This window comes from Triticum urartu, chromosome 4A (assembly GCF_056163025.1).
Source record: "Triticum urartu cultivar PI428250 chromosome 4A, HENAU_Tu73, whole genome shotgun sequence".
In the NCBI taxonomy this organism is placed as follows: Eukaryota; Viridiplantae; Streptophyta; class Magnoliopsida; order Poales; family Poaceae; genus Triticum; species Triticum urartu.
Genome location: NC_141876.1, coordinates 135814878 through 135886966, shown reverse-complemented (window position 1 = coordinate 135886966; position 72089 = coordinate 135814878). Strand labels below are relative to the sequence as shown.

The 72089-nt window shown below is 46.0% G+C and overlaps 2 protein-coding genes and 1 pseudogene across 2 annotated transcripts; 1 reads left to right on the top strand and 2 right to left on the bottom strand.

Moving 5' to 3' along the window:
* The first annotated feature begins 38091 nt into the window (after positions 1-38091).
* Positions 38092-39819, top strand: LOC125550992 (large ribosomal subunit protein uL2). Its single transcript, XM_048714131.2, has 2 exons — positions 38092-38609; positions 39295-39819. The coding sequence occupies exons 1-2, from the start codon at positions 38170-38172 to the stop codon at positions 39638-39640; spliced, it is 786 nt and encodes a 261-aa protein (XP_048570088.1). The 5' UTR covers positions 38092-38169; the 3' UTR covers positions 39641-39819.
* An 837-nt stretch (positions 39820-40656) lies between these two features.
* Positions 40657-41418, bottom strand: LOC147975128 (putative B3 domain-containing protein Os03g0621600; annotated as a pseudogene).
* A 3088-nt stretch (positions 41419-44506) lies between these two features.
* On the bottom strand, positions 44507-45205 carry LOC125553661 (uncharacterized). The gene has a single exon (XM_048717414.2). The coding sequence runs from the start codon at positions 45086-45088 to the stop codon at positions 44630-44632; it is 459 nt and encodes a 152-aa protein (XP_048573371.2). The 5' UTR covers positions 45089-45205; the 3' UTR covers positions 44507-44629.
* Positions 45206-72089: the final 26884 nt, after the last annotated feature.

Sequence of the window (72089 nt, the reverse complement as noted above, 5' to 3'; positions counted from 1 at the left end):
TTCGAGATCGGAGATCATGTTTACCTCTGCGTCTCTCCTGTGAAAGGTACTCTTCGCTTCAGTATTAAAGGGAAGCTTGCCCCCAGATACGTGGGACCTTTCAAGATTGTCAGCAAGAGAGGCGATCTCGCCTATCAACTCGAGCTTCCTTCAAACTTTGCAAATGTTCATGATGTGTTCCATGTCTCTCAGCTTCGAAAGTGCTTCAAGACTCCTAACCGCATCGTCAACTTTGAGGACATTGAGCTCCAAGAAGATCTCTCCTATCGTGAGCACCCACTTGCTATTCTTGAAGAGACTGAACGCAAGACTCGCAACAAGTCAATCAAATTTCTCAAAGTCAAGTGGTCACACCATTCCGACCGTGAAGCTACCTGGGAACACGAGGATCACCTACGTTCTGAATACCCGGCGTTCTTTCGGTCCTAGATCTCGGGACGAGATCCTTTCGTAGTGGTGGAGTGTTGTAACGCCCCGGATGTAACTTACCCAATTTGTACTCCAACTCTTGCCGTTTCCGGCCTTAAGTTATTTTATTTTCTCGAGTTCGGGTCTTTGTCTCTGTGTGTTGTTATCGTTGTCATGCATCTCATATCATGACATCATGTGCATTGCAGTTGCATACGTGTTCATCTCATGCATTCGAGCATTTTCCCCGTTGTCCGTTTTGCATTCCGGCGCTTCATTCTCCTCCGGTGGTCATTTCTACCTTTCTTTCATGTGTGGGGATTAAACATTTCCGGATTGGACCGAGACTTGCCAAGTGGCCTTGGTTTACTACCGGTAGACCGCCTGTCAAGTTTCATACCATTTGGACTTCGTTTGATACTCCAACGGTTAACCGAGGGACCGAAAAGGCCTCGTGTGTGTTGCAGCCCAACACCCCTCCAAGTTGGCCCAAAACTCACCTAAACCTGCTCCATCATCTAGAGCGTTCAATCACGATCGCGTGGCTGAACACCGCACCTCATTTGGACTCTCCTAGCTCCCTCTATGCCTATTTAAAGTCCCCTCCCGAAAATTCCGGATCCAACCACCCTAACCCTAGTCGTCTTCCACCTCTCGCCGCCGGACACGTCCAATTCGAGCCGGACGTGTCCGACTTGTCCTGCCGCCGCCACGTGTCGCCGCCCCACTGGCCCGTCCGCATCTCCCAGCCGCCGGCCCGCAAGCCCGCCGCCGGCCCTCCCGGCCCGAGATCCCGCGCCGCTTCGCCCGCCTCCCCACCGCCCGAGCGCCGCCTGCGCCGCCGCGCTCGCCTTCGTCGCCGGGACCCCGCCGCCACCGCGACCTCGCCGCTCCGGCGACCACGCCACCCAGCACCACCGCGGCCGACCCGAGCCGGCGCCACCCCGTCCGCGCCCGGCGCCGACCTCGCCGCTCCGGCTGCCTGCGTCCTCCACCGCCGTCCGGTCGGCCTCCTCTCTCCGGCGAGTTCCTCCGGTGAACATTCCGGCCAGTCAACCTCGTACGACGTGCGCCGATCCAGATCCGGATGAACAGTAACCCTAGGTGGTTTTTCTTCTAAGTCCTGGGATTTTCAGATCCAAGTTCTTATGTTCATAGCATCGTATCTCCGCATCCGTAACTCCGATTCATGCATATAGCATATCAAAATGTTCGTCTCAGAGAGTACATCATTTCATTCCATTGCATCATTTTCATTTGAGTTCATCTTGATGCCCTAAATGCTGTTAGAAGAGGGCTACTTGAGTTAATTGTCAGATCTGCTACTCCGTTTAGCTTTTTGTCATTTTTGCCATGGTTAATGTGTGCATGATATGCCCTGATGCTCTACATATGTTTTGTTAAGGGTTTTGTCATCTTTCCAGAGGTGCAACCCATGTATTTTTGTGATGTGTGTATGTGTGTGGTGCCTAGTGCAAGCTTGCAAAGTGGTGCACTTGGTAATTATGTTTTCAGGGACTTAGCATTTCCACTAAGTCCTTGAGCTGTTTATCTCATGTTGTCATATGTTCATGTTGTTTCCTAGTGATCCGTGCCTCTTTTGAGGATGATCAGTAAGGGTGTTTTATTGATCTTGTAGTGCTCTATCCATCCATGTCTTTGTTTACAATTATGGAGCACCCTAGCTTGAGTCAATCAAACTCTACTTTTGCTACTTTGTGAATCTGGGCAGATTGTCAACTTGTTTGCAATTTTGCCGATGATGTTGTAGTTGATCCGTGCATGCTATACTATTGTTCTTGCCATGTCTAGCTTGCATTTTGTGTGTTCTTGATATATCTATGCTTAGCTTATCATGACTTGTTCCGTAGTGAGTGCATCGAGCTCGTAAACATGCCTACTTGAGTTATGTTTCAGCATGTGCCAGTTTTCACTAAGTCTAAAAACTGATTATGCTTTTGCTATGTTCGCGTGCTTGTTAGTAGATTTTCTGATCCCTTTTGGCTCAAGGTCACTAAGGGACTTTTGTTAAGCTATTTGAGTAGCTCCATGCCATGTTTTACTTTGCCATGTTCAGGTCCTGTAGCATGTTGTTTTGTTGCTCCGAAGAGTGCTACTTGGTCTGAAATTCCAGACAAGTGTTAATTTCACTAAGTCTGAGATCTGTTTACCATATGCATTTTTGCGATGCTTGCTTGAACCTGTTAATGGATGATTTGGCCGTAGGTCAGTGCTAGACTTTTGTTAAGCATCTTGTATGCATCCCTGCCATGTATTTTGTTGTCATGTTTGGGTGCTGTAGCATGTTCATCTCATTGCATTTAGATGGCTACTTGTTGTAAATCGCAGACCGGTGTCATATTTGAATCGCTTGCCATTTCCAAACTGTAACTCCGATTCCGGCGTTCTTTATATCGTTTTCAAGCGATTTCATCTCATATTTCCAGTGGCACATTTGGTTTTCCAAGTTGAGTCCAGGTTCATGCATCCCTTGTCAAATCTTGCATATGCATCCCGCATCGCATCCCGCATAGCATATCATCATTGCATCATATTGTTTGATCCTTGCACGTGGTTGATTGTATCCTTGTTGCTTGTTTGTCTTGTTTGGGTAGAGCCGGGAGACGAGTTCGCTAACGAGGAGCCCATTGAGTTTGCTTTCGAGGATCCAGTCAACTCTGACAGCTTTGCAGGCAAGATGATCATACCCTCGAAATCACTACTATCTTTGCTATGCTAGTTTGCTCGCTCTTTTGCTATGCCAATGCTACGATGCCTAGCATTTGCTTTCAAGCCTCCCAAATTGCCATGTCAAACCTCTAACCCACCATGTCCTAGCAAACCGTTGATTGGCTATGTTACCGCTTTGCTCAGCCCCTCTTATAGCGTTGCTAGTTGCAGGTGAAGTTTGGAGGCCGTTCCTTGTTGGAACATTTATTTACTTGTTGGGATATCATTATATTTCCATGTTATCTTAATACATCTATATACTTGGTAAAGGGTGGAAGGCTCGGCCTCTCGCCTAGTGTTTTGTTCCACTCTTGCCGCCCTAGTTTCCGTCATATCGGTGTTATGTTCCCGGATTTTTTGCGTTCCTTATGCGGTTGGGTTATAATGGGAACCCCTTGATAGTCCGCCTTGAATAAAACTCCTCCAGCAATGCCAAACCTTGGTTTTACCATTTGCCACCTAGCCTTTTCCCTTGGGTTACGCGGACTCAAGGTACACCGTCTATGAGGAGTATCAGGACTTCAACCAGGAGCAGTACCGTGCCATCGTCCACCTCTACTCTCGGGAGTATGACTCCACTACCGTGCTGCACACTGCTCATGGTGTTGGAGTGACTATCGATATGGCGGTCCACGATGCTGCTTATGCTGCTCTGACACGTCTCCGTGGAGAGTATCAAGAGTTGGATACCTCCCCCTTCAGGCACATTGCTATCGCATCCGATGTTGGTGCGGAGGGTTACTACACTGCTGCCTACTCTACTGTCACCCGAGAGCCCTTCTACCATCAGAACCTGGTTTTGCATGCTGATGGGCTGGATCGAGCTAATCGAGCTCTTCGCCATGAGTTGTACACCACTCGTCAGCACCTCTACCGTACTCTGACGATGTTGCACCCCTTCGTCGGATCTGGGGAGCTGTCGCGTTCTGCTATCTACCCAGCTAGGACCGTGATGCCCCAGGGTGTCGGCTGGCCAGAGGTGGGAGGCTACTCCCCTGCACTTGGTCCTCTCCTGCCACCTGTGCATCGGGTTCCGCACCAGAGTATCCGCGGACCCCAGGCTACTCGCGTGGAGGTCTTCCCTTCGCGTCATTACCAGCTGTCGGGCTACACCTACCTCCGCAGTACCGCATGGGACTGACGTAGACTTGCTTATTAGGGTTAGATGCATTCGCCGCGAGCCTGTGTGCCGCCTATGATGTCTTAGCCTATGTACCGAACTCTGTGTAACGAACTCTATGCTGATCTCTTTTGTAAGATATGCCGACTACTATGTAGTATCTATCGTGCTACGTTCGTTGTGCATGTTTCATCAGGAATGATTCTTGTTTTTTCTGCAAATTTCTCAATGCTGAACTACCCCTGTTAAATATTAGCAGGATGGTTAGACCAGGTGGTCGTGGTCGTGGTGGCAACGCCCCACCACCGCCTGAGTACATGGCTGGTATGATCCAACAGCTTGAGATGAATCGCCAGTTCATGGAGAATATGATGGCTCAGTTTCCTCGCCCCAATATGAACCAGCAGCCAACCCCAGTGACTCTGCAGGATTTCATGCGCCTGAACCCAACTGTGTACCGCAGCTCAACTCAGCCTCTGGATGCTGATGACTGGCTCCGTGACATCACCTATGAGATGGAGTCTGCTGATGTAGCCCCTGCCAGCTATGTCACCTTTGCTTCCTTCTTCCTGAAGGGACCCGCAGCTCAATGGTGGGACAGCCACAGGCGTACTCTGCCAGCTGGAACAATCATCACCTGGCCAGACTTCCAAGCTGCCTTCCGTGCTCGCTTCATTCCTCAGGGAGTCATGGACCGTAAGAAGCGTGAGTTCCGCAACCTCACCCAAGGCAACAAAACTGTGGAAGCTTATCAGCGGGAGTTTCTGGACTTGTCCCGCTATGCTGAAGAAGACATTGCAACTGATGCACGTAGACAGGAGAAGTTCCGTGATGGCCTTCAAGCTGACATCAAGCTCGCACTTCTAGTGCATGACTTTACTGATTTCGCCACCTTGGTGAACAAAGCCATCAACGTCGAAACTGGTCTGCAGGAATACCAGAGCTCTCACAAGCGCAGCCGTGACACGGGCTCATCTTCGGGCCCGTCCTCGCAGAAGCGCAAAATATGGATCCCCAACAGCATGTACCAGCCGGATGCACCTGCCCCAAGGCAGTCCTATGTTGCACCTCGTCTGCCTGCTCCTCCAACTAGGCAGACAAGACTCCCAGCTCCACCACCACAAGCTCCTATTCCCACTCCCAATAAAATGGATTGTGCTTCAGGTGTGGACAACCAGGACATCGTGCTAGGGGATGCAACCAGAACCAGAATCAACTGGCCCTTCCAGCAACTGGCCGTGGAAGCAACCAGCCCCGCAGCAACAATGCCAAGTCTTATGGTCGTGTTCATGCCAACCACGTTGATCTGAGCGAAGCTCAAGACCAGCCTGCTACTGTGATGGGTACCCTCCTCGTAAATTCAGTACCAGCATCCGTTTTATTTGATACAGGTGCATCGCATTCATTCAGGTCAGAAGGTTTTGCATGCTTGCACGACATTAAATGTGAGAACATGGATGCTTCACTATTAGTACACACCCCTGCGGGCCAATGTCGAACCTCCATGATTTGCAACGACGTCCCTGTAGAAATCGAAGGACTGGAATTCCTTGTCTCTCCAATCGTACTGAAGTCCTGTAGCATTGATCTCATTTTGGGAATGAATTGGTTAAAAGCGCATACTGCTTCTATAGTTTGCGCCACTAAGGTCGTCCATCTGCTACACCCTTCTGATGAAATAATAGCTTACCAAGCTCATCTAGTTCAGAACGCCGAGGCACGACTTTATGCCTTGAATGCGTTGAACGCTGCACCACTCGAGGGCATTGAAAACATTCCCGTCGTTCGTGAATTCCAAGATGTCTTCCCAGAAGAACTTCCAGGGATTCCCCCTGCTAGAGCTGTCGAATTCATCATCGACTTGAAACCTGGCACTACCCCTATAGCTAAACGACCCTAAAAGATGCCGCCGCATGAACTCCTTGAGCTTAAGGAGGAAATCAACAAATCTCTTGTCAAAGGTTTCATTCGCCCAAGTTGCTCTCCTTGGGGAGCACCTTCTCTCTTTGTTAAGAAGAAGGATGGGACAAACCGATTAGTCCAAGACTACCGTCCTATAAACCAAGCTACCATCCAGAATAAATACCCTCTTCCTCGGATCAATGATCTTTACGATCAACTGGCTGGTTCATCAGTGTTCTCCAAACTTGACTTAAGATTGGGTTACCACCAGATCCGTGTTCGTGAGGAGGACATCCCAAAAACCGCCTTCGTGACTCGGTATGGGTCATACGAGTACACCGTCATGTCATTCGGCTTAACGAATGCTCCCGCCACCTTCTCTCGTCTGATGAATTATATATTCATGGATTACCTCGACAAGTTCGTCGTGGTTTATTTGGACGATATCCTCGTATTTTCCAAGAACAAGGAGGAACATGCTGAACATCTTCGTCTTGTGCTGGAAAAGCTTCGGGAGCATCAGCTATATGCTAAGTATTCCAAGTGTGAATTCTGGCTCCCCGAAGTAACCTATCTTGGGCATGTCATCTCCAAGGATGGTATTGCCGTCAACCCTGAATGAGTTCAGGCTATTCTCGATTGGACTCCTCCGAAGAACGTCAAGCAAGTCCGAAGTTTTCTCGGTCTCGCCAGCTATTGCCGTCGATTCGTCGAGAACTTCTCCAAGATTGCCAGGCCCCTGACTAATCTGTTGCATAAGGGTGTCAAGTTCGACTGGACAGGCAAGTGCCAGGAAAGTTTCCAGGCGCTCAAAGACAAGTTGACTTCTGCCCCCCGTGCTTGCACCACCTGATACTAAGAAGGACTTCGTCATTTACTGCGACGCTTCCCGCCAAGGATTAGGCTGTGTCCTAATGTAGGAGCGCAGAGTGATTGCTTATGCCTCTCGTCAATTGCGCCCTCACGAAGAAAACTACCCGGTTCACGACCTCGAGCTTGCTGCTGTCATTCATGCACTGAAGCAGTGGCGACATTACCTTCTCGGTAATCGTTGCGAGATCTTCACCGACCATCAAAGTCTGAAGTATCTGTTTACTCAGCCAGATTTGAACCTACGTCAGCAAAGATGGATGGAGACTGTTGCAGACTTTGACGAGGGTATATCTTATACCCCCGGCAAGGCTAATGTAATGGCCGATGCCTTGAGCCGCAAGTCTTACTGCAACCACCTCCAGGTTCATAAAGTCCAGCCCTCGCTTGTCGAAGAATTTAGAAAGCTGAACCTCCATATTGTTCCTCCTGGAGCACTCGCTCCCCCTCCCCCGGAGTTCCGCGAGATGAATCTTCTTGTTGTTACTAAGGGTTCTCTAAATACCCTGGCTGTCGTACCAGATCTCGTAGCTGGTATAAAGACTATACAAGGTTACGACTCTAAAGTCCATAAGATTAAACGCCATCTAGCAGAAGGAAAGCCCTCATTCTTCTCTATCGCCGACGATGGCGCCTTGTATTTCAAAGGCCGCCTAGTGGTACCATGTTCGAAGAAAAACCTGGATAAGACTAAAAGGGTTATGCAAGAAGCCCATGATACGCCTCTGTCCATCCATCCTGGTAGTACAAAGATGTACCAGGATATTCGTCAAAGATTCTAGTGGTCTAATATGAAGCAGGACATTGCTCGTTATGTTGCTGAGTGTGACGTTTGTCGCCGAATCAAAGCAGAGCATCAAAGGCCTGCCGGAACTCTGCAACCTATCTCTATTCCTGAATGGAAATGGGACCATGTTGAAATGGACTTCGTCACTGGATTTCCCAAATCGCAGAAAGGTAATGATGCTATTCTTGTCGTCATTGACCGACTTTCCAAAGTTGCCCATTTTCTGGCGGTCAAAGAGACAATCACTGCTAGTCAGCTTGCTACTCTCTACATGGCCAGAATTGTTTCACTTCACGAAATTCCACTGGTTATCAGTTCAGACCGTGGCAGCTTATTCACTTCAAGATTCTGGGCAAGTTTCCAAGAAGCTATGGGGACTCACTTATCTTTCAGTACTGCGTTTCATCCGCAGTCACAAGGGCAGGTTGAACGTGTCAACCAAGTTCTTGAAGACATGCTTCGAGCTTGTGTAATATCATTCGGCAAGAAATGGGAGGAATCTCTTCCATATGCCGAGTTCTCTTATAATAATAGCTATCAAGCTAGTCTGAAGATGTCCCCCTTCGAAGTGCTATATGGACGAAAGTGACGAACCCCTCTGAACTGGTCAGAAACTGGGGAACGTCCACTCTTCGGTCTGGATATTATCCAACAGGCCGAAGAACAAGTTCGCATTATTCGCGAGAATCTCAAGACTGCTCAGTCACGTCAGAAAAGTCAGTATGACCGTCATCACCAAGACATGGTCTATCAACCTGGCGAAAAGGCTTATCTTCGAGTTACACCAATGAAGGGTGCTCACCGCTTCGGGATCAAGGGCAAGCTAGCTCCTCGCTATATCGGCCCCTTCACTATTCTCGAAAGGCGTGGAAAGGTGGCATATCAACTGAAGCTTCCGCCGAACCTTTCTCAGGTTCACGATGTGTTCCACGTGTCACAACTCCGCCGTTGCTTCAAGGATCCAATCCGAGCGGTGGATCATGAAGTGCTCGAATTGCAACAGGACCTCTCTTATAAAGAGCATCCGGTCCGCATTCTTGACCAAGCTGAACGCCGCACACGTCAGAAGGCGATCAAATTCCTCAAAGTCCAGTGGTCGAATCACTCCGAAGACGAAGCCACTTGGGAACGCGAGGATCGCCTGCGTGATGAATACCCCGCGTTGTTTCCTTCTACCTCCTAAATCTCGGGACGAGATTTCTTGTAGTGGAGGAGTTTTGTAACGCCCGGGTAATTAAGCTACAGTGAACCTCTGCTAATGATGCCACGTCACCTCGATTACTATTCCTAATCTCGTGCTAGTTCGAAACTGATTCAAATTCAAATTCAAAATCAACCAAAGGATAAAAACTTTTCAAAATTTAAAACAAAAATGTTCGGGGTGTGCAAATAAATGCCTAGGAATTTATGGTGTGGGATCCATGCCTTTATAAAAGACCTAAATACTTAAAATGAATTAAAACAGAAAAGAAAATAAATAAAGAAAAGAAAATACAAAAACAGAAAACAAACAAAAAAATAAAAATAAAAGGACCCCCCCCACTGGGCCAGACGGCCCAGCCGGCCAGGCCACCAACCGGCCCAACTGGGCAAAGGCCCAGCCGGCCACCCCCCTTTCCCCTTATCCCCCCGCGACCCAAACCCTAACCCCCACGACCGCCCCCACTCGCCCCCTCCCCCAGTCGCTCTCCCCCCTCCTCCCCGATCCAGATCGGATCGAGGGGACGAGCCCGCTCCCCCCCACCTCGCGACGCCACCGCCCCGGATCTCCGTCGCCTAACCGCCTCCCCAGCGCCACGGTGCCGCCCCGTCGTCCTCGTCTCCTCGTCGCCAACGCCGTCGACGCACGCCGCCGCCTCGACCTCGTCTCCTCCCCGTCGACGCCGTCCCCGTCCCCCTCCACCGCGGTCCTCCCCGACCTCCATCGGGCACGCTGCCCGTTCCCTACGCACCCCGGTGAGGACCCCGGTCCTCCTACACCCCGTCCCCTCTCGCCGGTGCTTGGCCCCGCCTCCTTGGCCGCACCCCGCGGGCGCTCGCGCCGCGCGCCCCCCCTTTTCCCCGTACGCCCCGCGCCCGAGCTCCGAACGGGCTCGCGTCTGCCGCGCCCGTCGCCGTGAGCACCGCCTCTCGCCCACGGCCTCTACTCCGCCGCTCGCTGCATGCTGTTTCGCGCCACTCGCCCGCCCTTGGCGCCGCGCCTTGCGCCGCCTGCACCACGCCTCGTGCCCCCTGCTGCGCGCGCCGCAAGTCTCGCCGTGACCTCGCGCTCGCCTTCGTGCCTCCCGCGGTCGCCTGCTCTGCCATCGCTGCCGCCGCTGCGCCCGGCCGCCGAACCGCATCGTGGCCGCGCCGGTTCCGCCCACCACTGCGGCCGCCGACGCGCCGTCCTGCTCCGCCCCACCTCCGGCTCGCTGGGCCGCCGCCCTGCCGTGGCCTCGCCGCGGCCATCTCCGACGCCCGACGCCCGCTCGGCCCTCGCCCGGGTCTGGGCGCTCACAGCGCCTCTGCGCCCGCGCCCACTGGGGCTCCATCCGGATCGGGCGACCGTGCGGCCATGCGCCCGTCAGGCCTAGGGGCCTATGACAAGGGGCCCCACCCTGGAACGTTTTATATATATATAAAAAAGGAATAAAAATAATAATAATTAAATAATTAAATAAATAATAATAATTAAATTAATTAATTAATTAAGTTAATTAATTATAATTAGATTAACCTAATCACTAGTTAACCTAATTAATCTGTTAGTTTAATTAAACAGTAGTTTGATTAGCCTAATCCCTAGTTAACTAAAACAGTTAATGACATGGGGGTCCCACCCCTGTTGACCAGTCAAACGTTGACTGGTCAACTGGGTCCCTCTGGCCCACCTGTCAGTCACTGGGTACACTTTGGTGTACACTGTGCTGGGTGCGCCTAGCAATTTAACAATTATTTTCGAATTAAAAATAATTCCAGAAATTAGTAAAATCTTTAGAAAATCATATCTTTTTATCCGTAACTCGGATTAAATTATTTTCAACATGAAAGTTGCTCAGAACGATGAGACGAAGCCGGATACGCAGCCCGTTCGTCCGCCACAAATTCCTAGCATAGCAAACACGCAACTTTCCCCCTCTGTTTCATCTGTCCGAAAACGCGAAACACCGGGGATACTTTCCCGGATGTTTTCCCCCCTTCACCGGTATCACCTCATACCGCGATAGGGCACCCCTAGCACCGATACTTGTCATGTCATGCATCGCTATGCATCTGTTTGCTTAAATATTTATTGTTTCTCCCCCTCTTCTCTCGCTAGACACCGGGACCGACGCCGCTGCTACCCAGTACGACTACGGAGTTGACGATCCCTCTCTCTTGCCAGAGCAACCAGGCAAGCCCCCCCCCCTTGATCACCAGATATCGCCTACTCTCCTCTTTACTGCTTGCATTAGAATAGTGTAGCATGTTACTGCTTTCCGTTATTCCTATCCTGATGCATAGCCTATCCTTGCTACTACTGTTGTTACCTTTACCTGCAATCCTAATGCTTAGTATAGGATGCTAGTATTTCCATCTGTGGCCCTACATCCTTGTCCGTCTGCCATGCTATACTATCGGGCCGTGATCACTCGGGAGTTGATCACGGGTATATACTATATACTTTATACATGATACATGTGGTGACTAAAGACGGGTCGGCTTGAGGAGCACCCGCGAGTGGATCTTTGAGGCGGAGCGACAGGGCAGGTTCCGACCACCTAGGAGAGAGGTGGGCCTGGCCCTGGTCGACGTTCGTGGATACTTAACACGCTTAACGAGATCTGGGTATTTGATCTGAGTCTGGCCATTTGGTCTATACGCACTAACCATCTACGCGGGAGTAGTTATGGGTATCCCGGCGTCGTGGTATCAGCCGAAGCCTTCTTGACGTCAGCGACGGAGCGGCGCGCGCTGGATTGGACTGGAACGCCACTAGGCTAGGTCTGCTTTCGGCCGCCCACACAACGTGCAGGTGTGCTAAGGGCGATGGGCCCAGACCCCTGGGCGCTTAGGTTTAGACCGGCGTGCTGACCTCTCTGTTGGTCTAGGTGGGGCTGCGACGTGTTGATCTTCCGAGGCCGGGCATGACCCAGGAAAGTGTGTCCGGCCAAATGGGATCGAGCGTGTTGGGGTATGTGGTGCACCCCTGCAGGGAAGTTAATCTATTCGAATAGCCGTGATCTTCGGTAACAGGACGACTTGGAGTTGTACCTTGACCTTATGACAACTAGAACCGGATACTTAATAAAACACACCCTTCCAAGTGCCAGATACAACCGGTGGTCGCTCTCTCACAGGGCGACGAGGGGAGGATCAGCGGTTAGGGTTATGCTATGCGATGATACTTGGAGGACTTCAGTCTACTCCCTTCTACATGCTGCAAGACGGAGGCTGCCAGAAGCGTAGTCTTCGAAAGGATTAGCTATCCCCCCTCTTATTCTGGCTTTCTGCAGTTCAGTCCACCGATATGGCCCTTTACACATTTACCCATGCATATGTAGTGTAGCTTCTTGCTTGCGAGTACTTTGGATGAGTACTCACGGTTGCTTTCTCCTTCTTTCCCTCTATCCCTTCTACCTGGTTGTCGCAACCAGATGTTGGAGCCCAGGAGCCAGACGCCACCGTCGACGACGACCCCTACTACACCGGAGGTGCCTACTACTACGTGATGCCCGCTGACGACGACCAGGAGTAGTTAGGAGGATCCCAGGCAGGAGGCCTGCGCCTCTTTCGATCTGTATCCCAGTTTGTGCTAGCCTTCTTAAGGCAAACTTGATTAACTTATGTCTGTACTCAGATATTGTTGCTTCCGCTGACTTGTCTATGATCGAGCTCTTGTATTCGAGCCTTCGAGGCCCCTGGCTTGTAATATGATGCTTGTATGACTTATTTTATTTGTAGAGTTGTGTTGTGATATCTTCCCGTGAGTCCCTGATCTTGATCGTACACGTTTGCGTGTATGATTAGTGTTCGATTGAATCGGGGGCGTCACAATAGTGCAACTTATTTGTGGCACTGCCGTTTAGGTCATATCGGTATAAAGCGCATGAAGAAGCTCCATACTAATGGGCTTTTGGAACCAGTTGATTATGAATCACTTGGTACTTGCGAACCGTGCCTTATGGGTAATATGACAAAAACACCATTCTCCGGTACTATGGAGAGAGCAACAGATTTATTGGAAATCATACATACAGATGTATGTGGTCCGATGAATGTTGAGGCTCGTGGCGGATATCATTATTTTCTCACCTTCACAGATGGCTTAAGCAGATATGGGTATATCTACTTAATGAAACATAAGTCTGAAACGTTTGAAAAGTTCAAAGAATTTCAGAGTGAAGTTGAAAATCATCGTAACAAGAAAATAAAATGCCTACAATCTGATCGTGTAGGAGAATATTTAAGTTACGAGTTTGGTGTACATTTGAAACAATGTGGAATAGTTTCGCAACTCACGCCACCCGAAACACCACAGCATAATGGTGTGTCCGAACGTCATAATCGTACTTTACTAGATATGGTGCGATCTATGATGTCTCTTACTGATTTACCGCTATCGTTTTGGGGATATGCTCTAGAGACGGCCGCATTCACGTTAAATAGGGCACCATCAAAATCCGTTGAGACGACGCCTTATGAACTGTGGTTTGGCAAGAAACCAAAGTTGTCATTTCTGAAAGTTTGGGGCTGCGATGCTTATGTGAAAAAGTTTCAACCTGATAAGCTCGAACCCAAATCGGAGAAATGTGTCTTCATAGGATATCCAAAGGAAACCATTGGATACACCTTCTATCACAAATCCGAAGGCAAGACTTTTGTTGCTAAATCCGGAAACTTTCTGGAGAAGGAGTTTCTCTCGAAAGAAGTGAGTGGGAGGAAAGTAGAACTTGACGAGGTAACTGTACCTGCTCCCTTATTGGAAAGTAGTACATCACAGAAACCTGTTTCTGTGACACCTACACCAATTAGTGAGGAAGCTAATGATAATGATCATGAAACTCCAGAACAAGATACTACTGAACCTCGTAGATCAACCAGAGCAAGATCCGCGCCAGAGTGGTACGGTAATCCTGTTCTGGAAGTCATGCTACTAGATCATGATGAACCTACGAACTATGAAGAAGCGATGGTGAGCCTAGATTCCGCAAAATGGCTTGAAGCCATGAAATCTAAGATGGGATCCATGTATGAGAACAAAGTATGGACTTTGGTTGACTTGCCCAATGATCGGCAAGCAATTGAGAATAAATGGATCTTCAAGAAGAAGACTGACACTGACGGTAATGTTACTGTCTACAAAGCTCGACTTGTCGCAAAAGGTTTTCGGCAAGTTCAAGGGATTGACTACGATGAGACCTTCTCACCCGTAGCGATGCTTAAGTCTGTCCGAATCATGTTAGCAATTGCCGCATTTTATGATTATGAAATTTGGCAAATGGATGTCAAAACTGCATTCCTGAATGGATTTCTGCAAGAAGAGTTGTATATGATGCAGCCGGAAGGTTTTGTCGATCCAAAGGGAGCTAACAAAGTGTGCAAGCTCCAGCGATCCATTTATGGACTGGTGCAAGCCTCTCGGAGTTGGAATAAATGCTTTGATAGTGTGATCAAAGCATTTGATTTTGTACAGACTTTTGGAGAAGCCTGTATTTACAAGAAAGTGAGTGGGAGCTCTGTAGCATTTCTGATATTATATGTAGATGACATATTGCTAATCGGAAATGATATAGAATTTCTGGATAGCATAAAAGGATACTTGAATAAGAGTTTTTCAATGAAAGACCTTGGTGAAGCTGCTTACATATTGGGCATTAAGATCTATAGAGATAGATCAAGACGCTTAATTGGACTTTCACAAAGCACATACCTTGACAAAGTTTTGAAGAAGTTCAAAATGAATCAAGCAAAGAAAGGATTCTTGCCTGTGTTACAAGGTGTGAAATTGAGTAAGACTCAATCCCCGACCAATGCAGAAGATAGAGAGAAAATGAAAGATGTTCCCTATGCTTCAGCCAAAGGCTCTATCATGTATGCAATGCTGTGTACCAGACCTGATGTGTGTCTTGCTATAAGTCTAGCAGGGAGGTACCAAAGTAATCCAGGAGTGGATCACTGGATAGCGGTCAAGAACATCCTGAAATACCTGAAAAGGACTAAGGATATGTTTCTCATATATGGAGGTGACAAAGAGCTCATCGTAAATGGTTATGTTGATGCAAGCTTTGACACTGATCCGGACGATTCTAAATCGCAAACCGGATACGTGTTTACATTAAACGGTGGAGCTGTCAGTTGGTGCAGTTCTAAACAAAGCGTTGTGGCGGGATCTACATGTGAAGCGGAGTACATAGCAGCTTCGGAAGCAGCAAACGAAGGAGTCTGGATGAAGGAGTTCATATCCGATCTAGTTGTCATACCTAGTGCATCGGGTCCAATGAAAATCTTTTGTGACAATACTGGTGCAATTGCCTTAGCAAAGGAATCCAGATTTCACAAGAGAACCAAGCACATCAAGAGACGCTTCAATTCCATCCGGGATCTAGTCCAGGTGGGAGACATAGAGATTTGCAAGATACATACGGATCTGAATGTAGCAGACCCATTGACTAAGCCTCTTCCACGAGCAAAATATGATCAGCACCAAAGCTCCATGGGTGTTAGAATCATTACTGTGTAATCTAGATTATTGACTCTAGTGCAAGTGGGAGACTGAAGGAAATATGCCCTAGAGGCAATAATAAATGCTATTATTTTATTTCCTTATATCATGATAAATGTTTATTATTCATGCTAGCATTGTATTATCCGGAAACATAATACTTGTGTGAATATATAGACAAACCAAACGTCACTAGTATGCCTCTACTTGACTAGCTCATTAATCAAAGATGGTTATGTTTCCTAACCATAGACATGTGTTGTCATTTGATTAATGGGATCACATCATTAGGAGAATGATGTGATTGACATGACCCATTCCATTAGCTTAGCACCCGATCGTTTAGTATGTTGTTATTGCTTTCTTCATGACTTATACATGTTCCTATGACTATGAGATTATGCAACTCCCGTTTACCGGAGGAACACTTTGTGTGCTACCAAACGTCACAACGTAACTGGGTGATTATAAAGGAGCTCTACAGGTGTCTCCAAAGGTGAATTTTGGGTTGGCGTATTTCGAGATTAGGATTTGTCACTCCGATTGTCGGAGAGGTATCTCTGGGCCCTCTCGGTAATGCACATCACATAAGCCTTGCAAGCATTACAACTAATGAGTTAGTTGCGAGATGATGTATTACGAGACGAGTAAAGAGACTTGCCGGTAACGAGATTGAACTAGGTATTGAGATACCGACGATTGAATCTCGGGCAAGTAACATACCGATGACAAAGGGAATAAAGTATGTTGTTATGCGGTCTGACCGATAAAGATCTTCATAGAATATGTAGGAGCCAATATGAGCATCCAGGTTCCGCTATTGGTTATTGACCGGAGACGTGTCTCGGTCATGTCTACATTGCTCTCGAACCCGTAGGGTCCGCACGCTTAAGGTTTCGATGACAGTTATATTATGAGTTTATGCTTTTTGATGTACCGAAGTTTGTTCGGAGTCCCGGATGTGATCACGGACATGACGAGGAGTCTCGAAATGGTCGAGACATAAACATTGATATATTGGAAGCCTATATTTGGATATCGGAAGTGTTCCGGGTGAAATCGGGATTTTACCGGAGTACCGGGAGGTTACCTGAACCCCCCGGGAGGTATATGGGCCTTAGTGGGCTTTAGTGGAAGAGAGGAGAGGTGGCCAGGGCTGGGCCGCGCACCCCTCCCCCCTAGTCCGAATAGGACAAGGAGAGGGGGGCGGCACCCCCCTTCCTTCTCTCTCTCCTCTTTCCCCCTTCACGAATCCTATTCCAACTAGGAAAGGGGGGAATCCTACTCCCGGTGGTAGTAGGACTCCTCCTGGCGCGCCCTCCTCCTGGCCGGCCGCACCCCCGCTTGATCCTTTATATACGGGGCAGAGGGGCACCCCTAGACACACAAGTTGATCCAGGTGATCATATTCTTAGCCGTGTGCGGTGCCCCCTTCCACCATAGTCCTTGATAATATTGTAGCAGTGCTTAGGCGAAGCCCTGCGACGATAGTACATCAAGATCGTCACTACGCCGTCGTGCTGACGGAACTCTTCCCCGACACTTTGCTGGATCGGAGTCCGGGGATAGTCATCGAGCTGAACGTGTGCTAAAACTCGGAGGTGCCATAGTTTCGGTGCTTGATCGGTCGGGCCATGAAGACGTACGACTACATCAACCGCGTTGTGCTAATGCTTCCGCTGTCGGTCTACAAGGGTACGTAGATCACACTCTCCCCTCTCGTTGCTATGCATCACCATGATCTTGCGTGTGCGTAGGAATTTTTTTGAAATTACTACGTTCCCCAACACAGGTATCTCCGAAGGTGTTTGTTGGGTTGGCATAGATCGAGATTAGGATTTGTCAGTCCGAGTATCGGAGAGGTATCTCTGGGCCCTCTCGGTAATGCACATCATAATAAGACTTGCAAGCAATGTGACTAATGAGTTAGTTGCGAGATGATGCATTACAAAACGAGTAAAGAGACTTGCCGGTTACGAGATTGAACTAGGTATAAAGATACCAACGATCGAATCTCGGGCAAGTAACATACCGATGACAAAGGGAATGACGTATGTTGTCATTACGATTTTACCGATAAAGATCTTCATAGAATATGTAGGAACCAATATGAGCATCCAGGTTCCGCTGTTGGTTATTGCCGGAGAGGTGTCTCGGTCATGTCTACATAAGTTCTCGAACTCGTAGGGTCCGCACGCTTAACGTTCGATGACGATTTGTATTATGAGTTATGTGATTTGGTGACCGAATGTTGTTCGGAGTCCCAGATGAGATCATGAACACAATGAGGAGTCTTGAAATGGTCGAGAGATAAAGATTGATATATTGGATGATAGTATTCGGACACCGGAAGTGTTTTGAAATGTATCGGGTACATATCGAATTACCGGAACCCCCGGGGGAAAATTGTTGGGGAACGTAGTAATTTCAAAAAAATTCCTACGTACACGCAAGATCATGGTGATGCATAGCAACGAGAGGGGAGAGTGTTGTCCATGTACCCTCGTAGACCGAAAGCGGAAGCGTTAGCACAACGCGGTTGATGTAGTCGTACGTCTTCACGATCCGACCAATCCAAGTACCGAACGCACGGCACCTCCGAGTTCAGCACACGTTCAGCTCGATGACGTCCCGTGAACTCCGATCCAGCAGAGCTTCACAGGAGAGTTCCGTCAGCACGACGGCGTGGTGACGGTGATGATGTTGCTACCGACACAGGGCTTCACCTAAGCACCGCTACGATATGACCGAGGTGGAATATGGTGGAGGGGGCACCGCACACGGCTGGGAGAGATCAAATGATCAACTTGTTGTCTATGGGGTACCCCCTGGCCACGTATATAAAGGAGTGGATGAGGGGGAGGGCCGGCCCTCTCTATGGCGCACCCTAGGGGAGTCCTACTCCCATCGGGAGTAGGGTTCCCCCTTTCCTAGTAGAACTAGGATCCCTTCCAAGTAGTAGGAGTAGGAGAGAAGGAAAGAGAAGGGAAAAGGAGAAGGAAGGAAGGGTGCGCCCTCCTCCCTAGTCCAATTCGGACCAGCCCATGGGGAGGGGTGCGGTCACCCTTTGAGGCCTTTCTCTCCTTTCCCGTATGGCCCATTAAGGCCCAATACGAATTCCCGTAACTCCCCAGTACTCCTGAAAATACCTGAATCACTCGGAACCTTTCCGATGTCCGAATATAGTCGTCCAATATATCGATCTTTACGTCTCGACCATTTTGAGACTCCTCGTCATGTCCCCGATCTCATCTGGGACTCCTAACTCCTTCGGTACATCAAAACACATAAACTCATAATATAACTGTCATCGAACTTTAAGCGTGCGGACCCTACGGGTTCGAGAACTATGTAGACATGACCGAGACACGTCTCCGGTCAATAACCAATAGCGGAACCTGGATGCTCATATTGGCTCCTACATATTCTACGAAGATCTTTATCGGTCAAACCGCATAACAACATACATTGTTCCCTTTGTCATCGGTATGTTACTTGCCCGAGATTCGATCGTCGGTATCTCAATACCTAGTTCAATCTCGTTACCGGCAAGTCCCTTTACTCGTTCCGTAACACATCATCCCGCAACTAACTCATTAGTTGCAATGCTTGCAAGGCTTATAGTGATGTGCATTACCGAGTGGGCCCAGAGATACCTCTCCGACAATCGGAGTGACAAATCCTAATCTCGAAATACACCAACCCAACAAGTACCTTTGGAGACACCTGTAGAGAACCTTTATAATCACCCAGTTACGTTGTGACATTTGGTAGCACACAAAGTGTTCCTCCGGTAAACGGGAGTTGCATAATCTCATAGTCATAGGAACATGTATAAGTCATGAAGAAAGCAATAGCAACAAACTAAACGATCAAGTGCTAAGATAACGGAATGGGTCAAGTCAATCACATCATTCTCCCAATGATGTGATCCCGTTAATCAAATGACAACTCATGTCTATGGTTAGGAAACATAACCATCTTTGATCAACGAGCTAGTCAAGTAGAGGCATACTAGTGACACTCAGTTTGTCTATGTATTCACACATGTATTATGTTTCCGGTTAATACAATTCCAGCATGAATAATAAACATTTATCATGATATAAGGAAATAAATAATAACTTTATTATTGCCTCTAGGGCATATTTCCTTCAGTCTCCCACTTGCACTAGAGTCAAAAATCTAGTTCACATCGTCATGTGATTTAATACCAATAGTTCACATCACCATGTGATTAACACCCATAGTTCACATCGACATGTGACCAACACCCAAAGGGTTTACTAGAGTCAATAATCTAGTTCACATCGCTATGTGATTAACACACAAAGGGTACTAAGGTGTGATCATGTTTTGCTTGTGAGAGAAGTTTAGTCAACGGGTCTGCCACATTCAGATCCGTAAGTATTTTGCAAATTTCTATGTCAACAATGCTCTGCACGGAGCTACTCTAGCTAATTTCTCCCACTTTCAATATGTATCCAGATTGAGATTTAGAGTCATCTGGATCAGTGTCAAAATTTGCATCGACGTAACCCTTTACGACGAACCTTTTTGTCACCTCCATAATCGAGAAACATATCCTTATTCCACTAAGGATAATTTTGACCGCTGTCCAGTGATCTACTCCTAGATCACTATTGTACTCCCTTGCCAAAAACAGTGTAGGGTATACAATAGATCTGGTACACAGCATGGCATATTTTATAGAACCTATGGCCAAGGCATAGGGAATGAGTTTCATTCTCTTTCTATCTTCTGCCGTGGTCAGGCTTTGAGTCTTATTCAGTTTCACACCTTGTAACACAGACAAGAACTCTTTCTTTGACTGTTCCATTTTGAACTACTTCAAAATCTTGTCAAGGTATGTACTCATTGAAAAACTTATCAAGCGTCTTGATCTATCTCTATAGATCTTGATGCTCAATATGTAAGCAGCTTCACCGAGGTCTTTCTTTGAAAAACTCCTTTCAAACACTCCTTTATGCTTTGTAGAATAATTCTACATTATCTCCGATCAACAATATGTCATTCACATATACTTATCAGAAATGATGTAGTGCTCCCACTCACTTTCTTGTAAATACAGGCTTCACCGCAAGTCTGTATAAAACTATATGCTTTGATCAACTTATCAAAGCGTATATTCCAACTCCGAGATGCTTGCACCAGTCCATAGATGGATCGCTGGAGCTTGCATATTTTGTTAGCACCTTTAGGATTGACAAAACCTTCTGGTTGCATCATATACAACTCTTCTTTAATAAATCCATTAAGGAATGCAGTTTTGTTTATCCATTTGCCAGATTTCATAAAATGTGGCAATTGCTAACATGATTCGGACAGACTTAAGCATAGATACGAGTGAGAAACTCTGATCGTAGTCAACACCTTGTACTTGTCGAAAACCTTTTGCGACAATTCTAGCTTTGTAGATAGTAACACTACTATCAACGTCCGTCTTCCTCTTGAAGATCCATTTAATCTCAATGGCTCGCCGATCTTTGGGCAAGTCAATCAAAGTCCATAATTTGTTCTCATACATGGATCTCATCTTAGATTTCATGGCCTCAAGCCATTTCGCGGAATCTGGGCTCATCATCGCTTCCTCATAGTTCGTAGGCTCGTCATGGTCAAGTAACATGACCTCCAGAACAGGATTACTGTAACACCCTCGATGCGACTATATCCCCCACGTGTCAAGGCACGACTTAGAGGCATAATCGCATTGAAGGCATATGTCGCAAGTCAGGCAATCATCACAAACATCCCATGTAATATAGATAAATAAAAGGGATAACATAGTTGGCTTACACTCGCCACGTCAATCAAGTACATAAATAACATACATCATCCAAACACTCATGGCCCGACTACAGCGCCAAAATAAAAGACAACCCAACCAACGACATGGTCCCGATCACCCCCAACTGGGCACCATTACTGATCCTCAGGAAAAGAAACATAGTAACGTTGAGAGTCCTCATCGAACTCCCACTTGAGCTCGAGCGCGTCACCTGGAGCGGAATCATCTGGACCTGCAACTGGTGTAATAGTAATCTGTGAGCCACAGGGACTCAGCAATCTCGCACCCTCGCGATCAAGACTATTTAAGCTTAATAGGTAGGGGTAAGGTAAATATATGTGGAGCTGCAGCAAGCGACTAGCATATATGGTGGCTAACTTATTCGCAAAAGAGAGCGAGAAGAGGAGGCAAAGCACGAGCGAGAAACTAGAGGACAACCTGCGCAAGCATAATTCCAACACCGTGTCCACTTCCCGGACTCCGCCGAGAAGAGGCCATCACGGTAACACACACGGTTGATTCATTTTAATTAATTTAAGGTTCAAGTTATCTACAACCGGACATTAGCAAATTCCCATCTGCCCATAACCGTGGGCATGTCTTTCGAAAGTTCAAATCCCTGCAGGGGAGTCCCAACTTAGCCCATGACAAGCTCTCACGGTCAACGAAGGAATAGACCTTCTCCCGAGACGTTCCGATCAGACTCGGTATCTCGGTTCTTCAAGACATTTCGACAGGTTAAAACAAGACCAGCAACACCGCCCGAATGTGCCGACAAATCCCGATAGGAGCTGCACATATCTCGTTCTCAGGGCACACTCAGATGAGACTAGCTACGAGTAAAACCAACCCTCAAGTTTCCCTGAGGTGGCCCCGCAGGCAGCTCAGTTCGGACCAACACTCAGAGGAGCACTGGCCCGGGGAGGGGGGGGTTAAAATAAGATGACCTCAGGGTGCCAGCGATAACCCAGATAGGTCATCATCTCAACCAACACAGCAGGTGATCCTGAGGCACCAATGGCCGTCGTGTGGCGCACGACCTGCCTCGTGGGTTCCATCTGAAAACAAAGATGTTTTCACAGGGGTCAAATGACAATGTGGATAATGTTCAAGTACTACTCTAAAGAAATAACTGGGGCTTATCCAACTTTGGGGTGAACGTGGTCACGGGATCCTAGTGTTAGAGTTAGTAACATCGTTTAACCTGGGTAGGAGAGAGTTCAGAGTCCCAGAGTAAAGGTCAAGGAGTAAAAGATCCTAGTACCACCCGATGGCGACGTGGGCCCGTAAGGCACACAGCCAAGTTAGTAAAAGTTTTTGCAATGTCTAGACTCGACTTCGGCCAAGGGGTGTGGAAGGGGGGTTCCTACAGGCAGTCGGCTCTGATACCAACTTGTGACGCCCCCGATTCAATCGTACACTAATCATACACGCAAACGTGTACGATCAAGATCAGGGACTCACGGGAAGATATCACAACACAACTCTACAAATAAAATAAGTCATACAAGCATCATATTACAAGCCAGGGGCCTCGAAGGCTCGAATACAAGAGCTCGATCATAGACGAGTCAGCGGAAGCAACAATATCTGAGTACAGACATAAGTTAATCAAGTTTGCCTTAAGAAGGCTAGCACAAACTGGGATACAGATCGAAAGAGGCGCAGGCCTCCTGCCTGGGATCCTCCTAACTACTCCTGGTCGTCGTCAGCGGGCATCACGTAGTAGTAGGCACCTCCGGTGTAGTAGGGGTCGTCGTCGACGGTGGCGTCTGGCTCCTGGGCTCCAACATCTGGTTGCGACAACCAGGTAGAAGGGATAGAGGGAAAGAAGGAGAAAGCAACCGTGAGTACTCATCCAAAGTACTCGCAAGCAAGAAGCTACACTACATATGCATGGGTAAATGTGTAAAGGGCCATATCGGTGGACTGAACTGCAGAAAGCCAGAATAAGAGGGGGGATAGCTAATCCTTTCGAAGACTACGCTTCTGGCAGCCTCTGTCTTGCAGCATGTAGAAGGGAGTAGACTGAAGTCCTCCAAGTATCATCGCATAGCATAACCCTAACCGCTGATCCTCCCCTCGTCGCCCTGTGAGAGAGCGACCACCGGTTGTATCTGGCACTTGGAAGGGTGTGTTTTATTAAGTATCCGGTTCTAGTTGTCATAAGGTCAAGGTACAACTCCAAGTCGTCCTGTTACCGAAGATCACGGCTATTCGAATAGATTAACTTCCCTGCAGGGGTGCACCACATACCCCAACACGCTCGATCCCATTTGGCCGGACACACTTTCCTGGGTCATGCCCGGCCTCGGAAGATCAACACGTCGCAGCCCCACCTAGACCAACAGAGAGGTCAGCACGACGGTCTAAACCTAAGCGCCCAGGGGTCTGGGCCCATCGCCCTTAGCACACCTGCACGTTGCATGGGCGGCCGAAAGCAGACCTAGCCTAGTGGCGTTCCAGTCCAATCCAGCGCGCGCCGCTCCGTCGCTGACGTCAAGAAGGCTTCGGCTGATACCACGACGCCGGGATACCCATAACTACTCCCGCGTAGATGGTTAGTGCGTATAGACCAAATGGCCAGACTCAGATCAAATACCCAGATCTCGTTAAGCGTGTTAAGTATCCGCGAACGTCGACCAGGGCCAGGCCCACCTCTCTCCTAGGTGGTCGGAACCTGCCCTGTCGCTCCGCCTCAAAGATCCACTCGCGGGTGCTCCTCAAGCCGACCCGTCTTTAGTCACCACATGTATCATGTATAAAGTATATAGTATATACCCGTGATCAACTCCCGAGTGATCACGGCCCGATAGTATAGCATGGCAGACGGACAAGGATGTAGGGCCACAGATGGAAATACTAGCATCCTATACTAAGCATTAGGATTGCAGGTAAAGGTAACAACAGTAGTAGCAAGGATAGGCTATGCATCAGGATAGGAATAACGGAAAGCAGTAACATGCTACACTATTCTAATGCAAGCAGTAAAGAGGAGAGTAGGCGATATCTGGTGATCAAGGGGGGGGGGGGCTTGCCTGGTTGCTCTGGCAAGAGAGAGGGATCGTCAACTCCGTAGTCGTACTAGGTAGCAGCGGCGTCGGTCCCGGTGTCTAGCGAGAGAAGAGGGGGAGAAACAATAAATATTTAAGCAAACAGATGCATAGCGATGCATGACATGACAAGTATCGGTGCTAGGGGTGCCCTATCGCGGTATGAGGTGATACCGGTGAAGGGGGGAAAACATCCGGGAAAGTATCCCCGGTGTTTCGCGTTTTCGGACAGATGAAACAGAGGGGGAAAGTTGCGTGTTTGCTATGCTAGGAATTTGTGGCGGACGAACGGGCTGCGTATCCGGCTTCGTCTCATCGTTCTGAGCAACTTTCATGTTGAAAATAATTTAATCCGAGTTACGGATAAAAAGATATGATTTTCTAAAGATTTTACTAATTTCTGGAATTATTTTTAATTCGAAAATAATTGTTAAATTGCTAGGCGCACCCAGCACAGTGTACACCAAAGTGTACCCAGTGACTGACAGGTGGGCCAGAGGGACCCAGTTGACCAGTCAACGTTTGACTGGTCAACAGGGGTGGGACCCCCATGTCATTAACTGTTTTAGTTAATTAGGGATTAGGCTAATCAAACTACTGTTTAATTAAACTAACAGATTAATTAGGTTAACTAGTGATTAGGTTAATCTAATTATAATTAATTAACTTAATTAATTAATTAATTTAATTATTATTATTTATTTAATTATTTTATTATTATTATTTTTATTCCTTTTTTATATATAAAACGTTCCAGGGTGGGGCCCCTTGTCATAGGCCCCTAGGCCTAACGGGCGCATGGCCGCACGGGCGCCCGATCCGGATGGAGCCCCAGTGGGCGCGGGCGCAGAGGCGCTGTGAGCGCCCAGACCCGGGCGAGGGCCGAGCGGGCGCCGGGCGTCGGAGATGGCCGCGGCGAGGCCACGGCAGGGCGGCGGCCCAGCGAGCCGGAGGTGGGGCGGAGCAGGACGGCGCGTCGGCGGCCGCAGTGGTGGGCGGAACCGGCGCGGCCACGATGCGGTTCGGCGGCCGGGCGCAGCGGCGGCAGCGATGGCAGAGCAGGCGACCGCGGGAGGCACGAAGGCGAGCGCGAGGTCACGGCGAGACTTGCGGCGCGCGCAGCAGGGGGCACGAGGCGCGGTGCAGGCGGCGCAAGGCGCGGCGCCAAGGGCGGGCGAGTGGCGCGGAACAGCGTGCAGCGAGCGGCGGAGTAGAGGCCGTGGGCGAGAGGCGGGGCTCACGGCGACGGGCGCGGCAGACGCGAGCACGTCCGGAGCTCGGGCGCGGGGCGTACGGGGAAAAGGGGGGGCGCGCGGCGCGAGCGCCCGCGGGGTGCGGCCAAGGAGGCGGGGCCAAGCACCGGCGAGAGGGGACGGGGTGTAGGAGGACCGGGGTCCTCACCGGTGTGCGTAGGGAACGGGCAGCGTGCCCGATGGAGGTCGGGGAGGACCGCGGTGGAGGGGGACGGGGACGGCGTCGACGGGGAGGAGATGAGGTCGAGGCGGCGGCGTGCGTCGACGGCGTTGGCGACGAGGAGACGAGGACGACGGGGCGGCACCGTGGCGCTGGGGAGGCGGTTAGGCGACGGAGATCCGGGGCGGTGGCGTCGCGAGGTGGGGGGGGAGCGGGCTCGTCCCCTCGATCCGATCTGGATCGGGGAGGAGGGGGGAGAGCGACTGGGGGAGGGGGCGAGTGGGGGCGGTCGTGGGGGTTAGGGTTTGGGTCGCGGGGGTTAGGGTTTGGGTCGCGGGGGGATAAAGGGAAAGGGGGGTGGCCGGCTGGGCCTTTGCCCAGTTGGGCCGGTTGGTGGCCTGGCCGGCTGGGCCGTCTGGCCCAGTGGGGGGGTCCTTTTATTTTTATTTTTTTGTTTGTTTTCTGTTTTTGTATTTTCTTTTCTTTATTTATTTTCTTTTCTGTTTTAATTCATTTTAAGTATTTAGGTCTTTTATAAAGGCATGGATCCCACACCATAAATTCCTAGGCATTTATTTGCACACCCCGAACATTTTTGTTTTAAATTTTGAAAAGTTTTTATCCTTTGGTTGATTTTGAATTTGAATTTGAATCAGTTTCGAACTAGCACGAGATTAGGAATAGTAATCGAGGTGACGTGGCATCATTAGCAGAGGTTCACTGTAGCTTAATTACCCGGGCGTTACAACTATCATTATCAACTCTGCATCTTTTGGTTTCAACAGTATGAATATGTGTGTCACTATTATCGAGATTTAATAAGAATAGACCACTCTTTAAGGGTGCATGACCATAAAAGATACTAGTCATATAAATAGAACAGCCATTATTCTCAGATTTAAATGAATAACCGTCTCGCATCAAACAAGATCCAGATATAATGTTCATGCTTAACGCTGGCACCAAATAACAATTATTTAGGTCTAATACTAATCCTGAAGGTAGATGTAGAGGTAGCGTGCCGACTGCGATCACATCGACTTTGGAACCATTTCCCACGCACATCGTCACCTCGTCCTTAGCCAATATTCGCTTAATCCGTAGTCCCTGTTTCGAGTTGCAAATATTAGCAACAGAACCAGTATCAAATACCCAGGTGCTACTGCGAGCATTAGTAAGGTACACATCAATAACATGTATATCACATATACCTTTGTTCACCTTGCCATCCTTCTTATCCGCCAAATACTTGGGGCAGTTCCGCTTCCAGTGACCAGTCTGCTTGCAGTAGAAGCACTCAGTTTCAGGCTTAGGTCCAGGTTTGGGTTTCTTCTCTTGAGTAACAACTTGCTTGCTGTTCTTTTTGAAGTTCCCCTTCTTCTTCCCTTTGCCCTTTTTCTTGAAACTAGTGGTCTTGTTGACCATCAACACTTGATGCTCCTTCTTGATTTCTACCTCCGCAGCTTTCAGCATTACGAAGAGCTCGGGAATAGTCTTATTCATCCCTTGCATATTATAGTTCATCACGAAGCTCTTGTAGCTTGGTGGCAGTGATTGGAGAATTCTGTCAATGACGCAATCATCTGGAAGATTAACTCCCAATTGAATCAAGTGATTATTATACCCAGACATTTTGAGTATATGCTCACTAACAGAACTGTTCTCCTCCATCTTGCAGCTATAGAACTTATTGGAGACTTCATATCTCTCAATCCGGGCATTTGCTTGAAATATTAACTTCAACTCCTGGAACATCTCATATGCTCCATGACGTTCAAAATGTCGTTGAAGTCCCGATTCTAAGCCATAAAGCATGGCACACTGAACTATCGAGTAGTCATCAGCTTTGCTCTGCCAGACATTCATAACATCTGGTGTTGCTCCAGCAGCAGGCCTGGCACCCAGCGGTGCTTCCAGGACGTAATTCTTCTGTGCAGCAATGAGGATAATCCTCAAGTTACGGACCCAGTCCGTGTAATTGCTACCATCATCTTTCAACTTTGCTTTCTCAAGAAACGCATTAAAATTCAACGGAACAACAGCACGGGCCATCTATCTACAATCAAGCATAAACAAGCAAGATACTATCAGGTACTAAGTTTCATGATAAATTTAGGTTCAATTAATCATATTACTTAAAGAACTCCCACTTAGATAGACATCCCTCTAATCCTCTAAGTGATTACGTGATCCAAATCAACTAAACCATGTCCGATCATCACGTGAGATGGAGTAGTTTCATTGGTGAACATCACTATGTTGATCATATCTACTATATGATTCACGCTCGACCTTTCAGTCTCCGTGTTCCGAGGCCATATCTGTATATGCTTGGCTCGTCAAGTATAACCTGAGTATTCTGCGTGTGCAACTGTTTTGCACCCGTTGTATTTGAACGTAGAGCCTATCACACCCGATCATCACGTGGTGTCTCAGCACGAAGAACTTTCGCAACGGTGCATACTCAGGGAGAACACTTCTTGATAATTAGTGAGAGATCATCTTATAATGCTACCGTCAATCAAAGCAAGATAAGATGCATAAAAGATAAACATCACATGCAATCAATATAAGTGATATGATATGGCCATCATCATCTTGTGCTTGTGATCTCCATCTTCGAAGCACCGTCGTGATCACCATCGTCACCGGCGCGACACCTTGATCTCCATCGTAGCATCGTTGTCGTCTCGCCAATCTTATGCTTCCACGACTATCGCTACCGCTTAGTGATAAAGTAAAGCATTACAGCGCGATTGCATTGCATACAATAAAGCGACAACCATATGGCTCCTGCCAGTTGCCGATAACTCGGTTACAAAACATGATCATCTCATACAATAAAATTTAGCATCATGTCTTGACCATATCACATCACAACATGCCCTGCAAAAACAAGTTAGACGTCCTCTACTTTGTTGTTGCAAGTTTTACGTGGCTGCTACGGGCTTAAGCAAGAACCAATCTTACCTACGCATCAAAACCACAACGATAGTTTGTCAAGTTGGTGTTGTTTTAACCTTCGCAAGGACCGGGCGTAGCCACACTTTGTTCAACTAAAGTTGGAGAAACTGTCACCCGCTAGCCACCTTTGTGCAAAGCACGTCGGGAGAACCGATCTCGCGTAAGCGTACGCGTAATGTCGGTCCGGGTCGCTTCGTCCAACAATACCGCCGAACCAAAGTATGACATGTTGGTAAGCAATATAACTTATATCGCCCACAACTCACTTGTGTTCTACTCGTGCATATAACATCAACACATAAAACCTAGGCTCGGATGCCACTGTTGGGGAACATAGTAATTTCAAAAAAATTCCTACGCACACGCAAGATCATGGTGATGCATAGCAACGAGAGGGGAGAGTGTGATCTACGTACCCTTGTAGACCGACAGCGGAAGCGTTAGCACAACGCGGTTGATGTAGTCGTACGTCTTCACGGCCCGACCGATCAAGCACCGAAACTACGGCAACTCCGAGTTTTAGCACACGTTCAGCTCGATGACTATCCCCGGACTCCGATCCAGCAAAGTGTCGGGGAAGAGTTCCGTCAGCACGACGGCGTGGTGATGATCTTGATGTACTATCGTCGCAGGGCTTCGCCTAAGCACTGCTACAATATTATCGAGGACTACGGTGGAAGGGGGCACCGCACACGGCTAAGAATATGATCACCTGGATCAACTTGTGTGTCTAGGGGTGCCCCTCTGCCCCCGTATATAAAGGATCAAGGGGGGGTGCGGCCGGCCAGGAGGAGGGCGCGCCAGGAGGAGTCCTACTCCCACCGGGAGTAGGATTCCCCCCTTTCCTAGTTGGAATAGGATTCGTGAAGGGGGAAAGAGGAGAGAGAGAAGGAAGGGGGGCGCCGCCCCCCTCTCCTTGTCCTATTCGGACTAGGGGGGAGGGGCGCGCGTCCCAGCCCTGGCCACCTCTCCTCTCTTCCACTAAAGCCCACTAAGGCCCATATACCTCCCGGGGGGTTCCGGTAACCTCCCGGTACTCCGGTAAAATCCCGATTTCACCCGGAACACTTCCGATATCCAAATATAGGCTTCCAATATATCAATCTTTATGTCTCGACCATTTCGAGACTCCTCGTCATGTCCGTGATCACATCCGGGACTCCGAACAAACTTCGGTACATCAAAAAGCATAAACTCATAATATAACTGTCATCGAAACCTTAAGCGTGCGGACCCTACGGGTTCGAGAACAATGTAGACATGACCGAGACACGTCTCCGGTCAATAACCAATAGCGGAACCTGGATGCTCATATTGGCTCCTACATATTCTACGAAGATCTTTATCGGTCAGACCGCATAACAACATACTTTATTCCCTTTGTCATCGGTATGTTACTTGCCCGAGATTCGATCATCGATATCTCAATACCTAGTTCAATCTCGTTACCGGCAAGTCTCTTTACTCATTTCGTAATACATCATCTCGCAACTAACTCATTAGTTGTAATGCTTGCAAGGCTTATGTGATGTGCAGTACCGAGAGGGCCCAGAGATACCTCTCCGACAATCGGAGTGACAAATTCTAATCTCGAAATACGCCAACCCAAAATTCACCTTTGGAGACACCTATAGAGATCTTTTATGATCACCCAGTTACATTGTGATGTTTGGTAGCACACAAAGTGTTCCTCCGGTAAACGGGAGTTGCATAATCTCATAGTCATAGGAACATGTATAAGTCATGAAGAAAGCAATAACAACATACTAAACGATCGGGTGCTAAGCTAATGGAATGGGTCATGTCAATCACATCATTCTCCTAATGATGTGATCCCATTAATCAAATGACAACACATGTCTATGGTTAGGAAACATAACCATCTTTGATTAACGAGCTAGTCAAGTAGAGGCATACTAGTGACGTTTGGTTTGTCTATATATTCACACAAGTATTATGTTTCCGGATAATACAATTCTAGCATGAATAATAAACATTTATCATGATATAAGGAAATAAAATAATAACATTTATTATTGCCTCTAGGGCATATTTCCTTCAACCTGTAGAGTATCTTTATAATCATCCAGTTACGTTGTGACGTTTGATAGCACACAAGGTATTCCTTTGGTATTCGGGAGTTGCATAATCTCATAGTCAAAGGAATATGTATATGAAGAAAGAAATAGCAATAAAACTTAACGATCATTATGCTAAGCTAACGGATGGGTCTTGTCCATCACATCATTCTCCTAATGATGTGATATCGTTCATTAAATGACAACACATGTATAAAGTTAGGAAACTTAACCATCTTTGTTTAACCAGCTAGTCTAGTAGATGCATACTAGGGCTGTGTTTTGTCTATGTATCCACACATGTATCAAGTTTCCGATTAATACAATTCTAGCATGAATAATAAACATTTATCATGATACAAGGAAATATAAATAGCAACTTTATTATTGCCTCTAGGGCATATTTCCTTCAGTCTCCCACTTGCACTAGAGTCAATAATCTAGATTACATTGTAATGATTCTAACACCAATGGAGTCTTGGTGTTGATTATGTTTTGCTCGTGGAAGAGGCTTAGTCAACAAGTCTGCCACATTTAGATCCGTATGTATTTTACAAATCTCTATGTCTCCCTCGTTGACTTGATCACAGATGGAGTTGAAGCGTCTCTTGATGTGTATGTTTCTTTTGTGAAATCTGGATTCCTTCGCCAAGGAAATTGCTCTAGTATTGTCATAAAAGATTTTCATTGGACCCGATGCACTAGGTATTACACCTAGATCGGATATGAACTCCTTCATCCAGACTTCTTCATATGCTGCTTCCGAAGTAGCTATGTACTTCGCTTCACACGTAGATCCCACCACAACACTTTGCTTGGAACTGCACCAACTGACAGCTCCACCATTCAATATAAATACATATCTGGTTTGTGACTTAGAGTCATCTAGATCAGTGTCAAAGCTAGCATTGTCGTAACCATTTACGACGAGCGCTTTGTCACCTCCATAAACGAGAAACATATCCTTAGTCCTTTTCAGGTATTTCAGGATGTTCTTGACCGCTGTCCAGTGATCCACTCCTGCATTACTTTGGTACAACCATGCTAGACTTATAGCAAGGCACACATCAGGTCTGGTACACAACACTACATACATGATAGAACCTATGGCTGAGGCACAGGGAATGACTTTCATTTTTCTTTCTATCTTCTGCAGTGGTCGGGCATTGAGTCTGACTCAACTTCACACCTTGTAACACATGCAAGAACCCTTTCTTTGATTGGTCCATTTTGAACTTCTTCAAAACTTTATCAAGGTATGTGCTTTGTCAAAGTCCAATTAAGCATCTTGATCTATCTCTATAGATCTTGATGCCCAATATATAAGCTGCTTCACCGAGGTATTTCGTTGAAAAACTCTTATTCAAGAATCCTTTTATTGTATCCAGAAATTCTATATCATTTCCAATCAACAATATGTTATCCACATATAATATTATAAATGCTACAGAGCTCCCACTCACTTTCTTGTAAATACAGCCTTCTCCAAAAGTATGTATAAAACCATATGCTTTTATCACCTCATCAAAGTGTATATTCCAACTCCGAGATGCTTACACCAGTCCATAAATAGATCGCTGGAGCTTGCACACTTTGTTAGCACCTTTAGGATCGACAAAACCTTCTGGTTGCATCATATACAACTCTTCTTTAAGAAATCCATTAAGGAATGCGGTTTTGACGTCCATTTGCCAGATTTCATAATCATAAAATGCGGCAATTGCTAACATGATTCGGACAGACTTAAGCATCGCTACGGGTGAGAAGGTCTCATCGTAGTCAACTCCTTGAACTTGTCGAAAATCTTTCGCAACAAGACGAGCTTTGTAGACAGTAACATTACCATCAACGTCAGTCTTCTTCTTGAAGATCCATTTATTCTCTATGGTTTGCCAATCATCGGGAAAATCAACCAAAGTCCACACTTTATTCTCATACATGGATCCCATCTCAGATGTCATGGCCTCAAGCCATTTTGCGGAATCTGGGCTCATCATTGTTGGTGTCAAAACCGGATGATCTCGGGTAGGTGGTCCCGAACTATGCGTCTGACGATAGAAGGTAACAGGAGACAGGGGGCACGATGTTTACCCAGGTTCGGGCCCTCTTAATGGAGGTAATACCCTACTTCCTTCTTGGTTGACTTTGATGAGTATAGGGGTTACAAGAGTCGATCTACCTCGAGATCGTAGTGGCTAAACCCTAGCTGTCTAGCCTATGTAAATTCTGATAGCCTCTACGGACCAAACCCTCTGGTTTATATAGACACTGGAGGAGCCTAGGGTTGTACAGAGTCGGTTTACAAAGAAAGGAAACTACACATCTGGACATCAAGCTTGCCATCCACGCAAAGGAGAGTCCCATCCGGACACGGGGGAAGGCCTCATGCCTTGTATCTTCACTGCCCACCAGCCCGGCCCATAGCCCGGACACTTGAGGACCCCTTAATCTAGGACTCCCTCAGTAGCCCCTGAACCAGTCTTCAATGGCGATGTATTCGGCACGCCTATTTGTCTTCAGCATTGCAAGGCGGATTCCTCCTCCGAATAGCTTTAAAGCAGTCTTCTGAGTAAGGGAACTGTATCCGGCTCTGTATAACAGTTACAACCCTCAACCACAAGGGTACAATACTTAATCAAAATAAGGTATGTCTACTGACAGCTTTTTCAGCAAAACGTTACGTGTGGCCTTTTTATTATTTTGAACCGTTTTTGACCTCCCGCTTCGCGTTTCGAGGCGCAGCCTCTATTGACACGTCTTGTCAAAGCGGAGATCGTGCCCCGTTATTGCGGGATTCTCATCAATACGGATTTAGGTTATCCAATCATGCCATTCGCACGCCCCCTTGTAAATAGGTGAGTTTTAAGGCTTGTGGGGGTGCTTGATATTCACTGCCTATATAAGCGGATAAAGATCCATCTTTTTACCCCATGCCTTCTTCCATCCTAAGCCTTCCCATCCTCGAGCTCCAGCGCCCAAGCTTGTAGACATGACCAAGACACATCTCCGGTCAATAGCAAATAGCGAAACCTGGATGCTCATATTGGCTCCTATATATTCTACGAAGATCTTTATCGGTCAAACCGCATAACAACATACATTGTTCCCTTTGTCATCGGTATGTTACTTGCCCGAGATTCGATCATCGGTATCTCAATACCTAGTTCAATCTCGTTACCGGCAAGTCTCTTTACTCATTCCATAATGCAACATCCCGCAACTAACTCATTAGTCACATTGCTTGCAAGGCTTATAGTGATTTGCATTACCGAGAAGGCCCAGATATACCTCTCCGATAATTGGAGTGACAAATCCTAATCTCGACCTATGCCAACTCAACAAACACCATCGGAGACACCTGTAGAGCATCTTTATAATCACCCAGTTACGTTGTGACGTTTGATAGCACACAACGTGTTCCTCCAGTATTCGGGAGTTGCGTAATCTCATAGTCAGAGGAACATGTATAAGTCATGATGAAAGCAATAGCAATAAAACTAAACGATCATTTATGCTAAGCTAACGGATGGGTCTTGTCCATCACATCATTCTCTAATGATGTGATCGCATTCATCAAATAACAACATATGTCTATGGTCATGAAACTTAACCATCTTTGATTAACGAGCTAGTCAAGTAGAGGCATACTAGGGATACTCTGTTTTGTCTATGTATTCACACATGTACTAAGTTTTCGGTTAATACAATTCTAGCATGAATAATAAACATTTATCATGATATAAGGAAATATAAATAACAACTTTATTATTGCCTCTAGGGCATATTTCCTTCATCTTCTTGCTGCACGGCCTCCTCATCGCCGATCCTTCTTCTTGCTGCGTGGCCTCATCGATATGGTCAGGTAATCCACACCCCACCCACACCATCCTCCTCCTTTCTCGTCCCACATGCACCGATCGACGGCGCGACACCTTCCACTGAAATCACTGCCCCCTCCTCCAATTAAGCGCCACCCACAACCATTTTGCACGCAGTGTAACGTGGAGCTCAGTAGCATGCGGTCGCACGCGCGCACGAGGTCGCTATGGCTGCCATGCATGTCGACCGCCAGATCTTGGAGGACCACCTCGTCTTCGAGGCCATCGTCGACACCGCCATGCGGTTGTCTACTTTAAAATATAGTTCGTGCTATTTTCTCGAGGCCACCGCCAGTGCCTTCTAGTGATTTGTCCTCCGTAATGTTAATATGCAATCTGATGTTCAGTTAACAATTTGGTCCTCTGAAATGTAATGTTCCATTAACACTTTGGTCCAATAATTGCTACATTTCGTAGTACTGTTCTAAAGCATTCTTTGTTTTGTTAACTGTCTTATCTTCTAGTACATGTTTCCATTCTGCAATGTCGTGCTCAGTTTACTATTTTGGTTCATTTGGTATGCTATCCATTTAACTGTTTGGTTTAGTTCTGCAATTTGATTTTCATTTGCTGTGGATACAATTTTGTATTGTTATGCATGTGACACCGATCGAATTTGGTTGTACACAATACATATTCTACTGATAGTATGGCAACTCCCAGTTAACCTGATCAAGATCTTCTTTATGTGTGTTGCAGGGAAACAATGGGAGACACTGTGGTTTACTATCGAGGTTTGTTCAAGTAGGGTCCTTTGGCTAATAGCACATTATTGTGCAGTTGCAGGAATCATTCTAATATTTAGGTTTCTTATAATTTGGTCTTGCATATATAGGTCCTGCTGTCAGAGGCTTAGACCCACTGTTCGACCCATTTTGCATATGGGGAAATGAGATGTCCATGAATATCAGTCAAGTCAAGAAACTCAGAAAGATTGTTATGATGAAGAAACTTGCGACGAATAACAACAAGATCTTTGTTTGCACAATGAAGAAGACATCAGTCAACTATAGGATGGTACCAACTCTTTTACCTTGTTTTTACCCCTTGCGCCATTTTAAAATTTACAACAGCGATTTATGCATAGCTTTGTTTTCAGTACTTTTCAAAGCAGTTCACCGATGATTACCTCTCAAACCACCTGCATGGTCAAGAGGCGAGGAAAGTATTCATTCAACACCCACGCTACAATATTGAAGGCTTGCTGAAGAGGATGAAGGTTGGGCGGGCAATTATCCATAGCCACTGGCCTAAAGTTGTAAGGACATTCAACATCACTGAAGGCTCAATATTTGCCTTCCGCTTCTGCAGTTTCCCATATGAGATTCATCTGTCTATTTACCGTGTATGATGCTACTTTTCAAAGGTTTTTGATTCTGCATGTGAAACTTGGTGATGTTGTGTAATGATGTAACTGAGTGGCGAAGCTATCTGATGTAATCCGATTATGAAATCCTGGTTGCTTTTATAATATCTAGCGTGTTTTATAAGAAATATCAGTTTGATTAGTACATGGATTATCAATAATAGGCTAATTACCCTGCTTATTAGGGTTTTTCTATTGATGACGTTTACTCAGACAGCATAGTGGGCGATGAACTCAAACAACCCGCATGGTTTCTAAAAAGTAGGCATGTTCGATCAACTAACAATCACACACGGCTTCCGGCAGCGAACTGTTTGTGTTAGGCCACCTTACACAAACGTTTCCACACAAAGAACTGTGTGTGATATACATACGTACGGAAATGTTTTTCTAGGATTCACTGTGTGGGATGTACATACCTACGGAAATGATTTTCTGGGATTCACAATGTGGGGTGTACATACTTGCAGAAATGATTTTCCGGGATTCACCGTGTGGGATGTACATACATACGGAAATGATTTTCTCGAATTACCGTGTGGGATGTACATACCTACGAAAATGATTGGATTTCGATGCCTCGCCCGATCGCACACGGCCTGAGCCTGTGTCCCAGGAGGGCATATCCCCGATGATTTCTGGGTCGTGTGGGGAGGACCCCCCTATCGCCCACACTCACTTGGCGACGGTTCCAAATGCCGTCGCGAAAAGGGATTAAAAACCGTTTATATAGCACGTCACTGTACCAATGAACGCCTCGCGGGAGCATATATCATGGTAGCATGGAGGGTGTATGATCTCAAAAGTTTCCTATACAACCCACTTTTAACTATTTGGCACGGTGTATAGGCTCACGTTGACTATGCCCATCTCATGAAAAAAGGCCTCTCAGTCATGCTGAGTTGAGCACGACCAGATAGGGTGCATGGAGGCAGCCATGCTCGTCCTAACCATAAAAGAATGTTCAAAATTTCTAAATCTATTTAAATTCTCAAAAATGTTCAGAATTTTATTTTTTTACATTTACAAAATATGTTTAAATTCTCAAAACATGTTAAAAAATTGTTTAAATTTGCAAAAAAATGTTTAGAATTTCATATTTTGTTTAAATTTATTTAAAAAAAATCAATTTTTAAAATTTTGTTTAAATTCTCAAAAGATATAATTCGTTTTTTATTTTTTCTTAAAAAAATGTTCATAAATTTAAAATTTGTTTAATTTTTTGAAAAATGTTCAAATTTCCAAATTTTGGGAAATGTTCAGAATTTCATATTTTGTTTAAATTCTTGAAAAATCGGATTTCCAATTTTTTTAAGAAAACAAAATTCCAAAATGTGTTTTGATGTTTAGTCACATTTTTTTAGAAAAATCACCATTAAAAAAATTGTTCGGAATTCGAAATTGTTCAACATGTAAACACATGCAGACTACCAAACAAAGTTTCAGCTCAGCATGTCTTAGCACATACACCGCTACCAAACAACAACAAATGCATGTACTCAACATGTCTAGAGCTAGCATATCTCAAAGGAAAACAACAATGTTATGGTGGGAACTACTACCAAACACACCTAAGCGCTCGTATCATATGATATTTTTCGAGTGAGGCGTTTTGAAGGTCGAGCTCCATGCAACCCTTTATTTTTGAAAAATTTAAAATTCAAACTTTTCAATTTAAATTTTTTAGAAAAAACATGCAAGTATACAAAGCTGAAATGTATATGCGTGTAAAAATTCAGGATGAAATACTTTGAAATGTGACCTGTGCAAAAAAGACAAATTCAGGACGAAAAGCCTTAGATTTGTTTTTTTTTTTGCACAACCCTCATTTTAACATTTTTTGTCCTGAAAATTTACACACATCTAAATTGTGCCTTCGTGTAGATGTGTACTTTTTTCATAATTTTTTGAAATCTGGAAATATGAATTTTGATGAAATTTGAAAAATGCTTTTGGAGGCCTCCATGGAGCTCGGCCTCCAAAAGGCATTTTCGGATATTTTCCCCACTATATATTGCTCCCTCTTCTCCGTCCTCGAACCCTAGCCCAGCTGCCCACCCATTCCCCTCACCGCCGCCGCCACTCCGCCTCTGCCGCCGCCGAGATGGGTCGCGTGATCCGCGCTCAGCGTAAGGGTGCGGGCTCCGTCTTCAAGTCCCACACCCACCACCGCAAGGGCCCCGCCCGGTTCAGGTCGCTCGACTTCGGCGAGCGCAACGGGTACCTCAAGGGCGTCGTCACCGATGTCATCCACGACCCGGGGCGTGGTGCGCCGCTGGCCAAGGTGACCTTCCGCCACCCGTTCAGGTACAAGCACCAGAAGGAGCTCTTCGTCGCCGCCGAGGGTATGTACACCGGCCAGTTCGTCTACTGCGGACGCCGCGCCACGCTCTCCGTCGGCAACGTCCTCCCGCTCCGCTCCGTGCCTGAGGGAGGCGTCATCTGCAACGTCGAGCACCACGTCGGCGACCGTGGTGTCTTCGCCAGGGCCTCCGGTGACTACGCCATCGTCATCAGCCACAACCCCGACAACGGCACCTCAAGGTACTGTTCCTTGTCCTCTCACCCCTCTTTATAAATTATATGCCTATGGTTAGTTCTCCTGATAGTAGCTGTTATTGGATTTGCTTCATGTGATTCGCGGTGGGAAATGATGAAATGCTCATAGTTCGATCTGAATATATGTTCGTCCACTGCTTCTGATATGCGTGATTTAGATGCTCTTTAATTGATTAAAGATTGGAAACCTTTAATGTGCGTGCTTTACATGTTTGTTAATTTCTCAAAGACCAATTCTTAGATACGCATTCTGTGGTTGAGCCTTGAGATGTTTTCTGTTCATTGTATAATCTGCAACAGTTATGATATGCTTGCTCTTCTGTTATCCTGGAACTGGACATGATATGCTTGCTCTTCTGTTATCCTAGAACTGCACATGCATCTTAGAAGACTTTAAACGTTAAACCAGAGACATGCGATCCCTAACTATTTTATCCTGCTTCTGTCTTCAGATTGACCTACCCTGCCTTCAAACAATTATGATTGTTAGCGTTTGCATATACAAGGGCCATTTCTTATTATCAGTTCTTGTCAGTACAAGATCCTACATGTTAATGGAATAGATATGATTGGTGTATCTTTGTTTATGTTGCCGGATGGCCTGATTCTTTTGATGAATGCTTCAGCTGCACAAATATTAAGACGCATTACTCATGTTGTGTTTATGCAGGATCAAGCTCCCCTCTGGCGCTAAGAAGATTGTCCCAAGCAGCTGTCGTGCCATGATTGGTCAGGTTGCTGGTGGTGGCAGGACTGAGAAGCCAATGCTGAAGGCTGGTAATGCCTACCACAAGTACCGTGTGAAGAGGAACTCCTGGCCTAAGGTGCGTGGTGTGGCCATGAACCCTGTTGAGCATCCCCACGGAGGAGGTAACCACCAGCATATTGGTCACGCCTCCACTGTCCGCCGTGATGCACCACCTGGCCAGAAGGTTGGTCTCATCGCTGCCAGGAGGACTGGTCGTCTCAGAGGCCAGGCTGCTGCCTCTGCTGCCAAGGCCGACAAGGCCACTTAGAGTTATCATTGCTGTTTATCTATGTTTGCTAGCTCTAGATTACCCGTCAATGGCATGTATTGCAGTAAGGATGTCGTTTTTGATCAGTACTTTGGTAACCTGGTGATATTTGTTATCAGTTTTCGCTGTCGTGGTCTGGATTCTTCAGTCCACATAAAGAAGATTATTATGCTTGGATATTTGTCTGTCGATTTTCATGAGTTAGCCTCTGGTGCTTATTTTGGTTTACTGTTTCTGTTTTAGTTTAGCTCTATTGCTGTATCTCTGAAAGGATTTTTGTTTGGTTGAATCAAACATAAAGCAGGGGTGTTATGCTTGCTTCTAGTTCTTTGGACTGTTGCTTTGCTGAGCGTCTTTGGATTGTTGCCTTGCTGAGCGTTAGGAATGAGATGTTTTTAGTTTGAAGTATGGCGGTAGCTTATAATCGGTACGGTAGTTGGTATACGTTCCAGTGAAGGATAGTGACAAGACCAAGATCAACTCTCACATGATAATACTTGAAATAGCCCTATATATAATAGTTAAGCGGAAGAAAAGTAAAAAGATACAGGGTACATACCAGGGATCGACCAATTTCTAGCAAGTACTCTAGGGTTCTAAAGAGCTAGCCTAGCTATTGCAAGAAGGGAAAGATGCCGAGTAGATACATTATGGGCGTGTTTGGTTCAGCAACTTTTGCCTGCATAGGGCTTCCGCTGATTTGGTTGTCTGCATACCCTCGAGCCTGTATTATTTGGTTGTTTGCATACCCTCAAGCCTGTATGGGGCGTAACAAAAAGTGACCTTTTTGGTTGGTCGCTTGTTTAGACGGAAATACAGGGCATGGTGTTTGGTTTCATGTTGTCTTGTCTGCATACCCTCGAGTCTGTATTATTTGGTTGTTTGCATACCCTCGAGCCTATATGGGGCGTAACAAAAAGTGACCTTTTTGGTTGGTCGCTTGTTTAGACGGAAATACAAGGCATGGTGTTTGGTTTCATGTTGTTTAGACGGAAACACAAGGCATGATATTTGGTTTCATGCAACACCTGTTGTCTGGTAACCTCTTCGGCGATGTGGTGAGGTTACTGGCACACATAGGTGTATAGAACAACCCAAAGACACACAAAAGATAGCAAACAGTAAGCAGTTTAATATACTACCACACTTGAACATAGTTCTAAACCATAACAAGCAGTTTTAACATAATACGACACTTAAATATATCGGTTTTCAAGCAAAGCAGTACGAATGTACGATATAATCGATACTAAACCAGCTGAAGCAACGGAGAGCTGTCCTAGATGTTCACAACGAAGGTTCGTGCCTCCCGCACTTGGTCACCACTAAAATATCGTTGTTGTTGAAGACGATGGCCTCGAGCGTGTCGGGAGTCAACAACTTGAAGGTCATCATGTACCCGACCTTGATCTGATGGACGGCGGCGAAGATGGCCCAACCCTGATAAAGAGTGATCCTGCCGTTCATCAGCCTCATAGTGACCTTCCATGAGCAGCCGGTGTTCGTCTTGAGTTTGAACTCTGTCAGCAGGGCCGGGAAGTGCTTGGTGAAGTCTAGGGGCATTGGAATGCACTCGAGCTTCGGGGCAAGGATGACCTTGCAGAAGTGAGTTGGCCCACCCTCATCATGGTAGTGCCCGTAGTTCCGGCGCTTGCCGCCGGGAGGGGGGGGGCTCCTTCGCCACCACATCGTCATCCGTGCCTGACACCTCCTTAGGGGTGGTTGGCACAACCTCCAAAGGTGACACCACCTCCTTGCATGCCCTTCTCCATAGGTGGCACCACCTCCTTGCCCTTGTCATTGTTCTTCGACTCGATCTGCATTATGAACAACACAAAGTTCATGGCGTTATGAAGAGCACAAAGTTCAAAGGTTGATCGACATTAAAAGCTACCGTCCAAAGCCCCTATATTTACCCACCCTGACAATCACTACTTACCCACAACCACACTCAGTTAACACTCTCTCTTCTCAGTCTATCACTCTTCCTCCTATCCATTGCCATGAACTCCAACTCCAACTCCAACCCAACCCCTTCCCTTGGAGCATTGGACGGAGGGCTTTCTTCCTCAGGTGCTCGCTCGATGACCGCACCAAGTTCGAGAACACCATGGAAGAGTGCTCGAACTTCAGCAGCATCGAAGACATGCACAAGAAGGTATGTATTGAGGTGAAGAAGGTGACAATGGATGAGTTGAAGACCCTAATTCCTGACCTAGTGAAGGGCGCTATGTCAGTTGACATCCTTCACTGGGCCGTGAATCAAGCCGACTCCGACGGCGCTAGACAGAGGGCAAGGTGGCCAAGTACAGGAGTACAGGGCTCCTCATGACCAGCGTGCCACAGTGTACTGGAATGGTACTTTGGTGGTGTTGGAGGTCATTGGTTTGGAGCCAGAGGAGGAGGAGGAAGAAGCGGTGGAGATGTTTGTCAGTGCACCGGAGCCATGCCACATTACTTTTCCAATCGATCCTGACTCCGGCGAGGGCGATGAGACGGTGGTCCAGCCGGAGGACAAGAATAAGGCCAAGGACACCCACCGCTCCAACCGCCTCAAGGGCCGCTAGGGCTAAGATTAGAATCTACTATGTAAGATTTAACCCCAATCCCCATTCCCCTTGTACTCAATCCGGATCGGAACCCTAAAATCCATGGCTACTAGGAACTCATGATGATGTTATGATCAGTACTATGGCTATTTACCCCCATTCCCCATTCCCTTAGAATGCGGATCGAATCTAAACGTGGATCAGATGCGAAATAGTAAGTGAGGATGGTGAAAAAAGTGCTTACCGCCATTGCCGAAGTGCTGCGGGTGATGTTGCGGATTGGATGCCAACGATGAAGGCCGGTGGTCGCCTTGCTGTTCTCCGGTCTGCTGAACGCCGCCGCCGGTGAGACTAGGAGAGTGGGGAGAGGGAAGAGAGAGCGATGAGGGAAGGTGAGGGTAATTATTGCCGGCGCTTCCGAAGAAACACGGCTTCTCGAGCGAGGCTCCTCGCGTGCAGCAGCCGCCGCCGCCCACGTGCATAGCACGGGCCTGGCTCTGAAAAAATGCCGATTTGAGCATTCCCAGCGGGCCTGGCTCTGGGAAAAAATACCGATTTGAGCGTTCCCAGCGGGCCTGGCTGGGAGGTGCTTTGAGGTCCATGCGATGCAGGCCAACAGTGAACCCAAGGAACCAAACAACCTATTTTCTTCCCACGTGGGTCTGATTGGCCTCTATGCGGGCTACCAAACACGTCATATGTGTTTTTATTTCGAAAAGGATGAAGACCCCCGACCTCTGCATCTGGGCGATGCGTGCAACGACTTTATTAATTATTCACAAAGCTTACAAAGTAATACATTAGTAAGTCTCAAGCCACCATCTTGGCAACATCTATCGCTACTCATATCCACTTAATGAAGGGGTGCCGATAGTTCGAGCCGAATACCAAACAGACCTCGCACCAAAGCCTAACATCTAAAACCGGAGGCCCCAACCAATCCACATTGCCGGGTCTAGGGCACACACCAGTCCGATGCACTCTCAGAGGCTGCCGCCGTCGTCTTCCACCGATCCATCTTCAGAGCGGGTACCGACGCATCGATCTTGCGAGGCCTACCGTCTATGTCACGACAACGCCAGACAACGCCATCCTCCTGTGCTAGTCTGTCAAAACACGCATCGGATGTCGAGACCCCATTGCTCCACGTCGTCGAGATCCGCCATCGTCGATGCGGAGGAGGTAACACCACTCCACCTCTGAGCCCTTCCAATCAGCACCTGCTCCAAAACGATGCCCCGGGAGGGAAAACGACATGAAAGATACCGTCATTGTCCGATTAAGGAAGCCCCAGATCTAGGGTTTCCCCCTGTCGGGGCGTGGTTCCGCAACCTACAACAACGATGCCTCAAGAAGGGAACGACGTCATAGACGCCGCCATCGTCCGCCATGACCGTAGTCGGCTCCGCGATGAAATCATCGGAAGTCGCGTCACCCCACTCTCGCAGCTGACATGAACCGAACGGAGCGTCGCCATGAAGACGAAAGCCGCTATCAGCACGCCGGCAGTGGGCCTCCATCCGCCCTCACTGGTCCCTCCACACGTCGTCGGCCGGCTAAGGCCACACCGCGACGGATCTGGACGGGACGCCAGATCAGCGGCCATCGCTGCCACCCAACACCCGATCGGGCAAGCCAAGGACTCAACCCATTGTCCATGGGCGAACCGGCCATCGCCGCACACTAGGGTCACCACCCTAACCGCACCCACTGAAGACGCAGGCGCCATCGGGAGATCGATCCGGGCAACAAGGCCCGAATCCCTCATGCTCGACCCCGGTCCGCCACGCAGAACCTCCTCGCCGCGCTGACGAGAGGTCCACCACCGGATCCACCGCGCCGTCCAGGCCGACGGGTTCCTAATATTCCCAACGTGAGTCTGTTAAGGGCAGTCACACGTCCTGACGTCCTATGTGTGTTTCAGCCCCATCTCGTTTTTGTAGGTAAAGATTGCTCATGAGAGGCCGGAGAGATATGGTACATGGACGAGGACACAAGATTGCAACGTTCAGCTGGAAAATAGCCCGTCATGATAGCTGCAACAATTCAGCACTTCTACCAGCATCTTAGGAACAAATTGGCACAAACTACTTCAGCACACGCGTATGATTTGTTTGGTCATTTTTTCTGTAATAACAAGCATGGTGTTGCACTGCTGTGATGTGCGTGAGTTCAAAATATGTCTCTGCTCCGTGAACAAACGAATTTCGCACGATGGGATTCCACACAAATTCAAAAGAAATTCCCTACTGGGCATCATAGTCTGCAATCTTTCCATCTGTTGCGTTAACAATTGCAGTTTTGGAACAAAGCGATGTAAACTGCTGAAGAAAAGTTTGCAGAATTTTATTACTAGTATAGAGTTGATTCAACTAACACGACGGTGTTATGGCAAAAACCTACTTGATCTGGCTGGTTTCAATTCTCCGGGTAACCCAGTTCATGGCCCGCGGGCTAAGCTAAGCTGTGCGAGCCGACAAGCGATGTCCCCTCCGGCGGCGGTGGCGCCCCCATCCGCCGCGGCCACTCGCAACCCCTCGAGCCTGTCAGCGATGTCGTCCAGGGCTGCAAGCGCCGTCGTCACCGGGGAGATGGCGCCGCAGACCGCTGCGCAGGCGGCCTCGTCGCGGAAGCAGAGAGCGAACTCATCGCCGGAGCCTTGCCCCGCCCAGGAGAGCGTGGACCCGTCCAGCCTCTCGAAGGCGTCGCCAGGGAGGATCGGGTATGCGAAGAGGATCCGCTGGTGGGGCTGGTCGTCGGGACCGGTGTACATGACGAGGGAGTGGCCCTGCGGGCGGAGGACCCGGACGGCGGCGTAGGCGGCGCCGAGGCTGCACCATTGGCCGTCGCCGCCGCCGCGGTGGAAGAACTCGACGGGGCAGGAAGAGTCGGTGGCCATTGGACCGGCCGAGCGATGGGAGAGGAGAAAGCCCTATGCTATGCCTCCACTAGGAGATCTCCCCGACGATGAATCAAATTGGCGTGAAAGTTGCAACTGATTTTTTTCTTCTTCAACCAAAGGCATTTTTTTTTGTTGACTCGTAATGTTTTTTTCTTGAAAGGAAGCGCTTGCCTGGCCTTAATGATAAGGCACTACAAAGTCGTAAAAGAGTCTAACAAAATAAAAATAGAACAAAATAAAAGAGTACAGATACAAGCCGAAACGACTGATAACAGCAATGCAGCGCGGTCGGCGACTTCTAGAAGATATCGGGAAGGATGGTACCCCACGGAAGCAAATTCCTACATAACGCGGTGAAGTTCAGTGCACTTTGCCCGCATCTTTAGCACGAGCTGCTCCACGCTTCCTTTGTCTTTTGACTTTGCCAGAAGCTTCAAAAGCTGCAAGAAAGAGATCATTTTATATAAAAGATCAGCTGGATGGTGAAAGAAAATCCCCTCTATACGCGCTTTATTGCGCGTAGTCCACAAGTCCCACGCCAATGCCCCCAAAACCAGCCATGCCAGACGGTGTTCCTCACGCGATGCGCCCTGAACCATCCTATATAGGTCCGCGAATCTGGGTTCCACGCACCTCCAGTTATTTCACGGAGGGCGCTCCATATGAAGCGAGCAACTACACACTTGAACAATAAATGGTCGCGATCCTATGCCGCACCGCACCACATGCGATTCCTGTCCCCTGGACTGTGCCTCTTCTGAACTTGGTCTCCGCTAGTGATGCAGTTACGACTTACGAGCAACTTGCCACAGAAATATTTTAATTTCGGCCAGCAACCTTGCCTTCCAAATCCCACTCAAATCACACGTGGTATGTGTTTTGAAAAATTCTTTGTAAAGCGATCCCGTCGAGAAGCGACCCGAGGCTTCCAGCTTCCACGAGACCTCCCACTCCGAGCTCTCGATAGGCCCGAGCGAGCGTCGGAATCTAGGTTGCCAACTCGAGTTAGTCCAAACATCCACCACCTTGGCGTTTGGTTTATCGAAATGGCAAAAAGGGCCGGGAACCTTTCACATAACGCTTGCTCACCGCACCAGACATCTAACCAAAATGATGCCGCCTTGCCATCGTGAATCAAAAACTTTGTTCCCAGACGCAAAAGGTGACTCACCTTCTTCACGTCTTTGGTAATTGCGATGATTGCACATGTTGGGGAACACAGTAATTTCAAAAAAATTCCTACGCACACGCAAGATCTATCATGATGATGCATAGCAACGAGAGGGAAGAGTGTTGTCCACGTACCCTCGCAGACCGTAAGCGGCAGCATTATGACAACACGGTTGATGTAGTCATACGTCTTCACTATCCGACCGATCCTAGTACCGAAAGTATGGCACCTCCGCGATCTGCACACGTTCGGTTCGGTGACGTCCCACGAACTCTCGATCCAGCTGAGTGTCGAGGAAGAGCTTCGTCAGCACGACGGCGTGATGATGGTGATGATAAAGCTACCGGCGCAGGGCTTCGCCTAAGCACTACGACGATATGACCGAGGTGGATTATGGTGGAGGGGGGCACCACACATGGCTAAGGGATCAATGATCAACTTGTGTGTCCTAGGGAGCCCCCTGGCCCCGTATATAAAGGAGCAAGGGGGAGGCCGGCCAGCCCTTGGAGGCGCGCCAAGGAGGGGAGGAGTCCTCCTCCTAGTAGGAGTAGGACTCCCCCTTTCCTAGTCCAACTAGGAGGAGGAAGGGGGAAGGAAGGAGAGGAAGAGAAGAGAAGGAAAGGGGGGCGCCGCCCCCCCTTCCCTAGTCCAATTCGGACTAGAGGGGGAGGGGCGCGTGGCCCTGCCTTGGCCGGCCCTCTCTCTCTCTCTCCACTAAGGCCCATGTTGGCCCATTAGTCCCCCGGGGGTTCCGATAACCCCCAGCACTCCGATAATTATTCGGTGACCCCTGGAACTCATTCGGTGTCCGAATATAGTCATCCAATATATCAATCTTTATGTCTCGACCATTTCGAGACTCTTCGTCATGTCCGTGCTCACATTCGGGACTCCGAACTATCTTCGATGCATCAAAACACATAAACTCATAATACCGATCGTCACCGAACGTTAAGCGTGCGGACCCTACGGGTTCGAGAACTATGTAGACATGACTGAGACATGTCTCCGGTCAATAACCAATAGCGGAACCCGGATGTTCATATTGGCTTCCACATATTCTACGAAGATCTTTATCGATCAAACCGCATAACGTTATACGTTGTTCCCTTTGTCATCGGTATGTTACTTGCCTGAGATTCGATCGTAGGTATCTCAATACCTAGTTCAATCCCGTTACCGGCAAGTCTCTTTACTCGTTCCGTAATGCATCATCCCGTAACTAACTCATTAGTCACATTGCTTGCAAGGCTTATAGTGATGTGCATTACCGAGAGGGCCCCGAGATACCTCTCTGATACTCGGAGTGAAAAATCATAATCTCGAGCTATGCCAACTAAACAAACACCATCGGAGACACCTGTCGAGCATCTTTATAGTCACCCAGTTACGTTGTGACGTTTGATAGGACACTAAGTGTTCCTCCGGTATTTGGGAGTTGCATGATCTCATAGTCATAGGAACATGTATAAGTTATGGAGAAAGCAATAGCAACAAACTAAACGATCATCGTGCTAAGCTAACGGATGGGTCAAGTCAATCACATCATTCTCTAATGATGTGATCCCGTTAATCAAATGACAATTCATGTCTATGGTTAGGAAACATAACCATCATTGATTCAACGAGCTAGTCAAGTAGAGGCATACTAGTGGCACTCTGTTTGTCTATGTATTCATACATGTACTAAGTTTCCGGATAATGACATTCTAGCATGAATAATAAACATTTATCATGATATAAGGAAATATAAATAACAACTTTATTATTGCCTCTAGGGCATATTTCCTTTAGTCTCCCACTTGCACTAGAGTCAATAATTTAGATTACATTGTAATGATTCTAACACCCATGGAGTCTTGGTGCTGATCATGTTTTGCTCGTGAGAGAGGCTTAGTCAACGTGTCTGCAACATTCAAATCCGTATGTATCTTGCAAATCTCTATGTCTCCCTCCTTGACTTGATCACGGTTGGAATTGAAGCGTCTTTTGATGTGCTTGGTTCTCTTGTGAAATCTGGATTCCTTTGCCAAGGCAATTGCACCAGTGTTGTCACAAAAGATTTTCATTGGACCCGATGCACTAGGTATGACACCTAGATCGGATATGAACTCTTTCATCCAGACTCCTTCATTTGCTGCTTCCGAAGCAGCTATGTAGTCTGCTTCACATGTAGATCCCGCCACGACACTCTGCTTGGAACTGCACCAACTGACAGCTCCACCATTTAATAAAAACACGTATCCGGTTTGTGACTTAGAGTCATCCGGATCAGTGTCAAAGCTTGCATCAACATAACCATTTACGACGAGCTCTTTGTCACCTCCATATACGAGAAACATATCCTTAGTCATTTTCAGGTATTTCAGTATGTTCTTGACCGCTATCCAGTGATCCACTCCAGGATTACTTTGGTACCTCCCTACTAAACTAATAGCAAGGCACACATCAGGTCTGGTACACAGCATTGCGTACATGATAGAACCTATGGCTAAAGCATAGGGAACGACTTTCATTTCCTCTCCATCTTCTGTAGTGGTCGGGCATTGAGTCTGACTCAACTTCACACCTTGTAACACATGCAAGAACCCTTTATTTGCCTGATCCATTTTGAACTTCTTCAAAACATTATCAAGGTATGTGCTTTGTGAAAGTCCAATTAAGCGTCTTGATCTATCTCTATAGATCTTGATGCCCAATATATAAGCAGCTTCATCGAGGTCTTTCATTGAAAAATTCTTATTCAAGTATCCGTTTATGCTATTCATAAATTCAGTATCATTTCCGATCAACAATATGTCATCTACATATAATATCAGAAATGCTACAAAGCTCCCACTCACTTTCTTGTAAATACAGGCTTCTCCAAAAGTTTGTATAAAACTATGTGCTTTGATCATACTATCAAAGCGTATATTCCAACTCCGAGAGGCTTGCACCAGTCCATAAATGGATCGCTGGAGCTTGCACACTTTGTTAGAACCTTTTGGATCGACAAAACCTTCTGGTTGCATCATATATAACTCTTCTTTAAGATATCCATTAAGGAATGCAATTTTGGCATCCATTTGCCAAATTTCATAATCATAAAATGCGGCAATTGCTAACATGATTCGTACGGACTTAAGCATCGCTACGGGTGAGAAGGTCTCATCGTCGTCAACTCCTTGAACTTGTCAAAAACCTTTTGCAACAAGTCGAGCTTTGTAGACAGTAACATTACCGTCAGCATCAGTCTTCTTCTTGAAGATCCATTTATTCTCTATGGCCTGCCGATCATCGGGCAAGTCAAATAAAGTCCACACTTTGTTCTCATACATGGATCCCATCTCAGATTTCATGGCCTCAAGCCATTTTGTGGAATCTGGGCTCATCATCACTTCCTCATAGTTCGTAGGTTCATCATGGTCAAGTAATATGACCCCCAGAATAGGATTACCGTACCACTCTGGTGCGGATCTTACTCTGGTTGACCTATGAGGTTCGGTAGTAACTTGATCAGAAGTTTCATGATCATCATCATTATCTTCCTCACTTACTGGTGTAGGAATCACTAGAACTGATTTCAGTGATGAACTACTTTCCAATAAGGGAGCAGGTACAATTACCTCATCAAGTTCTACTTTCCTCCCACTCACTTCTTTCGAGAGAAACTCCTTCTCTAGAAAGGATCCATTCTTAGCAACGAATATCTTGCCTTCGGATCTGTGATAGAAGGTGTACCCAATAGTCTCCTTTGGGTATCCTATGAAGACACATTTCTCCGATTTGGGTTCGAGCTTATCAGGTTGAAGCTTTTTCACATAAGCATCGCAGCCCCAAACTTTAAGAAATGACAACTTGGTTTTCTTGCCAAACCACAGTTCATAAGGTGCCGTCTCAATGGATTTAGATGGTGCCCTATTTAACGTGAATGCAACCTCTCTAAAGCATAACCCCAAAACGATAGTGGTAAATTAGTAAGAGACATCATAGATCACACCATATCTAGTAAAGTACGATTACAATGTTCGGACACACCATTACGTTGTGGTGTTCCGGGTGGCGTGAGTGACGAAACTATTTCGCATTGTTTCAAAAGAAGACCAAACTCGTAACTCAAATATTCTCCTCCACGATTAGATCGTATAAACTTTATTTTCTTGTTACGATGATTTTTCACTTCACTCTGAAATTCTTTGAACTTTTCAAATGTTTCAGACTTATGTTTCATTAAGTAGATATACCCATATCTGCTTAAATCATCTGTGAAGGTGAGAAAATAATGATATGTGCCACGAGCCTCAACATTCATTGGACCACATACATCTATATGTATGATTTCCAACAAATCCGTTGCTCTCTCCATAGTACCAGAGAACGGCGTTTTAGTCATCTTACCCATGAGGCACGGTTCGCAAGTACCAAGTGATTCATAATCAAGTGGTTCCAAAAGTCCATCAGTATGGAGTTTCTTCATGCGCTTTACACCGATATGACCTAAACGGCAGTGCCATAAATAAGTTGCACTATCATTATCAACTCTTCATCTTTTGATTTCAACATTATGAATATGTGTATCACTACAATCGAGATTCATTAAAAATAGACCACTCTTCAAGGGTGCATGACCATAAAAGATATTACTCATATAAATAGAACAACCATTATTCTCAAATTTAAATGAATAACCGTCTCGCATCAAACAAGATCCAGATATAATGTTCATGCTCAACGCTGGCACCAAATAACAATTATTTAGGTCTAATACTAATCCCGAAGGTAGATGTAGAGGTAGCATGCCGACCGCAACCACATCGACTTTGGAACCATTTCCCACGCGCATCATCACCTCGTCCTTAGCCAATATTCGCTTAATCCATAGCCCCTGTTTCGAGTTGCAAATGTTAGCAACAGAACCAGTATCAAATACCCAGGTGCTACTACGAGCATTAGTAAGGTACACATCAATAACATGTATATCACATATACCTTTGTTCACTTTGCCATCCTTCTTATTTGCCAAATACTTGGGGCAGTTCCGCTTCCAGTGACCAGTCTGCTTGCAGTAGAAGCACTCAGTCTCAGGCTTAGGTCTAGACTTGGGTTTCTTCTCCTGAGCAGCAACTTGTTTGCTGTTCTTCTTGAAGTTCCCTTTCTTCTTCCCTTTGCCCTTTTTCTTGAAACTGGTGGTCTTATTGACCATCAACACTTGATGCTCCTTCTTGATTTCTACCTCCGCGGCTTTTAGCATCGCGAAGAGCTCAGGAATAGTCTTATTCATCCCTTGCATATTATAGTTCATCACGAAGCTTTTGTAGCTTGGTGGCAGTGATTGAAGAACTCTGTCAATGACACTATCAACAGGAAGATTAACCCCCAGTTGAGTCAAGTGATTATGATACCCAGACATTTTGAGTATATGTTCACTGACATAACTATTCTCCTCCATCTTGCAGCTATAGAACTTATTGGAGACTTCATATCTCTCAATCCGGGCATTTGCTTGAAATATTAACTTCAACTCATGGAACATCTCATATGCTCCATGACATTCAAAACGTCATTGAAGACCCGGTTCTAAGCCGTAAAGCATGGCACACTGAACTATCGAGTAGTCATCAGCTTTCCTCTGCCAGACGTTCATAACATCTGGTGTTGCTCCTGCAGCAGGCTTGGCACTTAGCGGTGCTTACAGGATGTAATTCTTCTGTGCAGCAATGAGGATAATCCTCAAGTTACGGACCCAGTCCATGTAATTGCTACCATCATCTTTCAACTTTGCTTTCTCAAGGAACGCATTAAAATTCAACGGAACAACAGCACGAGCCATCTATCTACAATCAAACATAGACAAGCAAGATACTATCAGGTACTAAGTTCATGATAAATTTAAGTTCAATTAATCATTTTACTTAAGAACTCCCACTTAGAAAGATATCCCTCTAATCCTCTAAGTGATCACGTGATCCAAATCAACTAATCCATGTCCGATCATCACGTGAGATGGAGTAGTATCAATGGTGAACATCAATATGTTGATCATATCTACTATATGATTCACGCTCGACCTTTCAGTCTCCGTGTTCCGAGGCCATATCTGTTATATGCTAGGCTCGTCAAGTTTAACCTGAGTATTCCGCGTGTGCAACTGTTTCGCACCCGTTGTATTTGAACATAGAGCCTATCACACCCGATCATCACGTGGTGTCTCAGCACGAAGAACTTTCGCAACGGTGCATACTCAGGGAGAACACTTGTACTTTGATAATTTAGTGAGGGATCATCTTATAATGCTACCGTCAACCAAAGCAAGATAAGATGCATAAAAGATAAACATCACATGCAATCAATATAAGTGATTTGATATGGCCATCATCATCTTGTACGTGTGATCTCCATCTCCGAAGTACCGTCATGATCACCATCGTCACCGGCGCGACACCTTGATCTCCATCATAGCATCGTTATCATCTCGCCAATCTTATGCTTCCACGATTATCGCTACCGCTTAGTGATAAAGTAAAGCATTACAGCGTGATTGTATTGCATACAATAAAGCGACAACCATATGGCTCCTGCCAGTTGCCGATAACTCGGTTACAAAACATGATCATCTCATACAATAAAATTTAGCATCATGTTTTGACCATATCACATCACAACATGCCCTGCAAAAACAAGTTAGATGTCCTCTACTTTGTTGTTGCAAGTTTTACCTGCCTGCTACGGGCTTAACAAGAACCATTCTTACCTACGCATCAAAACCACAATGATAGTTTGTCAAGTTGGTGCTGTTTTAACCTTCGCAAGGACCGGGCGTAGCCACACTTGGTTCAACTAAAGTTGGAGAAACTGACACCCGCCAGCCACCTGTGTGCAAAGCATGTCGGTAGAACCAGTCTCGCATAAGCGTACATGTAATGTCGGTCCGGGCCGCTTCATCCAACAATACCGCCGAACCAAAGTATGACATGCTGGTAAGCAGTATGACTTATATCGCCCACAACTCACTTGTGTTCTACTCGTGCACAACATCAATGCATAAAACCTAGGCTCGGATGCCACTATTGGGGAACGTAGTAATTTCAAAATTTTCCTATGCACACGCAAGATCATGGTGATGCATAGCAACGAGAGAGGAGAGTGTTGTCTACGTACCCTCGTAGACCGGTAACGGAAGCGTTGACACAACATAGAGGAAGTAGTCATACGTCTTCCCGATTCGACCGATCCAAGTACCGAACGTACGGCACCTCCGAGTTCTGCACACGTTCAACTTGGTGACGTCCCTCGAGCTCCGATCCAGCAAAGTGTTGAGGGAGAGTTTCGTCAGCACGACGGCGTGATGACGGTAATGATGTTCTACCGATGCAGGGCTTCTCCTAAGCACCGCTACGATATGACCGAGGTGGAATATGGTGGAAGGGGGCACCGCACACGGCTAAGGAACGATCACGAAGATCAACTTGTGTGTCCTGGGGTGCCCCCTTGCCCCCGTATATAAAGGAGGGAGAGGGGGAGGTGCGACCGGTCCAAGGGGTGCGCCTGGAGGAGTCCTACTCCCACCAGGAGTAGGACTCCCCCCCTTGCCTTGTTGGAAAAGGAAGGGGAAGGGAGAAAGAGGAAAGGGGGGCGCCGCCCCCCTTCCATGTCCTATTCGGACTAGGGGGGAGGGGGCGCGCGGCCTGCCCTGGCCGGCCCTCCTCTTCTCCCTTAGGGCCCATGTAGGCCCAATAACCCCCCGGGGGGGGGGGGGGGGTTCCGGTAACCCCCCGGTACTCCGGTAAAATCCCGATTTCACCCGGAACATTTCCGATATCCAAATATAGGCTTCCAATATATCAATCTTTATGTATCGACCATTTCGAGACTCCTCGTCATGTCCGTGATCACATCTGGGACACCGAACAACCTTCGGTACATCAAAACACAAAAACCCTAATTACGATCGTCACCGAACTTTAAGAGTGCGGACCCTACGGGTTCGAGAACTATGTAGACATGACCGAGACACGTCTCCGGTCAATAACCAATAGCGGAACCTGGATGCGCATATTGGCTCCTACATATTCTATGAAGATCTTTATCGGTCAGAAGCATAACAATATACGTTGTTCCCTTTGTCATTGGTATGTTACTTGCCCGAGATTCGATCGTCGGTATCTCAATACCTAATTCAATCTCGTTATTGGCAAGTATCTTTACTCGTTCCGTAATACATCATCCCGCAACTAACTTATTAGTTGCAATGCTTGCAAGGCTTGAGTGATGTGCATTACCGAGAGGGCCCAGAGATACCTCTCCGACAATCGGAGTGACAAATCCTAATCTCGAAATACGCCAACCCAACAAATACCTTCGGAAACACCTGTAGAGCACCTTTATAATCACCCAGTTACGTTGTGACGTTTGGTAGCACACAAAGTGTTCCTCCGGTAAACAGGAGTTGCATAATCTCATAGTCATAGGAACATATATAAGTTATGAAGAAAGCAATAGCAACAAACTAAACGATCAAGTGATAAGCTAATGGAATGGGTCAAGTCAATCACATCATTCTCCTAATGATGTGATCCCGTTAACCAAATAAAAACTCATGTGTATGGTTAGGAAACATAACCATCTTTGATCAACGAGCTAGTCAAGTAGAGGCATACTAGTGACACTCTGTTTGTCTATGTATTCACACATGTATTATGTTTCCGGTTAATACAATTCTAGCATGAATAATAAACATTTATCATGATACAAGGAAATAAATAATAACTTTATTATTGCCTCTATGGCATATTTCCTTCAATGCCCACAACTCCTTTGTGTTCTACTCGTGCATATAACATCTACGCATAAACCTGGCCCTGATGCCACTGTTGGGGAACGCGGTAATTTCAAAAAAATTCCTACGCATACGCAAGATCTATCATGGTGATGCATAGCAATGAGAGGGGAAGAGTGTTTTCCACGTACCCTCGTAGACCGTAAGCGGAAGCGTTATGACAACGCGGTTGATGTAGTCGTACGTCTTCACGATCCGAATGATCCTAGTACCGAAAGTACGGCACCTCCGCGATCTGCACACGTTCGGCTCAGTGACGTCCCACGAATTCTTGATCCAGCTGAGTGTTGAGGGAGAGCTTCGTCAGCACGACGGCGTGATGACGGTGATGATGAAGCTACCGGCGCAGGGCTTCGCCTAAGCACTACAACGATATGACCGAGGTGGATTATGGTGGAGGGGGGCACCGCACACGGCTAAGGGATCAATGGTCAACTTGTGTGTCCTAGGGTGCCCCCTACCCCCGCATATAAAGGAGCAAGGGGGAGGTCGGCCGACCCTTGGAGGTGCACCAAGGAGGGGAGGAGTCCTCCTCCTAGTAGGAGTAGGACTCGCACTTTCCTAGTCCAACTAGGAGGAGGAAGGGGGAAGGAAGGAGAGGGAGAGAAGAGAAGGAAAGGGGGGCGCCGCCCCCTGATGACCCACAAGTATAGGGGATCGCAACAGTTTTCGAGGGTAGAGTATTCAACCCAAATTTATTGATTCGACACAAGGGAGCCAAAGAATATTCTCAAGTATTAGCAGCTGAGTTGTCAATTCAACCACACCTGGAAACTTAATATCTGCAGCAAAGTATTTAGTATCAAAGTAATATGATAGTAGTGGTAACAGTAGCAAAGGTAATGATAGCAAAAGTAATGTTTTTGGTATTTTGTAGTGATGATAGCAATAGCAACAGAAAAGTAAATAGGCGAAGAACAATATGTGGAAAGCTCGTAGGCAATGAATAGGTGATAGAGAATTATGCCGGATGTGGTTCATCATGTAACAGTCATAACCTAGGGTGACACAGAACTAGCTCCAATTCATCAATGTAATGTAGGCATGTATTCCGAATATAGTCATACGTGCTTATGGAAAAGAACTTGCATGACATCTTTTGTGCTACCCTCCCATGGCAGCGGGGTCCTTGCGGAAACTAAGGGATATTAAGGCCTCCTTTTAATAGAGTACCGGACCAAAGCATTAACACATAGTGAATACATGAACTCCTCAAACTACGGTCATCACCGGTAAGTATCCCGATTATTGTCACTTTGGGGTTAACAGATCATAACACATAATAGGTGATTATAGACTTGCAAGATAGGATCAATAACTCTCATATATTGATGAAAACATAATAGGTTCAGATCTGAAATCATGGCACTCGGGCCCTAGTGACAAGCATTAAGCATAGCAAAGTCATAGCAACATCAATCTCAAAACATAGTGGATACTAGGGATCAAACCCTAACAAAACTAACTCGATTACATGATGAATCTCATCCAACCCATCACCATCCAGCAAGCCTACGATGGAATTACTCATGCACGGTGGTGAGCATCATGAAATTGGTAATGGAGGAAGGTTGATGATGACGATGGCGACGGATTCCCCTCTCCGGAGCCTCGAACGGACTCCAGATCAGCCCTCTCGAGAGGTTTTAGGGCTTGGTGGTGGCTCTGTATCGTAAAACGCGATGAATCCTTCTCTTTGATTTTTTTCTCCCCGAAAGCAAATATATAGAGTTGGAGTTGAGGTCGGAGAAGCTCCAGGGGGCCCACGAGGTAGGGGCGCGCCCCCACCCTCATGGCTAGGGTGTGGGCCCCCTGGTCTTTATCTTTTGCAAGGATTTTTTATTATTTCCGAAAAGATGTTCCGTGAAGTTTCAGGTCATTCCGAGAACTTTTGTTTCTGCACATAAATAACACCATGGCAATTCTGCTGAAAACAGCGTCAGTTCGGGTTAGTTCCATTCAAATCATGCAAGTTAGAGTCCAAAACAAGGGCAAAAGTGTTTGGAAAAGTAGATACGACGGAGACGTATCAACTCCCCCAAGCTTAAACCTTTGCTTGTCCTCAAGCAATTCAGTTGACAAACTGAAAGTGATAAAGAAAAACTTTTACAAACTCTATTTTCTCTTGTTGTTGTAAATATGTAAAGCCAGCATTCAAGTTTTCAGCAAAGATTATGAACTAACCATATTCACAATAACACATAGGTCTCATGTTTACTCATATCAATGGCATAATCAACTAGCGAGCAATAATAATAAATCTCGGATGACAAGACTTTCTCAAAATAATCATAATATGATATAACAAGATGGTATCTCACTAGCCCTTTCTGAGACCGCAAAACATAAATGCAGAGCACCTTTAAAGATCAAGGACTGACTAGACATTGTAATTCATGGTAAAAGAGATCCAGTCAAGTCATACTCAATGTAAACTAACAGTAATGAATGCAATGACAGTGGTGCTCTCCAACTGGTGCTTTTTAATAGGAGGATGATGACTCAACATAAAAGTAAATAGATAGGCCCTTCGTAGAGGGAAGCAGGGATTTGTAGAGGTGCCAGAGCTCGGTTTTGAAATAGATATGAATAATATTTTGAGCGGTATACTTTCATTGTCAACATAACAACCAAGAGATGGCGATATCTTCCATGCTACACACATTATAGGCGGTTCCCAAACAGAATGGTAAAGTTTATACTCCCCTCCACCAACAAGCATCAATCCATGGCTTGCTCGAAACAGCGAGTGCCTCCAACTAACAAGAGTCCCAGGGGGAGTTTTGTTTGCAATTATTTTGATTTAGTTTGCATAAAGCATGGGACTGGACATCCTGGTGACCAGCCAATTTCTCGTGAGTGAGGAGCGGAGTCCACTCCTCTTGAGAATAACCCGCCTAACATGGAAGATACAGACAACCCTAGTTGATACATGAGCTATTCAAGCATACAAAACAGGATATTTATTTGAAGGTTTAGTGTTTGGCACATACAAATTTACTTGGAACGGCAGGTAGATACCGTATATAGGTAGGTATGGTGGACTCATATGGAATAACTTTGGGGTTTATGGAGTTGGATGCACAAGAAATATTCCCGCTTAGTACAGGTGAAGGCTAGCAAAAGACTGGGAAGCGACCAGCTAGAGAGCGACAACAGTCATGAACATGCATTAAAATTAATCAACACCGAATGCAAGCATGAGTAGGATATAATCCACCATGAACATAAATATCGTGAAGGCTATGTTGATTTTGTTTCAACTACATGCGTGAACATGTGCCAAGTCAAGTCACTTAAATCATTCGGAGGAGGATACCACCCTATCATACCACATCACAACCATTTTAATAACATATTGGCACGCAAGGTAAACCATTATAAGCTCCTAGCTAATCAAGCATGGCACAAGAAACTATGATATCTAGTTGTCATTGCAAACATGTTTATTCATAATAGGCTGAATCAGGAACGATGAGCTAATCATATTTACAAAAACAAGAGAGGCCGAGTTCATACCAGCTTTTCTCATCTCAGTCAGTCCATCATATATCGTCATAATTGCCTTTCACTTGCACGACCGAATAGTGTGAATAATAATAATAGTGCACGTGCATTGGACTAAGCTGGAATCTGCAAGCATTCAATAAACAGGAGAAGACAAGGCAATATGGGATCTTTTGTTAGATCAACAATAATGCATATAAGAGCCACTTCAACAATTTAATTATGGTCTTCTCCTATCGACCCCCAAAGAAAAGGAAAGAAATAAAACTATTTACACGGGAAAGCTCCCAACAAGCAAAATAAGAACATGAAATGTTTTTGGGTTTTCTTTTTAATTACTACTACAAGCATGGAAATTAAAACTAGCTAAAAGCTACAACTATTTTTTTGGTTTTTCTTAAGGTTTATTAAACACACAAGAAGAAAGCATAAAAGGAAAATAAACTAGCATGGATAATTAAGATAACAGACAGAAAAATACTATTTTTATTTTATTTAATATAAATAACATAAAGTAAAAGGAGGGTACATAAGGTTGTGACTTCTAGTTTCATCCATCTCATGCTCATCAAAAGGAATCCACTAACAAGGTTGATCAAGTCTTGTTAACGAACTCATTCCGAATAACATGGAATTGGAGAAATTTCGAATAACACTATGTTACCTCAATGGCGATATGCAAATCCCCAATAATAAGAATATCATATTTCTTTTTGACAGTAGGTAGAGGAAATTCAAAACCTCCAATAATAATCGATGGAATTTTTCCAATAGAGTTTATACTATGAACTTGAGGTTGTTTTCTCGGAAAGTGTACCGTATGCTCATTACCATTAACATGAAAAGTGACATTGCCTTTAGTGCAATCAATAACAGCCCCTGCAGTATTCAAAAAGGGTCTTCCAAGAATAATAGACATACTATCGTCCTCGGGAATATCAAGAATAACAAAGTCCGTTAAAATAGTAACGTTTGCAACTACAACAGGCACATCCTCACAAATACCGACAGGTATAGCAGTTGATTTATTAGCCATTTGCAAAGATATTTCAGTAGGTGTCAACTTATTCAAATCAAGTCTACGATATAAAGAGAGAGGCATAACACTAACACCGGCTCCAAGATCACATAAAGCAGTTTTAACATAGTTTCTTTTAGTGGAGCATGGTATAGTGGGTACTCCCGGATCTCCAAGTTTCTTTGGTATTCCACCCTTAAAAGTATAATTAGCAAGCATGGTGGAAATTTCAGCTTCCGGTATCTTTCTTTTATTAGTAACAATAACTTTCATGTAGTTAGCATAAGGATTCATTTTAAGCATATCAGTTAATCGCATACGTAAAAAGATAGGTCTAATCATTTCAGCAAAGCGCTCAAAATCCTCATCATCCTTTTTCTTGGATGGTTTGGGAGGAAAAGGCATGGGTTTCTGAACCCATGGTTCTCTTTCTTTACCATGTTTCCTAGCAACAAAGTCTTTCTTATCATAACGTTGATTCTTTGATTGTGGGTAATCAAGATCAACAACAAGTTCAATTTCTATATCATTACCATTACTAGGTTGAGCATCATCATGAACATTATCATTAACATTATTACTAGTTTCAGGTTCATTACCAGATTGTGTTTCAGCATCAAAAATAGAAATATCATTTGGATTCTCAGGTGTTTCAGCAATAGGTTCACTAGAAGCATGCAAAGTCCTATCATTTTTCTTTTTCTTCCTTTTAGAAGGACTAGGTGCATCTATATTATTTCTCTGAGAATCTTGCTCAATTCTCTTAGGGCGGCCTTCAGGATACAGAGGTTCCTGAGTCGTTCTACCAGTTCTAGTAGCCACTCTAACAGCATAATCATTATTCTTACTATTCAATTCATTGAGCAAATCATTTTGAGCCTTAAGTACTTATTCTACTTGAGTGGTAACCATAGAAGCATGTTTACTAATAAGTTTAAGTTCACCTTTGACATTAGCCATATAACCACCCAAGTGTTCAAGCATATTTGAATTGTATTTCAATTTTCTTCCAAAATAAGCATTGAATCTTCTTGATTAGCCATAAATTTATCAAACACATCTAAGCATGGGCTAGCAAACTTAGTAAATGGGATTTCAACTTTATCATATCTATAGAGAGAATTTACCTCTACTACCTGTGTCGGATTATCAAGACCATGTATTTCTTCAATAGGTAATGTATTAAGATCATATATTTCTTCAACAGGCGGTGAATTAAGACCGTGTATTTCTTCAATAGGAGGTAAATCTTAACATCTTCAACTTTAATACCTTTTTCTTTCATAGATTTCTTTGCCTCTTGCATATCTTCAGGACTGAGAAATAGAACACCTCTTTTCTTCGGAGTTAGTTTAGGAATAGGCTCAGGAATTGGCTCACAAAGTGTCCAATTATTTTCATTTGTCAACATATTATTCAATAGAATTTCAGCTTCATCCGGTGTTCTTTCCCTGAAAACAGAACCAACACAACTATCCAGGTAATCTCTGGAAGCATCGGTTAGTCCATTATAAAAGATATCAAGTATTTCATTTTTCTTAAGAGGGTGATCTGGCAAAGCATTAAGTAATTGGAGAAGCCTCCCCCAAGCTTGTGGGAGACTCTCTTCTTCAATTTGCATAAAATTATATATATCCCTTAAAGCAGCTTGTTTCTTATGAGCATGGAAATATTTAGCAGAGAAGTAATAAATCATATCCTGGGGACTATGCACACAACCAGGATCAAGAGAATTAAACAATATCTTAGCATCACCCTTTAATGAGAACGGAAATATTTTAAGGATATAAAAGTAACGAGTTCTCTCATCATTAGTGAACAGGGTGGCTATATCATTTAATTTAGTAAGATGTGCCACAACAGTTTCAGATTCATAGCCATAAAAAGGATCAGATTCAAACAAAGTAATTATATCAGGATCAATAGAGAATTCATAATCCTTATCAGTAACACAGATAGGTGAAGTAGCAAAAGCAGGGACAGGTTTCATTCTAGCATTAAGAGATTTCTGCTTCCATTTAGCTAATAACCTCTTGAGCTCGTATCTATCTTTGCAAGCTAAAATAGCTAGAGCAGCTTCTTTTTCAAAAACATAACCCTCAGGGATAACAGGTGATTCATATTTATTAGGGGAAGAGTCTTCATCATCACTTTCATCAATATTATCAGTTTCAATATTTTCATTCTCTCTAACCCTAGCAAGTTGTTCATCAAGAAATTCACCAAGTGGCACAGTAGTATCAAACATAGAAGTGGTTTCATCATAAGTATCATGCATAGCAGAAGTGGCATCATCAATAACATGCAACATATCAGAACGAATAGCAGAAGCAGGTTTAGGTGTCGCAAGCTTACTCAAAACAGAAGGTGAATCAAGTGCAGAGCTAGATGACAGTTCCTTACCTCCCTTCATAGTTGAGGGATAAATCTTGATTTTTGGATCTCTCAAGTTCTTCATAATGATAAGCAGATATAAATCCCAAGTGACTCAAAGAATAGAGCTATGCTCCCCGGCAACGGCGCCAGAAAATAGTCTTGATGACCCACAAGTATAGGGGATCGCAACAGTTTTCGAGGGTAGAGTATTCAACCCAAATTTATTGATTCGACACAAGGGGAGCCAAAGAATATTCTCAAGTATTAGCAGCTGAGTTGTCAATTCAACCACACCTGGAAACTTAATATCTGCAGGAAAGTATTTAGTAGCAAAGTAATATGATAGTAGTGGTAACGGTAGCAAAGGTAATGATAGCAAAAGTAATGTTTTTGGTATTTTGTAGTGATGATAGCAATAGCAATAGAAAAGTAAATAGGCAAAGAACAATATATGGAAAGCTCGTAGGCAATGGATCGGTGCTAGAGAATTATGCCGGATGTGGTTCATCATGTAACGGTCATAACCTAGGGTGACACAGAACTAGCTCCAATTCATCAATGTAATGTAGGCATGTATTCCGAATATAGTCATACATGCTTATGGAAAAGAACTTGCATGACATCTTTTGTCCTACCCTCCCGTGGCAGCGGGGTCCTAGCGGAAACCAAGGGATATTAAGGCCTCCTTTTAATAGAGTACCGGGCCAAAGCATTAACACATAGTGAATACATGAACTCCTCAAAATACGGTCATCACCGGTAAGTATCCCGATTATTGTCACTTCGGGGTTAACGGATCATAACACATAATAGGTGACTATAGACTTGCAAGATAGGATCAAGAACTCTCATATATTGATGAAAACATGGTAGGTTCAGATCTGAAATAATGGCACTCGGGCCCTAGTGACAAGCATTAAGCATAGCAAAGTCATAGCAACATCAATCTCAGAACATAGTGGATACTAGGGATCAAACCCTAACAAAACTAACTCAATTACATGATAAATCTCATCCAACCCATCACCGTCCAGCAAGCCTACGATGGAATTACTCATGCACGGCGGTGAGCATCATGAAATTGGTGATGGAGGAAGGTTGATGATGACGATGGCGACGGATTCCCCTCTCCGGAGCCCCGAACGGACTCCAGATCAGCCCTCCCGAGAGGTTTTAGGGCTTGGCAGCGGCTCCGTATCGTAAAACGCGATGAATCCTTCTCTCTGATTTTTCTCCCCAAAATCAAATATATAGAGTTGGAGTTGAGGTCGGAGGAGCTCCAGGGGGCCCACGAGGTAGGGGGCGCGCCCTAGGGGGGTAGGCGCGCCCCCACCCTCGTGGCTAGGGTGTGGGCCCCCTGGTCTTCATCTTTTGCAAGGATTTTTTACTATTTCCGAAAATATGTTCCGTGAAGTTTCAGGTCATTCCGAGAACTTTTGTTTCTGCACATAAATAACACCATGGCAATTCTGCTGAAAACAACGTCACTCCGGGTTAGTTCCATTCAAATCATGCAAGTTAGAGTGCAAAACAAGGGCAAAAGTGTTTGGAAAAGTAGATACGACGGAGACGTATCACCCCCTTCCCTAGGCCAATTCGGACTAGAGGGGGAGGGGCGCGCGGCCCTGCCTTGGCCGGCCCTCTCTCTCTCTCTGCACTAAGGCCCATGTTGGCCCATTAGTCCCCCCGAGGGTTTCGATAACCCCTCGGCACTCCGATAATTATCCGGTGACCCCCGGAACTCATCCAGTGTTAGAATATAGTCATCCAATATATCAATCTTTATTCCTCGACCATTTCAAGACTCCTCGTCATGTCCGTGATCATATCCGGGACTCCGAACTATCTTCGGTACATCAAAACACATAAACTCATAATACCGATCGTCACCGAACGTTAAGCGTGCGGACCCTATGGGTTCAAGAACTATGTAGACATGACCGAGACATGTCTCCGGTCAATAACCAATAGCGGAACCTAGATGTTCATATTGGCTCCCATTCTACGATGATCTTTATCAGTCAAACCGCATAACGATGTACGTTGTTCCCTTTGTCATTAGTATATTACTTGCCCGAGGTTCAATCGTTAGTATCTCAATACCTAGTTCAATCTCGTTAACGACAAGTCTCTTTACTCGTTCCGTAATGCATCATCCCGTAACTAAATCATTACTCACATTGCTTGCAAGGCTTATAGTGATGTGCATTACCGAGAGGGCCCAGAGATACCTCTCCGATACTCGAAGTGACAAATCCTAATCTTGATCTATGCCAACTCAACAAACACCATCAGAGAGACCTATAGAGCATCTTTATAGTCACCCAGTTAGGTTGTGACGTTTGATAGCACACTAAGTGTTCCTCTGGTATTCGGGAGTTGCATGATCTCATAGTCATAGGAACATGTATAAGTTATGGAGAAAGCAATATCAACAAACTAAACGATCATCGTGCTAAGCTAACGGATGGGTCAAGTCAATCACATCATTCTCTAATGATGTGATCCCGTTAATCAAATGACGACTCATGTCTATGTTTAGGAAACATAACCATCATTGATTCAAAGAGCTAGTCAAGTAGAGGCATACTAGTGACACTGTTTGTCTGTGTATTCACACATGTACTAAGTTTCTGGTTAATACAATTCTAGCATGAATAATAAAAATTTATCATGATATAAGAAAATATGAATAACAACTTTATTATTGCCTCTAGGTCATATTTCCTTCAGCACATTTGAGCGAAAATCGACGCCTCTATCGCTCAGGCACTTACTAGAAAATATTGATAGCCATAACCCCCCTTAGCCCGTGAGGATTTTCCAAGCCCATTTGGTCATGATGCACCAATTCATAATTTTGGTATTGATAACTCTGAGGCCCCCGACTTCTTTGGGGGAGCATATGTGTTCCCAATTAACCATGCTATAGTTTTGCCTCCTGTTCTTTTGCCCAAAAAAATCTCGACCTCACTTTGATTTCTGAATAGCCCTTTCTGCCCGCCGTTCAAATCAACTCTTCATTTATGTGCAAATTGTCAAACAATGTAGTTCAAATAATTAAGTTGTTACCCCAGGAATATTTTGCAAAATGATGTACTTATCATCTCAGATAATATATTTATTCATTTTATAGACGACATTTTTCATATTTTTTTAGAACAATATAGGTCACATTGTTTTATAACTATGGATGTTTGATATAATGTGCATTAGTCCAGATGTCGTGCAAGCTTACTAGTAAATATAGAATAGACTCGGATTCACTACAAAAGACACAAGATAGATCATCTACACGTCTACGCTTAGCCATATTATCTCGAGGGCTTATTACAGGTACATATGCATATTTGGAGGAACATTAAATTTTCAAGTACAAACTTTCAGATCAGATGGAATCCCACCAAAATTAACCATTTTATAAAAGTAACTAGACAAGAAGCTTCCAGCTTCCACAAAGGGATATCTCTATCTTCAGACAATTTCACAAAATTCAATAAGGCTAGTAAATCAAACAATTTAGTCATAAGAAAGTTATCAACACATCTTCTAAAAGTCAGTTTTTTTTGAAAGCAACATGGGTTTATTACTCAACGTGCAGGCAAGTCGCCCATAACACAATCGCCCATTTGGGTGGGTACATCAGTTTCCCACTGCATGCAGTGGGCCGGTTCACACAAACGACCAAGGCTAGCCAGTTCATGAGTGATAGAATTCGCGCTACGACGAAAAACAGAGATATCAAAGTGAGAGAACCATAGCTTCAATTGGTATTTCATGTCCTCGATCACAGCTGCGTACACCGAAGAGTCCACCCTGTGTAGATCCAACGCCTCACCCAGTAGCTGCGAGTTGGCCTCAAACTCAACTCGAACCATATCGAGCTCTGCTTCTATATTGATCGCATGTGACATAGCTACAGCTTCAGCAGCAACGGCATCATTTACATTGTCGCTTCTCCTTGCCCGGGCACATATCAGGTTGCCCTCGTTTGCTCTTACCGCAACTCCCCACCCGGCATGATGCTGACTAGGCACAAAGGATCCGTCCAAATTTATCTTGTACTCGGAATCCCTCGGAGGACACCATCTCTCCGGGTTATCCTTGATAGCTGCTCTCCCAAAGATATGCAGATACTCAAGAACATTGCTCCTGGTTCACCTCGCCACTTCTTCCGTCGCAAGAGGCAGTTCTCCCTCTATGAGTTTATTCCTGTTTGACCACCACAACCACCAAAAGGTGAGCACATGTAGCCGCTTTTTTTCATCGAGACCCCAAAGATAATCTATCATCACATGCACAGACGTGATAGTCTCCAGCTCCATACGTTCCTTCTCCATGGCTAGGTCCCTCCACACTTCCTTTGTCCCCTTACATTTTATGAACAGATGTGCTCCGTCCTCCTCAGCCTTACCACAGAACAAGCATTTCGTGTCGGCTATTGGGATTCCATTGTGTGCTACATTGGTGCGAAGGGCGAGGGAATCATGCTTAAGCCTCCACGTGAACATTTGGATGTTTTTTGGGCACGACAGTTTCCAAAGGCGCTTCCAGGAGTCATCCTTAGCAGTGTCGAGATTGCTAGGGTTTGAGTCACTTCCCCCACCCCAGCATTATGCATATGTAGCTCAAGCTACCGCTGGTGCTTGTAAGCACTCTTGACGGAGTGGGCACCCTTGGGATCATAATGCCATGCAATGAAATCTTGGACCCCCTCCCATAGCAGTATTTGAAGGATATGTTTGATGTCATCCGCCCAGAAGGTGTCTCGCACCAATTGCTCGTCCCACTGTCCGGTAGTTGGATCAATTAGATCACAGACTCGCTCCAGCAGGTTCTGCCCTTTGGGGGTCAAGACTCGTCGTGACCAGGGCCGAGGTATCCACGGATCAGACCAAATCTTCACTTGAGTACCATCACCAATCCTCCAAATGTACCCTTCCCAGAAAAGATGCAACCCATGGAGTAGGCTGCACCAGGAATACGAAATGCCGTCCCTAGGAGCAGCATCAAGAAGCTAGCCATTCGGAAAATACCGAGCTTGCAGTATTTTAGCACAGAGAGAGTCTGGATGTTGAATGAGCCGCCAAATCTACCTGGATAGCAAGGCTATGTTGAAGTCATGCATGTCGTGGAACCCTAAACCCCCCTGTGCTTTTGGCTTAATGAGCGTTTTCCAGCCGATCCAGTAGATGGTATAATCTCTTACCAATGAGCTGAGTTTGTCACAGAAGGATTTTGTTAGGTAGAAACAAGACATAGCAAAGGTGCGGATAGCCTAAGCAACCGTCGTGACCAGAGTTTCTTTGCCAGCCTTCGCAATGAGCCTTTCCTTCCAACCATACACTCGGCCTGCCATAGCACCTTTGACGAAAGCAAAAGCCTTCCTTCTTGATTTACCAACATGAACAGGCAGACCCAGGTACTTCTCGTTCCAAGACTCACTCTGGATTTGCAGGGCATCCTTGACAGCCGTTTTGGCCGCCACTCCAGTGTTATGGCTAAACATTATTGCTGACTTCTCGAGGTTGATGCACTTCCCCGAGCAGTCCTCGTAGAGATCCAGTAAACAACGCAACTCTTGGGCCTCAGATTGTTTGGCTTTCAACAGTAGGACTGAGTCGTCAGCGAAGAGTAGATGCGACACCACCGGTGCTTGTGGATAGATCTTGACCCCAGTGATCTTTCCCGCCTCTTCCGCATCATGAAGCAGGGCTGACAATCCCTACGCACAGATGACGAACAGGTACGGCGAGGCTGGATCCCCTTGTCTGAGACCTCGGGAGGGAGAAAACTGTTCGGTTAAAACGCCATTGACATTGATCTGATACCTTACCGAGCAAACACAGTGCATGACCAAGTCTATCCAACGAGTGCTCAACCCAGTTTAGTCAACATTGCCCTCAAGAACTCCCACTCAACCTTGTCATATGCCTTGCTCATATCCGCTTTCACTACTTCTATGCCCTCCTTCCCTTTCTTTTTGTCAGTAGGTAGTGCAACATTTCGTAAGCCACCAACACATTGTTGGTTATCATCCGACCAGGGACAAAAGCACTCTGATTCAAGGAGATAATGTCCGGGAGCACTAGTTTGAGGCGGTTGGCAATAACCTTGGAAACTAGCTTGTAAATCACGTTGCAGAGGCTTATCGGCCGTAGGTCCTTGATTCGGTTGGGATTCTTGACCTTGGGAATGAGAACCACAACCGTGTCATTCCACCCTGGCGGCATAGCTCCTTCGTTCAGCACCGCAATCACCTCATCTACCACTTTGTCCCCCATGAAATGCCAATGCTTCTTGTAGACGATCGAGGGAATTCTGCCAGGACCCGGGGCCTTTAGATCACCAATGTGGTCGAGCGCCGCCTTCACCTCTTCCCGTGTGACCTCCGCTTCCAGGATTGCTCTCATTGCAGGAGTCACACGGGGTTGAACCTTATTGATGAATTCCGGCAGATAGTTGTAACACCCCGGATGTACTTACCATATTTGTAACTCCGACTCTGCCATTTTCGGCTTAAGTTATGAGATTCATGGTTGGGTTTTTGTCTTTGTTTTGCATTTTGTTCATGTCATGCATTTAATATCATGTCATCATGTGCATCGCATTTGCATACGTGTTCGTCTCATGCATCCGAGCATTTTCCCCGTTGTCCGTTTCGCAATCCGACACTCCTACGTGCACCAGTGTCCCCTTTTGTCTCTTTTCGTGAGAGGGTGTTAGGGCATGTACAATGGTTGATAAGATAGTCTTATCTTAAGTTTTGCATGTAAATTAGATATGACAAAAAAACATGTCTACAATGGGTCATCTCTTAGCCTTATCTTTAATAATTAGTTGTTCCTAAAAACATGGTGAGACAAATTGTGCTAAGAGATCATCTCTTGTCTTCTCTTAAATAAGATAAGAAAAGCCTTCTCTTATGATTTCTCTCTCCTCCACCTCATCATTTATCCTATGTGGCACTCTTAAGATAGAACCATTGTACATGCCCTTAAACGTTCTCGGAATGGACCGAGATTTGCCAAGTGGCCTTGGTACACCACCGGTAGACTGCCTGTCAAATTTCGTGCCATTTGGAGTCCGCTTGATACTCAAACGGTTAACCGGGTAACCGGAAAGGCCTCTTGTGTGTTGCAGCCCAACACCCCTCCAAAACGGCCCAATAACCCATCCAAACCTCTTCCATGTCCTCCGCCGTCGGATCACGATCGCGTGGGTGAAAACTACACCTCATTTGGACACTCCTACCTCCACCTAGGTATAAATATGTGCACCCCTCCAAATTTCACAGTCCAAAACCCTAGCAACCGCTCCCCTCACCGCCGGACATGTCCGCCGCCCGCCGGACGTCTTCGCGCTGCCGCTCCGCACCAATGGCTGCATGACACCTGTCCCGCGCGTCTCCCCCGCCGCCGCAGCCTGCCGGGCCGAGGGCAGGCCCGCCCGGCCCGCGCGCCTCCGCCCCGCCGCCCGCTCCTGGCGTCGCCCGCCTCCACCGCGCACCTGCACTGCGCGCCGCCGCCTCTTCGCTCCGGCCAGCGTCTCGCCGCCGTCCTCTTCGTCGGGCCCCGCCACCGTGTCGACCCCCGCCGCTCCCCGCGCGCCGCGCCAGACCCCCGGAGCCTCCGCACCGTCGCCTTTCCGGCTCGCCCCCGGCCGGATCTGGCGAGATTCGGCCCGGAGGAGCTCGCCGGCCCTCTTCCTCCCTCGCCGGCGTCGAATCCCGGCCATCCTCGTTTCCTGCGAAGAACCCTAGATCTGTTCACCCGAGGTCGATTTTTTCACTAAGTCCTATCCCTCCCTCACATTTTAATGCTCTGTGCTTCATGTCATTACTCCATGACCATAGCTCCGTTTCATGCGCATGATATATCAAAATGTTCACCGTGAGATGCTCTTCATTTCATTTCATTGTGATATGCTTGTTTGAGTCCATCTTGATGCCCAAATCGTTGATGCAAGAGTGCTATAAAATGTTTGCTCCTGTTACTTAGCAGATTATGGGGATTTGTTATTTTTTTCACATTTGTTGTGTGCTGCATATGAACATGAGCTCTACATGTGTTTTGATCTATGCCATGCCGTCTTTACAGGGGTGCTTTCCTTTTTGTGATATTTGTGGTGACTAATACAAGCATGCAAAGTAGCCTTCGTGATATTGCTGATTTCAGGGACTTAGGTTTTTGCTAAGTCCTTTTCCTGCTGTTATTTTTATGCCATGTAAACATGATGCTACAGAGTGATCCATGCTAGTTTTGAGTATCTTCATTAAGGGTGTTTTGGACATATGGTTATGGTCTATCAATCCATGCCCCTGTTTGAAATTATGGAGTGCCCTAACATGTCTCAATCTTGCTCTACTTTTGCTATAAAATGTTCCTGGCAGATTGTTTACATGTTAATCAATTTTGCCATGGTTGTTGTAGTTGATCCATGCATGCTATGAACTTTCTCTTGCCATGGTTAGCTTCATGAACATGTCATATTGCTGTTGATATGCTTAGTTTGTCATTCAATGCCTTGTGGTGAGTGATTTTAGCTCGCAAAGATGCCTTCATAATTCTGTTTATGCCATGCTTAGTTTTCTGCCAAGTCTGAATCTGTTTATAAAACTTGATGTGTTTACATGGGTGCCATCATATCTTCTGTGCCTTTTTGGCTCATGATCAGTAAGGGACTTTTGTTCTATGCATTTAGTACATTCATGCCATGCCTTTGTTTGCTATTATACGTTCCTGTAGCTTGTTATTTGCTAGCTCTAGACATGGCTTCCCAGTGTTATTCCTGGCATGTTAGCGTTTTCACCAAGTCTCTGAAGCTGATATCTTTTGCATTTTTGCCATGCTTGTTTGAACCCGCTCTGGTGTGATTTAGCCGTAGCTCAGTGTTCATGTTTTGTTAAGCATCTTGAGTAGATCACTTCCATGTGCTTTGTTGCTATGTTGGAGTGCAGTAGCTTAGTTTCATGTTGCATTCTAGATGGCATCGTGCTGTTAATCGCAGAATTGTGCCATTCTTGTTTTGCTTGCCATTTGCAAACCGTGCATCCGATTCCGGTGATCTTTATATCGATTTCGACCGAAATCATCTCATCTTTTCAGAGGCACACTTGGTTTGCCAAGTTGATGCCTGGTTCAATCTTTCCCTTTTGAAGCACGCATATGCATTGCATATCACATCTCGCATATCATGCCATGTTTTGCATCATGTTTCTTGCGCATTGCACCATGGTTGATTGTTGTTTCCTTTGCTTGTGTTCTTGCCTTGGGTGGAGCCGGGAGACGAGTACATGATCGAGGAACCTGTTGAGAATGCTTACAAGGATCAAGCTTTCGTCAACTCTCAGAACTTTGTAGGGAAGATGACCGTACCCTCGAAATCACTTCTATCTTTGCTTGCTAGTTGTTCGCTCCATTGTTATGTTGTGATACCTACCACTTGCTATATCATGCCTCCCATATTTCCATGTTAAGCATCTAACCCACCTTTCCTAGCAAACTGTTGTTTGGCTATGTTACCGCTTTGCTCAGCCCCTCTTATAGCGTTGCTAGTTGCAGGTGAAGTTGGAGTTTGTTCCTTGTTGGAACATGGATATTGTTGGGATATCATTATTATATCTTGTTTACTTTAGTGCATCTATATGTTGGGTTTCGTAGTAATTTCAAAAAATTTCCTACGCACACGCAAGATCATGGTGATGCATAGCAACGAGAGGGGAGAGTGTGATCTACGTACCCTTGTAGACCGACAACGGAAGAGTTTGGTTGATGTAGTCGTACGTCTCCACGGCCCGACCGATCAAGCACCGAAACTATGGCACCTCCGAGTTCTAGCACACGTTCAGCTCGATGACGATCCCCGGACTCCGATCCAGCAAAGTGTCGGGGAAGAGTTCCGTCAGCACGACGGCGTGGTGACGATCTTGATGAACTACTGCAGCAGGGCTTCGCCTAAGCACCGCTACAATATTATCGAGGACTATGGTGGAAGGGGGCACCGCACACGGCTAAGAATATGATCACGTGGATCAACTTCTGTTTTTCTGGGGTGTCCCTGCCTCCGTATATAAAGGCTCAAGGGGTGCGGGGGTGCGGCCGGCCTA

What these genes read in the sequence shown, in the direction of transcription:
- LOC125550992 (XM_048714131.2), top strand. Translation starts at nt 38,170, where the DNA reads ATGGGTCGCGTGATCCGCGCTCAGCGTAAGGGTGCGGGCTCCGTCTTC. An exon ending in CCCGACAACGGCACCTCAAG is followed by an intron (nt 38,610 to 39,294) that starts GTACTGTTCCTT and finishes GTGTTTATGCAG; the next exon opens with GATCAAGCTCCCCTCTGGCG.
- LOC125553661 (XM_048717414.2), bottom strand. Translation starts at nt 45,088, where the DNA reads ATGGCCACCGACTCTTCCTGCCCCGTCGAGTTCTTCCACCGCGGCGGC.